Source organism: Delphinapterus leucas, chromosome 16, assembly GCF_059928025.1.
Source record: "Delphinapterus leucas isolate spDelLeu-1000000601 "Yukka" chromosome 16, BTC_Dleu_Yukka2, whole genome shotgun sequence".
NCBI lineage: Eukaryota > Metazoa > Chordata > Mammalia > Artiodactyla > Monodontidae > Delphinapterus > Delphinapterus leucas.
In genome coordinates this window covers 74,407,202-74,479,290 of record NC_143144.1, presented here as the reverse complement: position 1 = coordinate 74,479,290, position 72,089 = coordinate 74,407,202, and the positions used below count along the sequence as shown (strand labels likewise).

At 37.8% G+C, this 72,089-nt stretch overlaps 1 protein-coding gene across 1 annotated transcript; it reads left to right on the top strand.

Moving 5' to 3' along the window:
* Positions 1–20,198: 20,198 nt before the first annotated feature.
* Positions 20,199–62,383, top strand: RAB11FIP2 (RAB11 family interacting protein 2). Its single transcript, XM_089897368.1, has 7 exons — positions 20,199–20,234; positions 20,911–21,407; positions 27,363–27,805; positions 28,516–28,984; positions 52,229–52,274; positions 58,054–58,261; positions 61,697–62,383. Exons 1-7 carry the CDS (start codon positions 20,199–20,201, stop codon positions 61,726–61,728), a joined length of 1,731 nt encoding a protein of 576 aa, XP_089753494.1. The 3' UTR covers positions 61,729–62,383.
* Positions 62,384–72,089: the final 9,706 nt, after the last annotated feature.

Sequence of the window (72,089 nt, the reverse complement as noted above, 5' to 3'; positions counted from 1 at the left end):
TTAAATCATCTTTAACATTTAATAGGTACTCATATACTTAGTCATTTATTTTGCTTATTATTTGCAAAGCGTAGTTCCAGGAATTATGGGATTCAGCTCTCCAAAAACTAAAGATAAGACAGGTGCAGAAATAATAATAATAATGCAAGGCAGAAAGTGAAAAGTGCTGTGCAATTTTGGAAAATAAGCTGGAAATTTATTCTGACACTTATAAATACAGGCAAAGTTGGAAAAGGTAAGAACTGAGATGTCAAGTGGCATGAAATTCATTGTCTAGACCTTTTGGGCAGAAAGGGAGTCTCATATCAAGATTGACAAGAGTGAAGGCTGGAGAAAGGCAAAGACTGTTAAACTTGAAATAAACATGCACTACACTAGAGCAAGTTTAAAGGGGCTCAGACATGAACCAGAACACATGTCTCAGGGAAATCCTCATAGCACAAAGGGAATGAAGTCGTTTATCTCTGTACCTTAAGCAGTTTAACAATGAAACTTTTTTTTTTAAATGCTGAATCTGAAAAAATATTGTTTGACCACAGAATTATTTGATATTAGATTTTTTAAAGCTGAATCCTTAAAGCTAGTAAATTTTTTAAAAACCAGTATCTCAATATTTGGATTTATATACATGATGAGCAAAAGGGAGGGAAAAAGCAAGAAAGAAAAGGAAAATGTGAAATGAAAGACAAATCAGGAAAGTTATCACTGAGAGAAATAGGGGGTTGGGGAAGGGGGAGCAGAGGAAGGCTGGTGATGGAAGAGAGTTAGAAATTCCTCTGTTGAAAAGAAGATTTTGTTTTCTCACTTCTTATTGTCAGTTACAGCTTTGTTCATGAAACATATAAATAGCTGTTAGTCTGAAAGCTCCAGAGTGGTGGCTGTATTTGTTTTAATGTCTACATAGGTGAAATACCACTAGTTAGGGCCAACATTAATTATGCTAGGCATTTTATCCAACATACTTCCAGGAATTTTAAAACTTAGTCTATCAGTTTCCCTTAGTTTCTAGGCTTCCTCTAGTACATTAACAGTATAATACAATCTTGAAACTACATTATAAGGGCTAGAAAAACATAACAATTTCCTATTTCATAAAGCATTATACTTTATGGCACAGCTTTCTAATATGATTATGTATAGTGCCAAAGAACTGATAATTCAATTCTCTAGTCCTTACCACTTTTTTTTTCCCTAAAGATATCTGGGTGTATTTCAAATGTGGGTGCTATTTTAGCTACCTATTTCTGTGTAACAAACTAATATGAACATAGCAGCTTAAAGCAATACATGTTTATTATTTTAAAGTTTCTGTGGTTCAGGAGTCTGGCATAGCATAGCTGCTCTGCTAAGAGTCTAACAAGGCTACAGTCAAAGTACTAGCTAGGTTGTGATCTCATGTGAAGACTCGACTGGGGAAGAATCTGTTTCCATACTCATTCTGGTGGTTGATAGAATTCATTTCTTGGTGCTGTATGACTGACATCCTTAGTTCCTAGAGGCTGTCCACGCTACTTGCCACATGAACTTCTCCATAGGCAGTTCACAACATGGCAGCTTAATTTTTCAAGAGCAGCATGAGACTGAGATCTAGAAAGAAAGTCATATAATGTGATGTAATGGGAGTCACATCCCATCATCCTTGCCACATTCTAAGAGTTAAGAGCAAGTCACAGGTCCTGCCCACACTCAAAGGGAGGAGATTACATAAGGATGTGAACATCAGAAGGCAGGGTTCATTGGGGGTCACCTTAGGGTCTGTCTGCCACAGGTGTTAAAATAAACCTTTCATATTTTGATATCCTTTTACACAGACAAAATTTAAAAGGTGAAAGTGATAATATGGAACAGTGTTTTTAATAGGGAAAGAGTTAAGGTCTAGAGAATTTAAAAGGTACTTTTAACAAACTCAGAGTATAATAAATAAAATTCAAGTTTAGGTTTTAAAAATTATTTAACTAATGTGGAACTGAATATACATATATATATATATATATATATATATATGTTAGCTAACTGATTTCTTGAAATGTTTAAGCACTAGCAATAGTTTTACATGCTCCAACAGTATTCAAAAATAAACAAAGCAAAAAAAAAAGAAAAAAAAGGCTAGTAGAAAATACTTGCAATAAACTTAACAGAGAGAAGATTAAATCCAAACTACATAAAAGCTTCAACAAATTACTGAAGATAAATTAAAAAAAAGAAAAATGGACAAAATATGAATAGGCAATTCACAAAGAAACTGTATATTAAATAAAGAAATAAATGCTCAATTAAGTTTACTTATAATTAAGTAAATAAATTATCAAAACAATAATAAGGGGCTTCCCTGGTGGCGCAGTGGTTGAGAGTCCGCCTGCCAATGCAGGGGACACGGGTTCGTGCCCTGGTCCGGGAAGATCCCACATGCCGCAGAGCGGCTATGCCCGTGATCCATGGCCGCTGAGGCTGCGTGTCCGGAGCTTGTGCTCCGCAATGGGTGAGGCCACAACAGTGAGAGGCCCGCGTACCACAAAAAAAACACACACACAAAAAAATAATAAAATATAAATGTTCACTCACACAATTGAAAAGATAAAACAAACAAAAAAAGATGTGTAATCTCAAGGGCTTTTAAGGAGGTGAGAAAACAGGCACTCATATATTTAGTGAAAAGATAAGCTTTTTGGAAGGCAGTTTAGCAAAACCTATAAAATTTTAAAAAGGCTTACTATTTGACCCAGCAATTTCATTTCTGGGAAACTATCCTAAAGAAATACTCCCACTTTTTTTTTTTACAGCTTTACCGGTATTTTTTTTTCTGGCTGCGTTGGGTCTTCATTGCTGCACGCAGGCTTTCTCTAGTTGTGGCGAACGGGGGCTACTCTTCATTGCGGTGTGCGGGCTTCTCATTGCGGTTGCGGAGCACGGGCTCGCGGAGCACGGGCTCTAGGTGCACAGGCTTCAGTAGTTGCAGCATGCAGGCTCAGTACTTGTGGTTCTTGGGCTCTAGAGCGCAAGCTCAGTAGTTGTGGCGCACGGGCTTAGTTGCTCTGCGGCATGTGGGATCTTCCCAGACCAGGGCTTGAACCCGTGTCCCCTGAATTGTCAGGTGGATTCTTAACCACTGCGCCACCAGGGAAGTCCCAATATTCCCACTTTTTAAAAAGCAATTCACAGGGATATTCACCGTAGAATTTTATAACAGTAAAACACTGGAAATTACTACAATGTACTATAATAGAGAACTGAATAATGATAGATTCATGCTATGAAATTCTGTGAGGCCAATAAAAAGAAAGAAGTTGACTTATGTCTACTCACCTAAAAAGAGCTCCATGACATATGGAGCTTAAGAAACTGAAGAATTTATATACATATATATATATATGTGTTGATCTTATGTATATAAACAAGATACGTATAGATAGGTACATATATGTGTGAAACACATAGAAGAGGACTGAAAGAATGTACATCCAACTCTGACCACGCCCACCTTTGAGTGGGACACAAGAGTAGGAGGGTGATCAGAGACTCTCACGCTTTGTTTTGTGTCACTTGATTTGTTTGTCTCATGTGCACTAAGAATGCACAAGAGTAGAAATTAATGAAGTGCTATCACATTTTTGCCATTCTAAATGGAAAAAAACACTTCAATAATGAAAAATAATAAATATTTTTAAGCCAACTATCTAAATTTATTTATGTCCTTCCTTGAAAACTTCTTGCTAAGTCAACTAATTTTCCAGCATATGATAAATACAAACAAGATATTCGAAATTAAGGGTCACCATCTATTTATCATCTATCTATCTATCTGTCATCTAACATCTACCTATCTACCTACTTATTTAACAATTTTCTATCCCTGTTATTTATACTCTCTGCCTTCCCTAAATAGTTTGTACTGCCCTTCATGCTGGTCCTAAAATTTATAGCTGTTTCCCCACATAACATTCAGTTTTCAGGAGCCAAGAAATGACAAGAATAGAATGGAAAAATAACAAGAATGCATAACAAAAATAACAATATTAAAGTAGACCTGTGTCAACATACAGCTCTAGAATTTTGGCATCATCTGTAAAACCTTTCTTGCCTATGTTCAGGTTTTCCATCTAAAGGTTTCAGTAGCTCTGTTTTCTTAGCAAAATGATAGCAAGCTGTAAAGCGTTCTGATTTATTTTGCCACAGTGAGGAACTTTTTAATATGACCTCATGTCACTTTTTGCTGATATGAATGTTTGTTGCCGTAGTCAGTACATTCTATTATGCATTCTATACCAGCTTGCAAGCAACATTTTTAATAAAGGTTAATCCAACTTCTTTTACATCGAAAAAGCAACTAAAGAGCTTAAAAATTAAAGCAAAAATTAAAAACATCTGGTTTGGGGTCTTTGCATTTGATTGGGTAAATATGTATATAAATTATACTTAGACCTGAAGGTAGTCCCTGCCCGTTTTTACTATATGATTACCTCAAGTCAATGTCGTGCCTTGTAAAAACATACCTATGCTGCAGTTATTCCATAAACTCTATGAAATAAAACACATCTTTCTGGCTCAGTGAAGTTCAGAAAATCTGGGTCTTCGCTCCTATAAATGTATCATATTGCATTTACTGGCTAATAAAGTCTCAAAGAACAAGATTGCCCTTCTTCTCACAACTTGATCCTTTACAAATTTACAAATGTAATGCTTTAACCTACTTGAACTCAACTCTGGCTCCCTGAGGGAAGATCCTAACCAAGTGGAAGTGTCTGTTCTCGGTTAGCTGGGCCTGGGCTCGCAGCAGCGGGCGCATCGGGAGGGGGCAGCCGTGTGCCTGAGGGTACAGTTGGCCTCCGCTAGAGGTTTATGTAGCCTGAGTTAATGAGGTTAATAAACCAAGGTCAAAACAAGGAGACAAAAGGAGAGAGTGGGTACTGAGGAAGCAGAACACAGGGACCAGGTACCAGAAGGTTTGGTCACAAGACAAGGTCGAGACCTGTTATCAAACCGGAGGCCAACTCCCCGAAAACCAAACAGAGATAAAAGCTGAGGAATAGGTGACATTCTTCAGAATCAAAGTGTTCGTTCCCTCCTAGCCATCAAATGCTGGGAGAAATATTTCTCTGCAGAGCTTCTGTATCTAGACAATCACAGCCCCCTTACCTGAAAGGCCTTTGTGACATTCATGTGGCCTTATGGAGGGTCTCATGATAAAAGGCCCTTACTCAAAGGCCACCCAGAACAAGTCATTTTAGTTTGTTTTTTGGTTGAAAAGAGAAGCTCCAAAGGAGGTAAATATATAAGAAACTGTAATGACACTGTAGGCAGTAACTTGAACGTGACCTTGTATAAAAATGGCAATTTCTTTATCAAACAATGAAATGTTTTGTCTATACAACTCCAAGCATTCTGAACTAGGAACAATAAAACAATGAGTTTGCACTGGAAGTAGAGGGAAAGTGGAGAAAAGTAAAATCCAAAGAAGAGAGAAGAACTGAGAGGTAGGGAGAGGGAGGGTTAATGTGTTTTCTCTCCAAAGCAGGGGAGCATGTTTCACCTGTCAGATAAAAAGAGCCCATTTCTGCTGCAAATTATCCTCATGGAAGACTGGATTTTTTTCTGAATTCCCTGCATGTTTGTCGTTGAGTCTGATCACTTAATAAAATGGATAATTAAAGCTGTTTGCTAAATAACTCCAAAAATTGCTTCAGTTTCGACACCACCACAAAAATGCAACCCATACATTTTCTAGGTAATTTGAAATCAAAGCTTTGGGATCTAAAAGAATTACCTGGTTTTCCATTCTGCTCTGCTAGTTGATCTTCACTGGAAAAAGAACAAACGGTTTCTTAGAGTCTGCAATGCACACGCTCCATTTGTTTTGAAGTTTTTAACTGGGCAGATGCCCTATCCATTACCCGTGGTTAAGAGCCACCTCTAACTACCTCGCGCCCCCTCCAAGAAGAAGCAGTGAGTGATCATCATCAAAACGCTGACAGTAAAATGTCTGTTTCACTAAATTTCAAAATAAACTACTAAAAGCACTGTGACCACTGGCCACCTTGTGCTCGTTTCCTTCATCTTTTATCAGTTCAAAATTTTATGGAAAACAAGTACTTTTCATGAAAATGGTTGGAGCTCTGGCTGTCCCTAGATGAATGTGGGTCCCTCCAGAAATAACATCGCATAAGGTCCCCAATTGCCAGCATTTTAATCCAGGTAAAAAAAATCAAGTGATGTGAGTCTTTGTGGCAACCCTAAAGGGCAAAAGGTCAGCCAGAAGGTCTGCAGGTGGTCCGTGGAGGTGGGGAGGGGCAGCTAAGGAGTCTTGCAAGGCTACAGCTTCTGAAGAATGTTCTCAGGAAAACAAGTACCCCGTCCCCCCCAACACACACACACATTTTTCCATCCTCGCTCCACTCCCTGTAAGAGGTTTTGTTTGTTTGTTTGTTTTGTTTTATTTAGCATATTTGGGGACCAACCGCCACCATCTCATGAGTTGCTGTCATAGTCCCACCGGGCAGGGGCTGAAACGACCATCTTTGATTAACATATGGAGAAAATCCACCCTCTGGTTTGGAGCTGAAATGCCAGTTGGTCTTTGTTTTACAAATGTGTCTGTAGTTTTATCTTTACTTCTGATGCAGATGAGGCACCGTGACTTTTTTTTTTTTTTTTTTTAAGATGTAAGAGAAAAACTTCCCAGTGAAATATCTGTTTGCAGTGGTAATGTGCTTGCCTGAACATTTTGGGAAATATTTGCTTATTCTTTACAACAAATATTTGGCAGAGCAACTGTGTTTTAAATAGTAGCTAAAACTCTATAGTGGAGATATGATTACCCAAGGAGTGGTAAACATTTCAATTCAACTCTATGTAGTATTGCTTTCCTAGTCTATGCTTAGCACCCTCTAAGTGCTGGAAGATAGCAAAGAAGTTTAAGAAGCAGCTCCAGCTTTTTGCAATGTTATTGAAGAGAAAAGACAGAAATAACAGACGGCGCAAGAGAGCATGAAACGAAGTACCAACATGTGTCCTGCCAAGGACATATTCTTGTTTTAAGCACTAAAGGAAAACATAAATTGTACTGAAGCTCTGCTAAGAAAAATGGCTTAGCTCTACTTTCATTGGAGGTAGTATGGTACAGTGGGGGGAAAAAAAAACAAAAACAGATTTTTAAGGTCAGAGCATAGCAACCCAGGTCAGTGGGGTGACAAATATCTAAGCCAGAGGGTTCTTACGCAGACCTGGGTTTGAATCCGGACTCTTCCTCTGATTCGTTTTGTGATCTTGCACAAGGTTAGTTTCCAATTGCAATTGAGGATAATGATATAGTACAATTGATTTATTTCAAAGTCTCAGTGAAGTGGGGTATAAACATGAACTGGCTTTACGTTTATCCAATCACTGCTTTGAACATTGTTTTGGGAAACCCTATCTTTCTCATTGGAAGGCTTGTAATTTCTTATCCGTGGGATAAGCCGTACTGACGCCAGGAAAAATGTCCGGTCCCCGTGTTAAACGTTACTTAGATCAAGCAAAATCACTAGGCAGTTTGGTCCGGAAAACACTCGTTTTGGAAGAGAACATCATAAACCCATTCTGGAAGACGAGTCAACTAAATAGCTTACTGATCAAGACTAGCTACTTGCTCAACAAGGTTCATTCCAAGACTGGGGTCTTGATTTGCACTTAACCAAAGCTGTTACGTCACAGACTGCCCGGTCTCACCCAGTGACCCCTACTCCTGCCTCGCAAAACCTGCCCCAGCATCACCAGCCCAGACCCTTAGGCCCTTTCCCAACTCCCCACTTTGAGGCACCCCTGAGACTTTGTCAAGGTGGTGTTCTCTCTTATTGCAGTAGTTCTAATAAACTTCTCCTGGCTTGATCAATTGGTTTTCTGGTGGCTTTTTAAGAAGTTAATGATCAACACATTCCTCCAGAATATCTTCAGCAACTCTCATAATATTCTGGCCGCTCTGGAATTAAAACACAAACCTATCTGGTCTGGCTTATAAAGTTCAATTTACATCTTCTTCAAAGCACTCACCCAACCTTACTTTACCCCAGATGTGTGGCTCAAGGGACCTGGGAGGGCAAGGTGGGTTGGCCTTCCTTTAAAGTGGGGGTGAGGCAAGAGGGGGAGGGGACATGGTTTGAGATGACCCTTCCCCCTTTGAAGAACTCACACCCCTGGGAAGAGGAAGGTTACTGGTCACTAGCTGGTTGTGTGGAGAGGTTTTTCTCATATTGCTGCTCTAGCTGGTTCCCTGGGTCCCTATGTCCACCAATATGGTGGCCCCTGTGTAGATGGTGCCCATGGCTTTCTCTGGGCACAGTCAGCATCACGCTGCCCCCTCCATCACTAATGTCCTTTTCAAAGAAGAGAATCCTATCCATCACACCTGCCTCACAAAACCTTTCTTGGTACAGTGTTGCCCTGCTCTGCCCCCTCTTATAAACTTTCTGCTCCTTCATATGGAGCCACCAAGAAAATGAGAATAAAATAGAACATTGTAGTGAGAATTAAACACACTTCTAAAATATATGGCCTACAGACAATAACTAGAAATCTTCTTTCTTCCTTGTTATACAGGATACATTGTGATGGTGATACTACCTTTGTAATTAAGAATGAAATATGAGAATATTATCTAAATTTACCATTTTCAAGTATAAGAAAAGGTTCACAAACCAAACTGCAAACTAATGTAAATTTACCATCAAGTATTTAAAAATTCTTGTCCAGACCAATAAGGAAAAAAATTTTGGTGCCAGAGTGATGCTCTATTTTGACTTTTTGTTGTTGTTGCCTCTTAATAAATAAACTTTAATTCCATGTCTTAAAAATGGATACGTCGTTGTTGATGTGGTTAGACTCTATTCAAGGTGTGAAATTAGTATATGCCAACATGAAAGGGGCATAGTTTTCTTAATAACACTTTCCATGACATGTCTTAAAGAGTATTGCTATTTGGGGGAGAGCCAAAAGAGCACAGTGAGAAATACTTACAGCATATGACTGTAATAAAAAAATGTAATCATGAACAAACAATACGTTAAACTGGTAGGACATAGTTTACATTAGATCACAGGAATGAATATCAAAAATACAGGCAATATTTTTGAAAAAACAACCAGCAGTGAAAAATTTATTTATAATGCAAACCAGACACTCCAAAATAATTTGTGGTTTACTTAATTCTTACCGTTCATCCTATATTCTTTTGAATAAGCTGAAGGAAGGCACCCGAGTAACTACCTCAGCTGTTTTTGATTTTGATTCTGAATTTTCAGTGAGATGAAAACTCTAGTCTATACTACAAAAAGAGATGGCATGTCATTTTTAGAAATTTAGATTTTTCCCCCTCATTGTAGATACGTATTAAAAAGAAATGTATTACAATAAATTACTGTATTTCCAAATTGTCTCATTATTTCTGGGCAAACAATAATTACATATAAATTCTGAATAAAGGAATATCACATTGCATCTTATGCGTTCTGCAATAGGCACTCACAGAAAATCATTACAGTAATAAAACCAGCTGTATGTAATAGAAAGCAAATGATTTACAATGTTACTATGAGAAACTACTTTATTTCATATTATCATAAAAAGAGCAGAGCTGAATATTTGCATGACAAACAGAAGAATCCAGGAAATTCCAAATGCAGCTCAGTTTTTTTTTAAATAGGTATTAACGCTGGGAGGTGATTTGAAAGCTTTCTACTCTAGAGAATATTAGCAATTATAATTTGCAGTCATTATTAATCCAACAATTGAAAGAAAAAAATCTACAAACACTAATAGAATATAGAAATAAATACTTGGAGTAATATGGGCTTCATCATACCACATCGACATTGCAAGAGCTTACATTTAGTGATTGTGAACACTTTACTTCATTTAAGCTGAGAAGTAGAATGCATTTTTGTCCCTATATGAAGCTTGACCCTGAAACTTGACCCACACCAAAAGTCTTCAACGTCTGTGTTTTAACGTTTTATATGTCATTCATTGTAGTTGTCTACCACAGCCTAGTCCAAGAGAATTGGCTCTGTCCACATCCCTGATAAAGGTGAAATCCTCTGCAGACTGTGGGGTCCCAGCTTTCTCCCTCCATCCAGCCACAGCCATGGGGATAGAGTCAGAGCTACTCTGATATGCCCTGCCTCAAGAAAAGTTGAACTGGGTCTGTGAGACTCTTCACATCACCGAACCAGAGAAAGGTCCCAGGATGCCGTTATTTACACCTGAAGTCCAAGCTCCAAGTCCCTTGTTAGAGCTACCAAATAAAAGTTGTCTTTAGTGATCATGCTTTTTAGAGAAGCACCTAGTATAGGCTGTTTGATAACTTTTATGGTGGAAGCAGTGGGTGGATATAAAACATATTTTAAATATAATTGAAAAGAATACACTAAATGAGTACAGGAAACTAGCTCTTGGTTTATATTTTCGTTACTAATCATCGTATATCACAATGACATTAAACTATGATACACCCAATACTGCAGCAGAATAGGCCATCACTTTGAACCTTGGTGTGTTCTAAGACGTCTTTGCTCCCTAAATTCTAACATCAGTTTTACCTCATGAATGAAAGAATGATTAACTGTATAAATGTTGCTAATCTGCCCAATAAGACGAGGACTGACCATTGACCCCGGCGACATGTAGGTGTAGAGTAGGGAAGACAAAGTCTGATTGGAGCACTTTCAGTAGAAAATGGGAGAAAGAGAGAGCAAATCTTGACAAGACTTTCAGGAAGTTTTCCTCCAAAAAGAAATAGAAAAGTGGGGTGGTAGCTGGAGGGGATGTAAGGTCAAATGAGCGATTATTGTTTTAATATGAGAAGTATTGGAGAATATGTATATTGATGAGATTTGATCCAGTAGAGAAGAAAACAGCTGAGATGCAGGAGGGAGAAGGGAGGATGGAAGACGCAAAACCTTGAGATGACAAGGGATGAGACGCATTACCTGTGCAGAGGAAATATCCTCAGGTCGGGACACAGATCAGTGATCCGCTGCAAGAGGAGAGCAGAGTGAAGGAGAATACTGGAGCCCCTTCATGAACTATATTTCCATCAATGCATGCAAAATTTGCATTAACTTTGCAAGAAGCCACACCACGATATCAATTTCAACTGCCGTTGGAATCAACCAAGGCTCTACATCTTTTCCCTGTTTGCTGTTGAGAGGTCAGGTGTCCAATCCACCGCAGGTGATTTTTAGGACCAAGTTCACTAGAGACATCACTTCAGGTTAATACATTTGTAGTGTTTGTTATATATACTAATACATTTTAACATTTAGTCCTAATGTACCACCATAAGCTGATAGAAAAGGGGATCCAACACCATCTTATAACATCATGGAGGGACCCCTCAAATCCACGGGCTCTGGCAATCACTTCACTTTGCTTATAACGTATTACCCCTTGTAGTGAGTATAGTATTTTAGGCCACAGCCTGGGGTGATATGTAAGAAACGTAACTATTTTCCCTATTATTCAACTTAATCTCTGTTTTGATTCTCCCATTTCTATCCCTGTCAAAATTCATCCAGAAAACATAACTGGATAAATTTAATAATTTCAGGTTTTAAACTCAGGTAATAATTTCTGCCTCCCTACCCTTCTCCCTGGGACAGAACTGAAGTTCTAAGGGCTGAACTGAATTTGAGGCCCAGGGGACCAGCCAGGGTGCGTCCATGGCTGTTGGAATCTGTTCCCAATAGCATCTCCTTATGTATAGCAATATGTGTAGGTGCCATCATGGTCGGTTCCTGGTCTTGGATCCGTGTACTCCAAACCTTTCCAGTCCAGATTTGGACGATCACTTAAGTCTACCAGTGGTTTCTTAGTCATTTTCACACCTCTCTGGGGAAGATGAAATTCTCAGAAGTTTTCTGGTGCCTCTCTGATGACAGGAGGCTCAGGGGGTTACCTTGGATCTTCTCTACCTAGGGTTCCCCTGCCCTGATGTTCTACTGCTACAGTTGCTGCTCCAAGGCAGCGTGGTGCAAAGGAGTGGGGAGCTCTAGTACCTTGCTCACTTTCAAGGACCCTCCCAGGAGACAAGATACAAGCGATAACCGCTTTTGGTCTGGAGGCTCTATCAACAATATGCCCAATTCTTACGCTCAACAAAAGCAGGAAGAGAAATGTCATGCACACATTAAAAAATATCAAACAAGCTTGACCTTCTGTGCCAGTATCCTTATTTTTTCCCTTCTCCCTGACCAGTAAAATCTTTGTCCAGTGTAATTCTTCCATCAATTGCATTCTTCCAAAGTTCTTTGTTTACTGCATAAACTTTGGCTTTTGTTACCTCTTCCCTTACTGGTTACTTTGACATGGCAAAGCTGATACTGGACCCTGGTGCAGTAAGTCTGGTTTTCCTAGCTGCTGCCTGAAACTAGGACGAAAGTCACAAGGGGACCAGGTATAACTAAGAATTAGAAGCACGTAAGGTGTTATCAACGTATTATCAACCTTAACAACCACATGAGCTTGCTAAGGTGTGTTTTTCCAAGAGGGTACTGGGATTCTCATTCCATAATAAATTTAAATTTAGTCTGTCTAAGTACAGTGTATTTGACCCATCACATATATTTATCTATGTAGCTTTCAAGTTATTATTTATTCATTACCCTATAAATTTGATTGAGTTGAACTTAGCTTGAATGATGGTAAGCTAGAATTTTCTTTCTTTTAAATCTGTCCAACACTTACCATTCTAAGCAACTATTGATGCTAGAAGAAAAAGTGTGAATGCTAGTAGGTATGCATGTGAGAGATACAGGACTAAAACCTATGATAAAATTTCATATTTGTAAAATTCTTTATAGTTTACAGCATGTTTTTGCATACATTATTGTGTTTTACTCTCCAGCAAATGTCTAATAAATATAATTAGTAGGCTGAGGTGCTATGTGAGCCTTGGTCTCCTGAATGAAAACCCAACAATTTCCCAACATTGAGCTATGAAAGCAGAAGAATGAAGTGATATCAAAAGTGACTTGTTTTTCAATGGATAGGGTTCACTAATACATTACAATCCCTCTGTAGCTTGTGGATGCCAAACACCACAGAACAGGCTGCTGCTCCAGGGAGTATGCCATGAGCTGCAAAATAGATCAATTGTCTTTTGTTTGGCTCTACGCTTTCACTAAAGCAGTGTTAGGCTCTGGGATTGTGTCAAGGATGCTACGATAATGCTTAAAGCCAATTGAGGTACAAGAGCTGTTCAAAGGATATGAAGGATTTGGTTTCCAAGTTTCCTGCCTCATCCTGGTGTGAGCAATGCCTAAGAGGACAGTCTACTGTACAACCTTTCTCCTTCTTTGTGATGGGATAGGAAAAGGCAATGGTGACGTTTGTGTTGGCTATAGCTTTATCTCTTTCAAATTAAATGAGAATGCAATGTTAAAGAATTTAGCGTAAGGTGAGCAATCAGTAAATATTAGCTATTATTCTTAGTACAGAGATAACATGCTTGAAATGAGAGTGGTACATGGGAGTTCGAAAACACTGGTTAGTCGCTGAATGTTTATGTTACTAGGTGTACCGAAGGATGTCATACTTTTGTTTTCAAATTTGTCACAATTCTAAGTAGAAATCTAGTATATTAAAATATTATCTGGTATATGATCTATTGCTTAAGTTTCTAATTCAGCTACTTGTAGAGATAGAAGGTACATAATTTAGGGAGTCTTCGTTATTTTTCTGCAACTCAAAATCTGTCTAATAAAGTTGTTAAAATGATACTTTAAAAAGTCAGTATTAAATGTTAAATGAAGGTCTGAAATATTAAGGAGTTATTTTATTTTTATTTGGAAAAAAGTGTCTAACAACATTGGGTTTGGCTCGAAACTAAAGTAACGCAGGGCCTCCACTGGCTGGCTCTCACCTGCTGAGCTAGAGAAGCACCTGCTGCAGCTCCAGACCCTTAACCCCTTGGTGAAGAATAGCCCAGAACAACCGTGCTGCTAGCCATTGCCTTCAGATATGAGGAAAGCTGTTGCAAAGAGAATTGGAATTGTACCACCAACCCAATAGCAATGAACATCTTTTGAGAACTTCCTATGTGCCAGGACCTCTCTGAACTTTACATGACCCCTCATTTCATCCTCCCAACAACCCATTTGGCAGATGAGCAAACCTAAATTTAGAGAGTTTACATCATTTTCCAGAGGTCACACTGGTAGTTAGTGCCCAAGGGACAAAACCTTTCCTGGGATGGACACTCAATGAAAGTTGAGTGAATGTTTCTATCTGAGTGAGTGCCTGTATCCCAGGAGCTTTGGAGAAAGTCTTGTTTTAGAAAATGTTGCAAGCCCTTGATTCCTGAGGTGCCTAATGCACCGCACTTCATTTTTACAAAGCTAGTTTGCTCCATTCCTTTCCAATGTCCAAGTGTATGTAGAAAAGGCAAACAAAACCCCTTGAAATTACAAAGATGATTTAGTCAAAACTTGAGCTTAGAAATTCATACAATGCACTTTGTAGTTTGGACAGGAGTTTTTTTAAAAAAACTTCCTTAATTTTTCTTAAGACCTCAGGTTACAAGAGCACAGTTACAGGCACAAATTACACAATCTAAATACCTTATCCTCCCGGGTAAGCCTGATAAACAACCACGGTAAAACACAGTTGCTTGTTGATGTGAGTCCATTGGGAAGTAGTTCTGGATAACCTGAGATCCAAGTTTGGAAGTAGAAGAAATGTACAAGTTGCTATTTTACTAAAGAAGAATTTAAGTTGCTCAAGGTCATACATACTGTTGGTTGGTTGACCCAGATGGCCTCTCTCAGTCCAATGTTCCTCCCATTATTCCTTCACTTTTTGGAAGCAAGTATTGCTTTTAGGTCTACCTTGCCAAACTAAGTCCGATGCTTAATTTTGGCTATGTAGATCATCAATGATCATTTCAATAACTAGAAAATGATTATAATATGGTTTCGAAATCATCGTTCCCTGTATCATAACCTGTAAGTGCTCGGAAGGTGACCTAATCCAGACCATGTAAAAGATAAGCACCCGGTTCTAAGCCAAAACTATTTTTATTATCAGACATTCAGATGGACTAAAACATTGTTCAGGCTGATTGAAAACTGCTTAGCAGAAATCTGACCTTGGAGCAAGAAGAGTTGGGTCTAGCCCTCAAAATGAAATGCTTTTCCCCAGGCTTTATATCAAACACACAAAATATAACAAATACTTTTAAAGTCCTCTACTTTGTTTTGGATAGATTAAATAAGTAGAAAGGGAGAGAGAGCAGTAGATCTTATGTAGGGGGAGAAAAACATCCCATCAAATGGTTTTGCAAGCTGCTCACCAGTTTAATGCTCTCCAAAAGAACATATATATTAGTTCCAGAAATATTGTAATTCTAATCCCTTATTTGTTTCTAAAAATCCTCCATCTTGAATTTTAACTGGTCATGAAAAACTATTAACAGATGTTTACAGAGTACAAGGATGATAAGTTTATGTAGCTCTGATAAACATTTCTTTCAATAATAAAGTTATCCCGTCCTTGTTAACGTCCACATAAATCCATACAGGTAGCAATGTTCTGGAAGATTTCAGTAAGACTCATGATGGTGAGACAATCACAACTTGAAGACAGATACCTGTGTATTTGCAAAATCTTTTTCCAATAGCAATAATCTCTGCTTTTCAGTAATTGCATACATATATAAACTTAGTTTACTTTATCAATATATACAATATATGTATACATAGAAACAAATCATATATATTAACATATAACATTATTATACATTATAATATATCTATTTATTAAATTATAATATATTATAAATTATACATATTATATATGCATATATGATATGTTATTAGATATTATATACTATATACAACATGTAAAATTTATAATATATTATGTTGTATGTAATATATTATGTACAGTATTTTATCTATTTATTTTTATATATAACTTTGAGAATTCTGGAGGTGGAAGGGGCCTCAGAGGCACAGAAAGATTATGACTTGTCACGTCTACAACTCCTTAGTTGCAGAGGCAGAATTAGAACTCATGTCTTCTGATGCTCAGGCCCATGGGTTTCTCACACTATCATTCACAAACTCCTAATAATTTCATTGTCAGTTGTCAAAAAGAGGCACGATTACCAAAAAAAAAAATTCCCTGCACATGTGCATAGGAGACATATATGGATATCTCTGCAGCATTGTCTATGATACTGAAAAATTAGAATCAATTTAAATATCCTTTGGAAGGAGAAAAGATCAAATTGGGCTTATTCAGTTGACCCAATACTATAAAGTATTAAAGTAAATCAGTTCATGTTCTGTGCGTTAACATGTATTGACTTTGTTGAGGAAACAAAAATTGCACAACATAATAGTAAGATACCATGAAGGGGAAATTAAAAAGCGTCCATACTAAACATTTTTATGTACAAATATGAATTCTGGTCCACAAATTCTTACCCTTCTCAGCATGTCTTCATAGATTGAAAAAGCTACAAGTAATATGAATAGAAGTTAGGTTTATTACTACTAATGAAAAGTTTAATACTTTTCAAAACCCCTTTATGTAATTTCTTCCAAATCTTGAGTTGTCAGTGTCAATTTCCTCATGCAGGGTCTATAAATAAAAGTTATATTTACTTCCTTTCTGTGATGGTCATTTTCATCTGGGAGAGAGAGCTCTCATTTTGAAGATCTTTTTCTCCTGAATTAGAAAATCCTTCATTAATAAATTACAGAAAAAGGGATCTGCTTTAGTATATTGACCAAATTCAATTAGATAATGATAATGCGATTTGCTTCTTTGTGTTATGGACGTACTACTTCAAATTATTAAATGATAGAAAATGCTTTAAGTGGTTCCTATTATAGACTCTTACTTTACAAATGAATAAACAGAGGTCCAAAGAAGGAAAATTACTTCCCTAAAGATATGTAGCTAGGAATCTGTAGCCCTGGGATTAAGATACAGGCTGTTGACTAGAGCACTTTAAACTACACACCACACTGCTTCTCCTGCATCACAAACTGTGTCCATACACTGCCCAATCCCAGAGACAAATTAATCAATGATAGAAACAAAACAATCACCAAAAAACCCCAATACTAGTTAATAGCTATTATAATTTCTAATTGGCTTGCCAAGTTTACTTTTTTACTGATTATGTGGAGTTTATCTATGTATGTATCTCCAACATAACCCTGAGTTTTGCCATATTGTATATGTATATATATTTTATATACATTGAGTTGTATGTATATTTGCAGCATGTGTGTGTGTGTGTGTGTGTGTGTATCTGAAGTCTGAAGATTGTAATGGTACATTGGGAAAGCTTCTTGTTGCCCTATGTTTCTGAACCTCCATCTGGAAAACAATATCTGGTACATAATGTATATGTTATGCAATGTATATGTGGGCTATTTAAAAACTAAGAGCACTATAATTGTCCTACAATAGATTTGCAAGTCTTAATTTTGAAGATGCTGATGCCCAAAGGGGGAAAAAAGTTGAAAGATTCATGATGATGCTTAGAATAAGTCTCCTTATGGGATTTTATTAAAGGTGCAGCATTTAGTAAATATTTTCGTCTGTGGAATCCTCCACTATTGAAGAATAAATATTGATTAGTTTTACTTTCTGGCCAAATCATTTTTATTCATTGCAGCAGTATTGTTAACAGTTAGAAATTTCAGCATTTTCCTCCTTTAAGATATGTTATTTTTCCAAGCCCTTGATTTTTGGAATTACACCAAACATTTCTGGACATATCATTAGTCATAGGGTAATTTTTAAAAAGTGACTCCTTTAATTCTGGTATGTTGTCCTTATGAATGCAATCCTTTTTCCCTGTTTAAATTATGGTCCTTGTATATTTTTAAATTAGTAAAAAGAATCTTTAGACTGTAAGACAATAAACATTTTTGTAGAACCACTTTGATCTCAGATCTTACATAATTACCATTATACTTCACAGTGAGCCAACCATATATTTGACTCGACTGACATGTTTTTACTCTTCATACAAATAATCAAAAAAGAAAAAAAACACTTTCTTATAGAAAAACACTTTTATAATGCAATTCAAGTTCTATTTAGTTCATTTTGATTTGTTTGTTTATTTGCTTTCTCCGGGGCAAAAATATACTATTTTTTTATTTTGGCTTAGAACATTAAGTCATGACTTCTGATCTTGCCAGATAATAAAACTGAACAATTTTGGCTCTAGCCAAGTTTTGGGAAAACTCAAAAGAAATTTAGGTGCAACAGGGAGAGATGTTAGTAATTCCATTTGTTCAGCTCTTGCTTTTAGAGTATTCCCTGAATTTTGTTGAAGTCTGTTACTGCGTTGCTGTGAATCATTGCTGCCAACTTCCACCCTAGAGATGGCTATATTTCAGATGGGTGAAATGATACTTGTAAACAAGTTTATAATCATTAATAAAGCTTATCAAACAATTTTAAGCTCTTTAGAAACACACATTCACTATTATAGTTGCCTATTTCTTATTTAATTACAACTTTTAATAGAGATATGACGACTTTTAAAATGCAATTTATAACAATTCTACACTTAAGTTTTTTTCATGATGTTTATCTTGTTTTTGTAAGTTTCAGGTGTCAATTTATTTCTCCCTGGATATACTGGTTGAAATTTCACTGTTGACTATTCCAATGCACCCTTTAAAAATCCCTGAGAATATTTTTCTTTCAGGTTGACAACAGCCCACTCTGGGATCCAGGTGCAATATTAACAGTATGATGATTTTGCTCTGTTTTCTACACATGGCTTTTTCATACACTGTCTCTCAGAGATGGAAAATTCTGCCTCTTTTTTACATTTTATAGTAAACTTTCATCAGAATGACCTAAAACCAGATCTTTTCATTCTAGATGGCTCAAGATTATTCAAGATTCATCTGTAGTTTGGTTCCCTGAATATCTTGGTGATAAATTAATCTAATGTCTCTTTTTAAATTGCCTACTTCATGCAGAACATACACCAGCCACTGTGTGTAAGCAACACTAAAAAACTGTGGTTTCCAATAAATGAAATCTATAGATGCGAGCAAGTGTCAGTGGGTCCCTGAAAGAATGTGCTAGAATCTGAGTAGTTTTGAGGTTTGTGGTGCTGTCCTTTAGAGTCAGGAGAGTATCTTCTTCCCATAAGATTAAAATAATATATAACGTTATCCCCTCTCCCCCTAAGGTTTTCCAACTGTACGGTTGCTCTTCTGACACAAATGCATTGGGCCCTCCCATACCTCCATTCAAAAAGTAATGAAAAGACCCTTGTTTCTTAAGAGTTTTAAGTGCTGCAGCTAGTATCCATGAGGATAGCGAGAAAACATGGAGAACACAATGTTCTCCCCAAATTGAAAAGTTTTAAACATTGCCTGAAAATAATAAACACAATACCTTACACTTTTATAGTCATTTTAAGTTGGAAAAGTGTATGCACATCTATCATATTGTTTTACTCTCAAAATTAGTCTTGTAAAGGGAGAAGGGCATTCAATAATTGAGTGTCTACTGCCTGCTAAACACTGTGAAGTGATGATCCATGATACACAAGGCAATCCAAAGAGGTTAGACTTTCCTTGGGAAGATAAGACATGAACAGAAATAAATACAATAAAGATAGAATGTATCTTGTAATAAATAGAGGGAGGAAGGGAGACTTAGAATTATGTTCCATACTATGCCAGGAAATGAATATGTATAATCTCTTAATACCCCTCCCAACTCTATAGTAGCAATTTTATCAACAATTTATGGACTAGGAAATCCAGGCTCCCAGAATCTAAATTCCTTGTCTCAGGAAGCTAAGTGCCCATCACAAGCTTTGTACTGAATTTCTGGCAGTCAGGACATCAAGCAAGGCTCCTGACTCATCAGCCATTACCCAAACTTTTCCCATTAGATCAGGCTGGTTTCAGAAAAAATGCAGTATTAACACATCCACATTTTCTTCTCTTAACACCGTCCCTTCCATTCCAACAGCGCTGGTGTCCCTCAGGATTTGCCCTCAGGGCAGGTAAGGAACTTGTCGGTTGCCCTTGGTGAGGGAGGCTGTTTGCTTTTCTTAGTTGACTTAGCTGAATACGACCAGAATCACCTCTGCGTTTGGCGTCTGAAGTTAGGTAGACTAACAGACTGTGAGTGCCCAAGGGGGTCCTTTGGACGCGTAAGCCCGCAGAGTGGCGATGGCGTCTCAGACTTTACGGAGACCTGTTTTACCTGTGAAGAAAACGAGGCTCAGGGAGGGGAAATGACTTGACCAAGGTCATACATTCGATGGTGGCAGATGTGGGATCAGAACCAGGTCTTCTGACTCCAGCCCAGTGCCTCCCAGGATCTAATTTATTAACCCCTGTGTTAGCTTTGGAATCTTTTATCCGCTTCCCTTTTTCCTGTCGTCTGAGTGGGGGATGTCATTCCAGTCAATTAGCAGCCTTCTCTAGTTTCAAAAAGGGAAGAGTGGATAAGGGGTTGGGGAAAAGTATGTTTTCGGCCAGTTAAAGGGACTGATTTATTTCACCACCACTCATCCAACGCCCGCTCGGTGCCAGGCACTGGGCATCCACGGTACAGCAAAGACAGCTTCCAAAGGTTGAAACTGGGTCTCTCCCAAGACCGGGCGTGCCCTGGGCCTTGCCTGCCTCCTCTCGGAGCAGTCTCCCGCTGTCCCCAGAGCCCCGCTGCTCGAGGAACCTCCAGCACTGGGCGCCTAGCTCACGGCCTCAGCGCCCGCGCGACACGCCCCCGGTCACCACGGCAACCGGGGAGGTGCTGACCCTTGACCCCGGGCCCCGCCCGGCCCTGCCCCGCCCCGTCGCATTCCCGAGATCAAGATGGAGAAGGACAACCCGGAAGTGCCGCCGCCCGCCTGGTGCTAGGAGCCGCCGGCTCGGCTAGGCCGAGACCCGCGCCCGCCGTCCTTCCGCCAGCGGCCCACCCCGCGGTCCTTCCGCGCCGGAGCTGCAGCGTCCCCCGCCCCCGGTCCCACTCCACCCCACAGCGACCCGCCCCCGCCCCCAGGCCCGCCCGAGAGGAGGAGCCGAGGCGAGGGGGAGGAGGCGGGAGAGGTTTGCGAGAGGGAGCGAGGCCGCACGAGCCGCCGGCGGTTCGTATTACCGGGGTCGGGAGGAGGAGCCCAGCCTGGCTCGCGGAGCAGCGCCGGGCGGGCGGGAGGCGCGGAGGAGGCGGGCGGAAAGCCCGGGGCTGCGAATTGGGGCGGGGGCGCCCTCCCACCTCTGCCGCCCTCCGTTCGGGCGTTGGCGGCCTGGCCTCACCTGCTCGGAGGCCTGGGAGCCACCAGTCGCCGCCGAGGGCCAGTCCCCGGGGCCGGCGGAGCGTGGAGGTGCGGACGCGAGGCGCGGGCCTCCGCGCGGAGGCCTGGACTGCGCGGCCAGGTGATGGTGGGCCCCTGTGCTTCTCCAGAGGAAAGGGGACCCCCAGAGCAGCTGTGCCCCCAGGCTGCCCCAGCAAGCCGTTTGGACATCAGCCGTAGGGAAGTCGGGCAGCTGTGAGTTTGCCTGTCTCCGTTAAGTGTCCTTAGGATGCAGTGATTTAAGGAATCAGGCTCTCCCTGCGGGAGGGGCCCTGCCTGCGCTGGTGAACTCGGTGCAGAGAAAAAGGACAGAATGATGCTTTCCGAGCAAGCCCAAAAGTGGTTTCCGACCCACGTGCAGGTCACAGTGCTCCAAGCCAAAGATCTTAAGCCAAAAGGTAAAAGTGGCACCAATGACACATACACTATAATTCAGCTGGGCAAGGAAAAGTACTCCACCTCTGTAGCTGAGAAAACCCTTGAGCCAGTCTGGAAGGAAGAGGCCTCTTTTGAGCTGCCTGGTTTGCTAATGCAGGGGAATCCAGAGAAATACATCCTTTTCCTCATAGTTATGCACAGGTCCCTGGTGGGTCTGGATAAGTTTTTAGGGCAGGTGGCCATCAATCTCAATGACATCTTTGAGGACAAACAAAGAAGGAAAACAGAGTAAGTTATGTAATTTATTTTGAATTGGGGGGAGTTTAACTATTATCTCATTTATGGATTTCCTGTTCTTGGAAATTATTTGTCTATCTGGGGCATTGGTTTTTGGACTGAAATATGACCCAGTTTTAAACACCATATTTGCATGAATCTGAAGTAAAAATAGCCCTTGTGAAGAAACATTTTTTAAGTGGAGTCTTTAATGATCCATTACTCTCTCATTTGTTTGAGGTAAACATCTTCAATAATTGAATATTTTGCGCAGGATTTTAAGTAAACATTGTTTCACTACTTAATAAGAGGACTGGACCATAGTGTTGACCAATTAAAACAACATATATGTAAATTGTTACAATCTTTAAACATTAACAGTTTTTCAGAAAATGGAACATCAGAAAATTAAGTCTGCCAATATGACGTCTTATATATATATATATTTTAATTGAACTCTGAAGCTGTTAAGTGGTAAATTACCAAATTTAGAACTCAGTATTTTATTTCATCATTATAAACACAGTTGACTTTTATTTTAGCTCAGATTTAAGGGTCAGTACATCTTGATGGAGTCTAAAGCTATTAAAAGAAAAGTTTTAAAAGTATGTACAGATATCCTCAACCTTGAATGCAATTACTTCAAAGTTAGTTCTGTAAAGCCAGTGTGTTTAGACCATATTAAATGCTAGCCAGACTGGAGACAGTGATTAAATTCTTGTGATGAAATGATTTAATGACATCTTCAATAAAACCATGGGCTTTTTAATATGACTTACAAACTTAGGTTAGATGTATTCTAATTTAAAAAACCATAATACAAGTTAAAACTAGGATATATGTCTTAAATTGAAAATAGTATGTTTTCTGAGATAGAGATACTCACCCCTTGCTTAAACTTATAATTTCTCTAGTCTGAGAACACATTAAAGTTGATGTAATTAGTGAGAGAAAAATATAGGTTGAATTTATGAGGACTTCAGATTTCAAAAATAGCTTTGCTGTTTCAGAAATTTATTTATGCTTTTAAGAAGAACTTTTATAATAACTTTCTTGAAGTTCATGTTATTTTCTTATATTTTAAAACAGCCATCTCATGTTCTTTCTGTACATAGCTTCCTGCAGGATTCTCTTGATTGGAGTTTTTATTGAAAAAAATTTTTTAATCAGGTCTTTGGTTTAACATATGTAGGGTAAAAGGGTAGAGAGATAAGTAATACTAGGAATGCTGGAGGAAAATGGTAAATATTTAACTGAAGAGATGAAAATATTTTAAAAGAGAAAAGGGTTTAAAGAAAAGTGTAAAGTTGAATATATATCAATGATTTTAATAACACTGTTTGATACCTACAAAGTAGCATTCAGTTACTTCTGAGGAGTTCTTCATCAGATTTAAACTGAAAAATGGATAATCACCAAATAATTTATTTCAAATTGCCAATTTTAGATGACCTTACTAAATAATATTTAGAAGTGTTTTGAATGTAAACTTTTAAGTATATTGCATCTTCAAATTTCATACTGCATTTACCGTACTTTTAGTGTTAATGGATGATATACTACAGGCCTTCTCTGAAATATAAGTTTTCCGAGTGAAAGTAGGCCCAACTGTGTGAACCCAGAGATTCTGAGGATGAAATAAGCTTTTAAAGTTTCTTCTTGTTTTACTCCTCATCTTTGGCAGCATCACAATTACAATAAAGTTGGCTGTAAGCGATACTCCAATATCGTAGTCTCCTTACAGAAATTCTCTATTGGCTACTATATGAAATGGATTGGAACTTTTGGGAAGGAAAATGCTTTTAAATGTTATCAAGAGCGCTTGTGATGTTACTGCATTCAAAGTGATTTTCATATGTTATTAAATCCCTAACATTTTCTTTCTTTGTGGGTAAATGGGGACCACGTATTTGATGAGATCTCTTTATTGGTAATATTTCTAGTTTTTTAATATAGTTAATAGTTTCCTTTTCCAGCACAGCTGTACATATGGCCCAGTAAGAGACAGACTTGAGTCACCGGTGTGTTGCAAGAAAGATATTTAATATTCTGCACATTGTTGAGCCTTGTCAGCATATTCCCAAGTGCTTTTTAGAAAACCGGTATGAGTGATGAAGGCTACCAGCTGATTTAGAAGTCCCATGGAACTGCTGGGTGTGACAGTTTCTACTCTTGACACTGAAGACAAGTATTTACAGCTTGTCTTCCAGTTGTGTTATGACAAGCCAAGAAGTGTGGTGGCTAAAACTATCATTTTACTTATTTTTATACCTTGCCTTTTTTTTTCTTTCAAGGAGGGGGGAAGAGGGGCCTGAGCCAGAACACTTTGAGTGGGGCATGGAAAGAGAACTTCTGTATCTCCCACTTTAATGGGTGTCTGGGTCGGTTCTGGCACGAGATTTAAGGAAACAATACAGTATTTAATAATAGAATGGTAAAATAGTTCATGCTGTTATGTAATACCGATTGATTTTTCTTTTTAACAGCAGAAGTGGGTGATGTTGATTTTTTTTTTTTTTTTAAATGCTCATGAAAAGTAGTAACTATCAGAGCCCCTAGAGTTAGGTATGACTCAAGCACATGCAGATTTTAGGACTTTTGTGTGCAGCTCTGCAGTGCACCTGCGTCCTGGCCTCTGGCACCCTTACTGCCAATCTTGTCCCATTTCTGACCACACAGTACCAATTGCTTGGGAATAGTTCCCACATGTGTGGTGGTTTTTGAACATGGACCTGTGCCCACTAAAAATTGAACAGAGGCCATATACAGTTTAAATCCAGCACTCCAGAGGTGAAAAAAAAATCAGCATTAATCCACTAAGCCTCAAATGCTATGTCTTCATTTTATCTTTTTGAAGCCTGGGAAAACAAGTGCTATCTCTGGAATGATTCTTGAAGGTCTCATTAAGACTTCCCTATTATATCACTTTCAAAACAAAGCAGCTAGAGTTATTTGTCATGCCTATATTTTCAGTTGGTATATTAAAGTTCTTCGCAGTTGTGTTTTTGGAGGGTTTTTTTTTTGACGAGGAGGAAGGAAAATACTGTTTTTACAGTTTATATTCAAACACTGACTTGCTTTATCCATTAAAGCTTACCTAAGTCTTTATCTTTCCTTACCAAAGAACAAAACAGTGCAACACATACACACATACACACACACACACACAGGGTTGTAGCATGGCTGTTTTAAGAATATAGTTCTAGAAATGAAAATTCAGTAAACATTTATTTAGTGCAAGGCAAACTGCCTTCAAGGAGCTTACACTCTAGCAGGACAAAACCTACAGTGCCTTCTTTGTTGGCGCTCATGTCTCCTGATTAAATACAGTGTCCTGTAAGGTACAACCTGGTATGAGTTTAACCTTATTAACATATGTGATTCATTAGATACAAAAGAACTACTATTTTCATGCAGCTGTTATTCATCAATTTTGGCTATTTTCCTTGTTGACTCCGATCTGACATTGAGAAGTTACTTATTCTCTGTGCCTCAGTTTCCTCATATGTGAAATAAGGATGTTAGACTAGATGATTTATTTGGTCTCATTTCTAAAATTCTATGAATTTCGATGACCCTTACTCCCTTACATTTATTGGGTTATTGCTTCATTTTTTCCTCAGATTTGCTTTGATTTGTTATACACATGCAAACCCTATATGCTTGGAGTTTTTGTTTGGTTCGTTTTGTTTGGGGATTTGTGGGGTTGGGGGGTGCATTTCTTGCAAAGTGGATTCACCTATTTTCTATATAACCTGAGTTGTTAATAGAGCATTTCTCATGGGCCATCCATCGGAAGGATTTCTCCCCCATGGAAAATGCTCTGTTTCCCCAAACTGTGAGTTAATAATTGGATATATAACCTTGCTTCATTTCCAGGCTATTTGAGTGCTCAACTTTGTTTTGTTGAAGGTTCTCTATTCCACAGAATTTATTGCTGTAATTTTTTATTTCTAGTCTCTGAGTTTTCAGATTTCACCATTTGCCTCAGATAAGGGATTTTCTCTATTTAGGGTCTCATGTTAATGCTTTCTATTATAAGATATTCTCTTTTTAAAAAGTTGCTTGTTTTGATGCAACTAGATCTTAATTGATTGAATTGCTTCAAATTGAATAGAAAATATTTCTCTTGCATGTTACTTGCTAAGATGTAGCTGGTATATGTATTATGTGCCAGTTTTCTTCTGCCTGGAAAGGCCTTTGAACCGGTCTTCCAATTGATAGTAAATGTAGCTTCTTCTGGTATATCCTGTAAAATTAGATCAGAGTTCCTTTTGTAGCTAAGAAAATTTAACACTTGCAGAGCTGTATTTAAATGATGACCTGTCTCCGATAATATACGGGTATATACGGGATATATCGGATATATACGGGACGGATAATATACTTCATTGTTAAGTAATGTGAAAACATTGTGGAAGCTCTCTTCTAGGCTGGAGTTTGTAGTTTTTTTGGCTGTTTGCCCTGTAGACTGACCATTTGTGACACCAACAGCTGGAGAGGTTCTCATGGATAAAAATACTGTAAACAAAACCAAAATAAACTTTGCTTCTTACACATCATTTAAAAATGGGCAGTGTAATTCACTGAAGTGACTAAAAGCATAGGATATGGCTCCAGTTAAAATAAGTTTTATTTGGTATTGTCACAGTACCAATCGTTAATGAAACAAATAGATTCTAAGAGGAAGCACGTAAGCTTTCTTTTTTCATCAAAAATGCTTTACAAGATTTATTACTATTTGTCACTTCTTGCATTTTATTAATTTGCGTATTTTATTCAGGAAGAGGCTTTGACCCATTTTATATGAATGCAAATTATATGCGATTTTCATGATTAGCAAACTATATGGAGTAGTCTCCCATATTAACAAAATTCTTTTAATAGCTTTTGCAGAGGAACTATTTTGAGATAGAGGCTAAATATTTATTATTTTATTAAAAAATTAGTCATCATTTTATGGTGCTCAAAAATAGTTTGTATTGATGAATTATTTCAGGGTCTCTATCTTAGTGTCTTTTAATGCTAAAAAATGTTCTTCAGCCATTAGCAACACTTACCCCAGATGGAAACATAATAGGCTATGTATGGTTGGTAAGAATTTTTGATGATGAGTGATTTTCAAATCATGAAAGAAAAAGTTGTCTAAATAGCTTTTCAAAAAAGACTGATTCCTTCTGTATATGCCACATGACAGAGACTTATCTGTTTTTTAAATGAAGCATTGAATAAAACCAGAAGCACTCTGGCTGACAATTTCTCGTTTAGTGCTTAGATTGCCTTGATGTAGAGTAACTTTATCTAAAAAGCTGTTTGTATACAACAGAGCTCAGTAATCCTCTCTTCATTACATGTTACAACCCAGTTTTTCCTTCTCTTTAAGGTGGTTTAGTTTAGAATCCAAACAAGGAAAAAGAGCCAAAAACAGGGGTGAGATAAAGGTCAATATTCAATTTATGAGGAACAATATGACAGCAAGTATGTTTGACTTATCAATGAAGGACAAAACAAGATCTCCTTTTGCAAAATTAAAAGATAAGATGAAAGGTAGAAAAAATGATGGGACATTTTCTGATACATCTTCTGCAATCATTCCAAGTTCTCACATGCCTGATGCCAATACTGAATTTTCAAGTAGTGAAATACAGATGAAATCTAAACCAAAAAAGCCTTTCCTTTTGGGTCCTCAGCGACTCTCTTCAGCGCATTCAATGTCTGATTTAACTGGGGCCCATGTATCCTCGGAGAAGCTGAAGTCTGGCACCGTTGCTCAAACGCATCTTCTCGGACACCAGATAGGTTCCTTTGGAGCAGTTCCGGAAAGTGGTAAGTGACTCATGCATTCTTTCTTGTTGATCCTCCGTGGTTTGAACTACCCTCTTAATTTTTAAAGTTTGACTTCAAAGTTAGAGAATAAAAATTGGAGTTTCTTGCTAGTATTTTCTAAATTTAGTCATTGAATATTTATTGAGTACCTACTGTACTCAAAATTGTAAGTTTATTAAAGGCAGAGCTTGTCTGCATTTAGTACTGTATTTATATTATTAGAGAATAAAAATGAGTCTTGGTTTCTTTTCATGGCCTGGCTTCTTTTTCTTAACTGCCGTTTCTCCTGTCTCAAAAGCCTGAAGCATAAATGAATATTCCGTTTCATCAGAAAGTTCCTAGAAAAGAAACCTTTAATGTTCAGAAGTAAGAAAGTAAATTTAATGCTAATGATGAAAAAAAGTCTGAGAATTTATAGCACTGTGATGCCACGCAGAACCTTTAGTTTTGACATTATAATTTGTTTATGTGATTGTTTCTTTCTGAGCTGAGTAAATTACTAATTGTCTAGCAAGATACTAATTGTTATTAGCCTACATACCGCTGTACCTTAGCATTTTAAGGTTGTTTTCCTTGATTATTTTAAAAGGTTAATATCTTTAAATAGCTAATTGCTCTCATTCTAAAAACAGCAGTATGCACACAGAACATGTCAAATAGTGTGATGTAATGTGTCACTGATTATGTACTAACTACAAAATTGTTTGCAGGAAGTCTCAGATCTCCACACAGAAGAACATTAAGCTTTGATACTTCTAAAATGAACCAACCTGACAGCAGTGTGGGTGAAGGTGAATCGTCTTTCGGAAGACAAAATGACCCATTTACAAATGTGACTGCTTCATTACCCCAAAAATTTGCAACACTGCCAAGGAAGAAAAATCCATTTGAAGAAAGCAACGAATCATGGGACAGCAGCATGAATTTATTTTCAAAATCAACTGAAGTAAGAAAAGAAAATAAAAGAGAAAAAAGGGAGAAAGTTAGCCTGTTTGAAAGAGTGACTGGAAAAAAAGACAGCAGAAGATCTGATAGACTTAACAATGGGGGATCTGATAGCCCTTGTGACTTGAAATCACCTAATGCATTTAGTGAAAATCGTCAGGACTATTTTGATTATGAGTCAACTAATCCGTTTACAACAAAATTCAGGGCTTCAAATATCATGCCATCTTCAAGGTAAGCTTAACGGGGGGAAATTGTGCTATTTTGGAAAATATTGTACTTGAAAGTATCAAATATCCTTTTTAAATTCCTTTTATTTTACTTGAAAAATAATTCTTATTTTTATAATTAATTTTGGAGCCGGGCAGTGTTGCATACATCTTTGGAATTGAACTTTTTATCTTAGAAGGATAAAAGATTCTTAATCCCCACTGTAGTTTATTTCTACTTATGTTAGCCAGAAGCTCACCGAAACTTACAGAGAAAACAGCATAGCTTTTGATGAGACGTAGTGGGAGTGAATCACCAGTGGGAGTTAATTCAAGCCAGAAATTTAGGTGATAAGTTGTGTTTCTAGATGTTATTTTCCGGAGATTAGTTATGGACCAATAGCAGCCTATGGACTATTCTTTAAGAAATGCTGGCTTAAGTATTAATGGTTTTCATAATAGGTGTTAACTATCCTTATTAAATGACTATTTAGAGTAGTTTTTATTTGTGAATGTTTATTGGAATTCAGTGAACCTTGTGGGTACTATAAATACATCAAAGAGTATCTGTAATGATGACTTATAGAAATAATCTATCTTGATAAGGTTTAGATTTTCAAAATCTGTTCTCAGTTATGTAATAGTACTTTTCTAATTCCTTAGTACAGGTTGGAACTGTATGGTTTAAATAAAATGATAGATTTTGCAGAAGTGAATGGTGGAATAGCTCATTAAGGAAACCTCAAGCAAAGAGTAAGATGAATTTATTGGAATCTTAAGCAGTCATCATGGAAGAGCATGGTAGACTGTTTGCCATGTAACATAGACGTTCTTTCCCAAGGCAAGGACGTATGGTGTTCAGACCCCAGTGGGAAACCTGGCTCAGTAGCTCTGTGACCTCTCTCAACCTCAGCATCTCCATCTTTGAAATAAGGAAAATGATATCTACTTGATAGGATTGGGAGACGATAAATGATAAAGTACATGGTACAAAGCCAGACCCCAAATAGGGAACCCATAAACGGTGGTTGCTGTTTACATTGCCATGTCATACTTTGTTCAAGAACAGTGCTTTGTGTTGTCCTACTATAAACAGAAAATAGTACTAACAATTGCCCTTTTAGGCTTGTGATCTCCTGCCTGTCTTCTGATCTTCTAAAACATGCATTTAGAGTTTTCCAGGGAAAGTTTGTGTTTCTTTTATCAATAAATGGGTATTTGCTGTGGCTTTTGAAAGTATTGTTCAGTTTTCTTTATAGACTGTACTCCAAAGAAATACGTTTTTATCATATGGTATTAATATTTTATTGAAGAGTCCATGGTTTTTTTATGCTATTCTCAAGCATTTCATTTTGGTATTTTACATAGTGTACTTCACATATTGCGGTTAAGTCTTAAACTACAGAGGTAAATAGAAATGTATTTGCTTTTTTCCCCTCTTTAACTGAACTTTTTTTGAAGAGGATTACTGTAAAGAACTGAGATAACTTAGAGATTGGATAATTTACATAATGTTAGTCAAAGAAAAGCAAGAAAAATGGGAAACAATAGGAAAATAATTTTTAAATTATGGCAGCATATGGAAAAATAGGTATCCTCAAATTTTTAATTGCCTTATACTTGGGCTTATTTACGTGGACTTAAAAATTAATGTTTTAAAAGTGAGTGTGGCATTTTGTGAAATTCAGGCTTTGTTTTGGGTTACTTCGATATTAATATTGTATCAAAATTAGAGCTGTTTCATGATATTTGTATAAAATGATTGCAAATATGTGAAAAACAATAGGTTTTTTAACTTTAAGAATTTCTCTTCTTCATATTCATGAGATGCCAGCTATAAGAACAGAAACATTTGTAGATTCCTGAGAAGTTACTCTTCCTTTTTGTGTCACAAACCATGTTTGTGATAAATGTAAAACATTTGCAATAAACGGGTAGGTCTAATTAATAGTATAAAAAAAGAAGGATTGAATATAAATAGATCTAGGAAGAGAGTGCAGTTCAAATTCTTGGAAAGCAACTTTGTCTCGAGTGGAATTAGGAAGGATATAGTCTGAGGTAGTTTGGTCTATTCATATTTATCCTCCCAGTATCATTCCTCAGTTATATGGGACATTTTAGATTTCTCACCTTAACATCTAAACCAAATGCACTTTTGAAGCTATAGACTCACATCACTAGGACACATGCTGTGAATTATTTTTTTCTGTAGTGCTAAATAGATCCATTTACAGAGTCTCCTGGACTCTTTTTTTTTTTTTAATTTATTTTCATTAATTTATTTTTTTTGGCTGTGTTGGGTCTTCGTTGCTGCACGTGGGCTTTCTGTAGTTGCGGCGAGAGGGGGCTGTTCTTTGTTGCGGTGCGTGGGCTTCTCATTGCAGTAGCTTCTCTTGTCGTGGAGGCCCGCGGGCTTCAGTAGTTGTGGCACGTGGGCTCAGTAGTTGTGGCTCACGGGCTCTAGAGTGCAGGCTCCGTAGTTGTGGTGCACGGGCTTAGTTGCTCCACAGAATGTGGGATCTTCCCGGACCAGGGCTTGAACTCGTGTCCCCTGCATTGGCAGGCGGATTCTTAACCACTTGCGCCACCAGGGAAGTCCTCTCTTGGACACTTGTGACTGATGTTTTCTTTTTTCTTTTTTTTTTTTTTTTTGCGGTACGCGGGCCTCTCACTGATGTGTCCTCTCCCGTTGCGGAGCACAAGCTCCGGATGCACAGGCTCAGCACCATAGGCTCCATGGCATGTGGGATCTTCCTGGACCGGGGCACGAACCCATGTCCCCTGCATTGGCAGGTGGACTCTCAACCACTGTGCCACCAGGGAAGCCCGACTGATGTTTTTGAGAATGCTGAACAAAGTGAAGGGTAAAATATGTAGCTGTGGAACTGGATTTTGTTCTTTAGTGAGCTGTCTCCGCTATGATTGCAGGTACACAGGAACCATATTATTACCCTCTGGGTGAATAATGTGTATGATTACAACCGTAGAATTTTCTTTATGCCAAAAAAATTTTAAATACTAAGGAACGCTTTCTTGAAAGTTAGTTTTTATTTCTTTGTAAGTAAAGTCCACCTGAAGAAATCACCTCGTAATCACAAAAATTACTGCATTTTGGTTCTGTTCTTGGAATAGATCCCATAGTCTTACATAAAACTGAGAGAGGAAATGAGTTAGGCTTTTTGTTGGGTTACTTCTACAAAGAGCAGGGCTCTTTGAAACACCTTTCCCTGCAGTTACTAATTCTCAGTCTCTTTCCTCTTACTTACCCCCACTTCTTTGAAGCCTCTCTTACTCTTGTAGGAAGAGGTAGCTGTTCCTTGTGCTGCAGCATGTTCTTACCTAATCTTCCTTTCTGTGGGCATCTCATTGTTCACTAATATGACCAGCCACTTTTTTTCCCTCTCACCTCCATGAACAACATGAAGGCAGGGCCTGCATTTCATTCATCTTTCAACCCTTCATCTCCAGCATGATGGGAAGTAGCTGGTATTGGAAAGCATTTTTTGATTAAATGAACACGGTATAGCAGATGGATTTCCTAAAATGCTACTTTCATTCTCTCATTCCCTTAGTCTCCTGCTTCCAGCTCAGTGTGGGCTAATAACACTGAGACACCTGCTAACACCAACAACAGATCCATAAAGGCAGGTGTGTGCATTTTTATGTACAACTAAACATGATTAGAAATCTAAGTGAGTTTTAAGGGACTACCAAAATTTAATATTCATATCCTAATTAACATATTTCTGGAGTTTGTTAAGAACTCTGTATTAATTAGGTTAGGTTATCAGCTGCAATAAACAACCTCAGATCTCATTGGTTTGTTCTAGTAAAAGTTTATTTTTCCTTGTTGTCACAATTGAATTCTCTGAGACGGGGCTGGAAGAAGTGGCTGCTTTGTTCCATGCTATTGTTCAGCTCAACACAGTTGCTCAGGAACCAGGCTCCTTCCTTCTTGTGATGCCACCCTTTAACACCCATCCTCCAAGGCCGTGCAGCAGGGAGAGGGAGTGGAGGATCACATGTGGGATGTCTTTATGTGCCAGGCCTGGCAGTGGTACCCATTACTTCCACGTGTGTCCCATTGGGCAGCGCTCAGTCATGTCCCAACCTGAGTGCAGCCAGTTAAGAAACATGGTTTAGCTGTGGACCCAGAGAACACTGAATTGGGTGTGGTGGGTGTACCGTATTGTGTGTGTCCTGGTTGCCAGTTCTAAGAAGTGTGGACACTGTCTAACACTTGGCATGCTGTAAAAGTCCTACTACACATGTATGTGAAAGGGTAGCTGGGATTATAATTTTCAGGAAAATGTTTTCTTAATTTACTATTGGTATTGAGTTGTTTGTATTTTAAAATTGCTCTTCCTCTTGCTTTTTAATTACAAATCACAGGTAGTTTAGCAGAATCAGTATCAACTAATTTGTTATGTGGTTAACCCTACAATTTGTAAAATAATGATTTTTTGCATCAGCAGTAATTAACTTTCCAAAAACAAATATTCCTGAATGTTTGTTATACCATTTTCAATAATTTGTTCACAACCAGTTCTTCTTTAATACTGGGTTATTTTCCCTCTGGAAAGTGGAAATAAGTGGGTATGTTCACCAAGCCAGATTTCCCTTTTTTTACAGAGATGGAGCTAGACCGTTCACTTAGGTGGGGACATGTGACCAAGTTCTGGCTTACTGAAGACTTAGTGGAAGAGATGTACGGTGGGCCCTCCATATCCCCAGGCTCTGCATTCGTGGAATCAATCTCGGGTCGAAAATATTTGGGGGAAAAAATTCTAGAAAGTTCCAAAAAGTAAAACTTGAATTTGCTGCATGCTGGCAGCTACTTACATAGCATTTACATTGTATTTACAGTATTCACATAGCACTTACATTGTATTGGGTGTTGTTAGTAATCTAGAGGTGACTTAAAGTATATGGGAAGGATGTGTGTAGGTTACATGCAAATACTATGGCATTTTATATAAGAGACTTGAGCATCCAGAGAGTTGAGTAATCTCCTGGGGTCCTAGAACCAATACCCCACAGATACCAAGGGATGACTGTATACCAGTTTCAGGCCTAGTCCCATGAAAACCTCCTATACAGTCCTCCATATTGCCTGTCTTCCTCCATACCCTAGGCTGAAGGTTAGGGTATACCTAACCTAGCCAAATCTGGCTTGCTGCCTGTTTTTGCAAGTAAGGTTTTCTTGGAGTGCAGTTCGCCCATTTGTTTATGGCTGCTTCTGTGCTATAATGGTAGAGTTGAGTAGTTATGACAGAGACTGTATGACCTGCAAAGCCAAAAATATTTATTATTTGACCTTTTACAGAGATAGTTTGCTGAACCCTGTACTAGCTGGATGGGGGTCTTTAAGAAGGGCAGAGCCATAAGATAGGGACAACCTGGATCCCTGAATGCATTTGGAAGGCCACCTGATAAACAAGAATAACTGTTGAACCTTGTCTTGAATGATAAATTTTCAGAATGTTGTTACTGTGATTTTTGCATTTATTTATTATAGCACGTAGCATCATTATTATTTATCATTTACGGCACAGAGGCCATAGTGCCTCTTGTTCTTTTTAAGAAAGCTTAATTCAGAAACCTTTCAGAACCACTGGTGTGCAACACCAAATCCAAACTCTTGTTCCTAATTTTCAAGGATTATTGTATTTTAGGCTTTTCTTAACTACCCAACTTTTCTTTTACAATTCCTCACCTTTCTGTGCCAGGTGAGTTCATTTCCTTACTGCACCTCTCTACCCTGCGGTCCCTATAAGCCTGGCCAACTCTATTCCTTGGCTCAGCTGTGGAATGCACTCTTCACTCATCTCTGAGTATCCTAAGCCTAGCTATCCTTGATGTTGAAAACTCTTTAATCCTATTTTGATTGATAACATAGTGTTCCCTTCTGTGGAATTCTGCTGATATAGAACATAATTGCTGTACGATGTTCATTGTGTCCCAGTTTTAGTTGTCCCAACTAACCTGTATCAGCTGCTGAACGGTTGTGCTGAATCTTCTTTTGTGGGTGCCTGCAGCACCTAGATCACTGCATGTCATCAGTGCTAGAATCTTCAGTGAGTAGGCCCTGAAATAAAAGTCAGCATTTAAAGAAAAAAAACTTCCTGCTGATTCTCAGGCTTAAAAATTGTTGATCTAAGTTATATCATCTGTTTCATAAAAGTTCAGTAAGTACTTATTTATGAATAGGAATCAGGAGTCGTGCTGGTAAAGTCATAGTTGAATGGACAGTTTAGTCATATTAGCTTTGTCTACAGGGCCCTAACTAAGTAAAGGGATCAGTGAGGAGATCGGCTTGACTAAAACGGGGGTGTGGAGAAGAGTATGAATTTGGTTGAATGGCTAAGAAACATCTAAATTTACTTACGCGTTGAAGACCAGGCAGAAATGTCTGTTAAATATTTATGGCGTCTGTGGATGGGTTGTTTTTCAGGATTCAGGTAACACCAAGGCATCAGTAGTGATGAACAACATTTAAAAAATATGCTTGTGTTTGTATGCTACCTATAATAAATTGAAGAGACTACATTTGTGAGGTATATTCTTCTGAGGTTCCAGTTTAGGACTGAAGAATACCTCCTGGTTAATTAAGAGAGTTCATTAATATAAGGAGAAAATTTGTGGTGTATGTCTTATTCTGAAATTAAAAAAAATATAGTCAGTAATATAAGCATACTCTGTAGGATGAGTTAATGTTGTTTGATGTTAGAGGTAGCTCATCAGAGAGCAAGACCTTACGGGAGATATTTTTACCAGAGAATTTTGTTTTGGGAACATCCTTCTGTTTATGACCTGCACAAAGAACACACTTTCCCTTCATTATTTTCTGCCTTGTTGTAGTTGTGAATATACCATGTAGCAAACTCTTAGTTGCGCTACGAGAACTTAATGGTATGTTTTATAATAACATGCCTAGTATCATTGATTTTATTAGAGCATGTATGCATATATTTCCTTTTGCAGTATTTGCTGTGGAAGAACCTGTCTACTTCTTTGCTCTGAACTTAGGCCAAAGAGGTATTTTTTAGGGCAGTACATAAATAGTGTCTGAGATGACGATCTCATATTTATCACTAATATTTTATAATTTTGCATGATAGTATGCCTTTTCCTTTCCGGATCAGGTTAACCTACTTCTCTTTTCCCTTCCTCCGTCCCTGCTTTCTTTAATCAATTCCGGTGATGATTGTACCATACCTTTCTTAAAAGCTGCAAAAAAGTTAGTTATCTAGAATGTATATTTAAATGTGTCTCTAATTTTCTCAAATCAAAAATCACCATAGGCTTTTAAGCATGTAACCATTATTATGAAGTTGTATAATATGTCCATAAAAAAGACTTTACTGTAGACTTATATTTTTATTTTAAAAAGTTATAGTAAACAGATGATCCTAAAGAAGAGACCTATATTCATAGTTTTAAAACCTTCATTTTTATAATGCTCCTTATGGACATTTTTTTTTCCTGTATAAGTTTAAAGCTCAGTCTTTGGCTTAATAAACCTTATCCTGCATAAGGTTTACTTTAATAGCAATATTTATTTTTTATCCTTATTTGTCTAATATTAAAGATAATCTCCCTGTTATTCATAGCAGCCTATAAATCTTTTACACAGATGAAAATTTGTAGCTTCATTTATGAGACAGAAAACAAAAACTTGACATGAATTTTGGAGCCATTAATCCATTAGTGCCCAGGGATTTACAGAATGTGTCTAATGAAACAATGACTAGGAGCATGAAATATGCGATGTGATTCGTTCCCTTAACACTAACTAGAACTTTTATGCTTAACTCCCCAGATACTACTTGAAACTTTTTTACCCTTTGTCATCCTAATACTCATTATAATAGCTTTCATTAATTGGTACATCTCCCCATGGGTTAATTTGCAGACACCAACCATGCCATCCTTTTGCTAACTTACTAATGCAAATTGATATTTATAGACTTCAAAATTGAAAACAATAAAAGCTCTAACAAAAAGACAGACTTTGCTAAGTTATTATCATTATTATTATTTTGAGCTGAGAGATTGAGATACACAGAGAATCTGTGAGAGAAGAAAACAAGCCAAAAAAATCCACAAAAACTACTGTAGGCTAATAAACTGATGTGAAAATTTCTCAATTTACAGCACTTGACAGGTGCTAAAAGAAAAGCATCTTTAATTTTAATGTGTTGTTAGGACCTCTTTAGAGAGACTGTACAAGTTATTAACAAGGTCCTCTGAGACAGGAGACGGGTAATTAACAAGACCTATGGAGATATAGTTTAGGTAATTAACGAGCTCTTAGGCACTGGACACAGGATAACACATAGCGAGTCCAATAGTTAAAGAGAACAGGTTGTTATGATCAAATACAAGATGTAGTATGTAAGTCTTCTTGAAGTTTCTGATAGGAGAGTATTAAGATTATATTCCAATGACCTTAGTGCACTAATTTTTGTAAATCATATATAAATTTTTTGCTTTAAGATAGAATTTGAGAGGATTATTTGCAAAATCAACAAGCAGAGAAGCTTGTTACATGTAGATTAATAATCTTCGTTAATTGCCATTAATGAACATGTATATTTTAAGAGCAATACATTGGTGAGACATAAATTACGTGATTCTAAATTTAGACTTTTTTACTTTTTACCTGTGGCCTCTTGGCTAAAATTGTCTATTCCAAATTGGCAGTCTACTTTCCTTGTCCAGTTTAAGACTGTCAGGATCTAGGGCAGAGAGAAGACTGTCCTTCCTCAGTTTGTTTTTTACATAATATGCAAAGGTCCCTCAAGTCATGATCTTATGGTACCTTTAAGTCTGAGACTCGAGAGTCCCAATTTCAGATACTTGGTCTAATCATTTCCAGTGTAAATTTGAAATTGTTGGAGTATGAATCGAGTTCTGGTTCAGAAAACTCCCAGTCAGCAAACCTTTATTATAAACATGTTATACTCTGAAGATTAAGAATATGAAGAAAGCCCTGCAGGTCTGATTCATTCCATTGCTTCCGACGTGTGGCTGCTCCAGGCCATCAGTATGACTTTTCACGAATTTCAAATCTGATAATCAAATGATATTTTCATTTTTATTATTTTTGGATGAACAGCAGTACTTTAATAAGGTAGAGCAATACTTGCTATAGACAAGGACAGCAGAGGTTATTAAGATATAAATCCTGCTCTTAGAGCTCATAAAAGCAGTCATGTAAATATTAGGTCTGAATTCCATGCTCAGGACTGGACATTGTATAGGCGTTGGGGTACTTTGAAAGACTTTTCAGTTGGGTTGTGATATGATCAGAGTAATATCTTAGATAACTCTAGCATGGTGGGGGGGTCTGCTGGGGCCAGGAGTGGGAACAGGGAGGAGGCTTTGGGGCAAGAGAACAAGTTGGGAAGTTACCGTGATTGTTGAGGTGAGAGTTGATGGAGGTCATTTGACAGTAAGGATGGAGAAGAAGGGAACCTCTCTGAGATACATTTCTGGGCTAATATAGATGGGATTTAACCATTCTGCTTGTGTGTGTGTGTGTGTGTGTGTGTGTGTGTGTGTGTGTGTGTGTGTGAAGGGGAGGGATGGTGGGGGACTAGTAAAGGAGAAAAAACAAGGAGGATTATTCCAGTGATGTGTCTTCAGTCGGTGTCTTCAATTTGATGAATCACAGTACTGTAAAAACTGTATTACAGCAATGTCAGGTCTGTAGTCTTGAATCAAACTTGGCATTTCAGTCTTGATGGAGAGGGCTACGTTTTTTTGTGTTTTTAATGAGGTGCTGTCTTGTTTATTTTAGAATTTTGTTTTTAGAGAATAGGAATTATGTGTTTTGAGTTATTCAAGACAAGCAAGTTAGTATCAACATAATAACAGCTCTTGAGAATTTGTTTTTGGAAGCTGGAAAATATTTTGGCTTCTTTGAACACAAGAATGTGTTCTGTAACTGCTTGTGGACTTAATGCATTTAAAATGTGTTCACCTTAACACTCTAATTACTCCATGTATTTCTCTCCAGTGGCTTTTGGCTTTACCAAACCTTGCCCCCTTTTGTTAGCTTCTCACTAAGAGAATAACTTCTTTCTTTTATACTTTTCCCTTACTTCTGTATACCACTTTTCCAGGCCTCCTGCTTCTATATTTAGAACATTTCCTTTTGGACTACTGTGACCATATCACCTGTGGTTACCTTTTTTCATAGCAATAAAGCTTTAATTTTTAAAATACGGGTGCTGTTTCTATATATTTAATATATGGTGGTAGTGTTACCTGATTATTTGATGTGTTCAATATAATTCAGTATTATTATATGACAGATAATAATTATAATGTAAATGTGTAAGAATATAAATATTAAACTACAGTATTATGTAACTATTTTGAATATATTATACATCAAGTAAAAATGTTTTATGTATTTTATATATTTATTTTAAGCTTACATATCTTTTTGACAAAAGTGCTACTACCACTTAAATAGCAATTACATGGATCACCTTGTCCAGGATAAAACTTAATTCAAATTGCCAATTTTTAAAATTATTTTCACAAACATGTCTGTAAAACTCTACTAGGGCTAGGGTTTGGATGGGTTGAAGATAAGATTCATAGGTTACTAGTAGCCTCATAAACTAGGGAGAGGGATGTGTAAGCAGTGACCTGTAATCCAGGTAGAGTGAACTGTGTTGAACACAGCATTTGCTGCGGGAAGGGAGAGGAACAGCTTGCTAGAAATTAGGAAATGCTTCTTCAAGGAAGAGGCCTTTGAACTTTTGTTCCTGACCATTGAACATGATTTTTTACGTTGGGGAATGAGTAGATAGACAATTGTTTTAGTAAATAGCAAGAAAGCTTATTTTAAAAATTATGAGATGCGTTTGGAAGGAATGTTTTATAAATTGTGACTGTGTACTATTATATCATTAGTTGTCTGCTAACTACTTAGTAATTTTACCATTGCTTTTCTAGTTGGAACTATAGTCTTTGTCTGTTGTTCCCTGCCTGGTAGGTTCCTGAGGAAGTATGTTTGTTACTTTAGGCTACCAGGAGCCAATTAGTGAGTGCCCTGCAGCAGCTCTGCATTAAGTATAACAACCTCTTTGTTATGGAGCCTGGTGTGGAAATGGGGGTATTCAGGTTAATCACATATTTTGTTTACTTGAGGTGTACGATATATTGTTTCATGTAGATTTTTTCACTTTAAAAGAAATGAAATGCCCCAAATAAATTTAAAATGGAAATCATACCAAACATAATTTAATATTTGATTCAGAAGGTATATTTGATTAACTACTTCTACCGGAGGATTTTTCAGTGTTACATGAAAGTATAAATATAGTAATAGAATATCTAAATACAGTAATAGTAGAATATCCTAAAGCGAGTATAGGATAGGTTTAAGAATTCAGGTTTAGGACTCAGGTCTGGATTTGAGTCTTTGGAATAGCTATATGACCTTACTTAGCCTTTCTAAGCCTCATTGTAAAATGGAATAACAACCTTGGTGTGTTGTGGAAGAGATTAAATGATGTAAGGCACATAAAGTGCTGAAGGTAGGTTTGCCACATGGTAAACCTGGAAATGGTAGCTCTTGCTATGATCTTATTACAAAGCATCTACAGAATCTGTAACAATTGGTTTAAATAAGTTAAATGAAATTATTTACAAGTAACAATAGATTCTCAACTTTAAAAACCGTAAATAAAAGAAGTTAGGAGCTCATGTTTTTCACTGACTGATAAAGGACATACATTTGGTAGAAAACAATAAACTGGATAAAAGTTTTTTTCAAGATGTATGTTCAGTAATAATCTTTGATGAAATAAACTAAACCACATTGAAATTAAGTAAAAGTATTCCCTGTATTAAGTAGAAAATTTATTTTATGACTTTCAAGGCAAAGGTATTCTAATCAGTATTGCTATAAAATCCTGTGTCCAGAAATTATCGCATAGCACTAATAAGGACAGTGCAGGGTAAATATCTAAGCTGTGGCTTTACCTTAAAGGATGATGAGGTTTTCATAAACTCACAAGACTGAGTTCAAATTAAATTGTTCCAAGCTATCATAGTAAGAAAGATAAATGCCGCTTACCAAAAACTCCTCAGAGACCCCTTTGGGAAGAGGGTCCCTGCCTTAGGAAATTCACACAGGTAGTAGTATATCCCTTCTAACCAAGGTTTAGAAGTTGGCTCTTTCATTTCTTTGTCAGCGAAAGTACACTCTTTTGTCTTTGTTTTTTTTTGTATTTGTTTTTGCGGTACGCGGGCCTCTCACTGCTGTGGCCTCTCCCGTTGCGGAGCACAGGCTCCGGACGCGCAGGCTCAGCGGCCATGGCTCACGGGCCCAGCCGCTCGGCGGCATGTGGGATCTTCCCGGACCGGGGCATGAACCCGTGTCCCCTGCATCGGCAGGCGGACTCTCAACCACTGCGCCACCAGGGAAGCCCTTGTCTTTGTTTTTTAACCAAAAGTATAAGATTCTACTCGAGTAGTCTCCGAGCTCAGCGTTCTGAGAGATAGTATAATGTATAATTTCCAGTAAAATCATTATACTTATCTTTTTTGGGGAGGAGGCTGGAGAGTGTATCTTAACACAAAACAGTAAATTCTTTTCTAGCAAAATTTTATTAATTTCGTAGCCCTGTGAAACCAGCTCTTACTTGCTAAGAATGTTTTAAGGCTGGGCTTTTCAGCCTAGGGTGTAGCATGGCCAGAAATCCCCCAGTCACCCCAGCAGCTCTGCTTCCAAGGAGGATACACAGGAGTTTGGGGTTTGTGTCACCAAATGGAGGGTCCCCAGGAAGTCTGGCTGCCTTGAGTGCCTCTCCTTGAAGGGTCTGCAGAGATGACAGGTTAAGGAAGCAGTTGCTTTCTGGCCAGGGGCCTCATTGCAGGGTGTTCTTGAACATTGGAGGCCTTCCTGGTGACCAGAGGGCACCAAGGCTTCTTTTCCAGAACTTGGCTTTGTCCTGAGTACAGAGCCAGCTTGTGGTACTTTTGGCCAAGGGTGTTGTGAGCCAACTTGCTTCGCCCTCCACCTTCCTGGAAGAGTTACCTCTGCCCAGGTTGTCCTCAACCTCTCCTCATGGGAAAAGGCTGATCAGGGATGCTGGGTTGACCTTGATCGCAGACAGAACCTGTGCTCTGTCAGGCCCTGTCAAGGGCCCTGGTGCCTTGTTCTCATCGCTTCTGTCCAGTTTCACTGTTTGGCTTCCAAAGTAAACAGAACTTGCTTTCCACTCCCCTGTACCCTCAGATAGACTCTAGTGGATATATGGCAGACAGTGGACCAGGGTCTACTCAGAGCAACAGGATAATCACAACACAATTTCCCAGAGTGACAAGGTTCCTAAAGATTTAAGGAGAAAAGATTCTTTTTCTATTAAGAGAAGCACAATTATGATAGGGAGTAAAACGTAAAAATCTACCTGAATTTTTAAGTTCAATTTGAGATGTCGAGGCAATTTTATGCTTGTTGTCAGATTTATTCTCATGGATCAGGGGTACTAAAGAGAACAAAGTTTGAGAAGCTTAGTTGTAAAGAAATGGAGAATTTTTGGAATTCATACAGATTATGTTTAGAAATTTGTGAATTGTTTGATTGGCTGTATTTTAAATAATCATTTCTTTTCTTCACCAGGAGAAAATAGTAAGTTAAACTTGATTGAACGTGATATTCTTGATGGAACATGCCTTAATTTCATGGATATCTTTCAGTCTTCAAGTTTTAGGACTTCTTCAACAGTATCGTCATTACCATTTCATGATGGAAAACCAGTTAGGTCTGAATTTGCTGTCCATGATCTTTGGTGTCACTGACCACAATTTCCTAATTGTCTTGCCTACCAGATCTCATAAAAGATATCCTGTGAGAGTAATAATAAGTACATTACTGTTAATCCCCATAGACATTTATAAATTAGGTTCTGTTTTGCCATCGCAGTATTAGTGTGCATGCCCAGTCCCAAGAGAGATAATGGAGTATTTTAATCTCTAATAGCATTAATTTGATTTGGTACTCACTCCCCCCCCCCCAAAAAAAAAACAGAAAGGAAAAAAAGCAGTATTGAGTTGCACTGTGGCTCTTAAGCCCTATTTGCATGTGTAATAGACATAATTGAAATGTGCTAAAGGTTGAGTTTACTAGTGGAAACTCTTTGGACACTTCATTTTTTAGGGCTTTTATAAAAGGAATCATTAAGAACATTTCTTTAAACTCCTTTAACATTGAACCTCTATGGAATAAATGTTTTCAGGATTTACCAGAAAATTGTCAGTTGAATCTGTATTGTGGTCAAATACCTAAACTGGTAGACTTGGTTGGTAAACTGGATAAACTGGCTAGTTGAATGGATTATATTAGAAGTCACCAATTTGAAACTTATTTCAATTCATATTGGCAGTTTTAAGTATCAGAGTAATTCTTTCTGTCTTAAAAAGAATGGAAAAATATTCCATTAATATGCTGTCAGGTCTAGATAAAAGTGATCTTTGTTATTCAGAAAAACGATATCCTCTGCTCTTTGGGGACTTGATACCTTGTTGTCGAAACCTGTATTGACCTACTATTGATTTACTCAGTCAACTATTAGCCCAATTTTTATTAAGCACTGGCTGTTAATTTATTCAGCATACATTTGTTAAGCACCTGCCATACCCTAGGTACTATGCCAGATGCTAGGACTGAAAAGATTGAGATATCATTCCTTCCTTTAAGCAGTTTGTAGTAGAAAGAGGTGGGGAGGCCAGGGATTAGGATAGATACCCAAAATGCAAACTTAAAAAAAAATTCATTTTTAGAGCAGTTTGAAATCACAGCAGAATTGAGCGGAAGGTATGAGATTTCCCATATACATCTTACCTGCACACACATAGCCTCTCCCATTAGCAACCTTCCCCACGAGAGTGGTACATTTGCTAAAATTGATGGACCTACGTTGACACGTCATAATTATACGTAGTCCATAGTTTACATTAGGGTTCACTCTTGGTGTGGTATATTCTGTGGCTTTTGACAAATGTATTAATATAATGGTGTGCGTTCATCTTTATAGTATCATACAGAGTATTTCTACTGCCCTAAAAATCTTTTGTGCTCTGCCTATTGACTGGTCCCTCCCCCCAAACCCTTGGAAACTGCTGATGTTTTTACTGTCTCCATAGTTTTTGCCTTTTCCAGAATGTCATATAGTTGGAATCATACAGTCTGTAGCCTTTTCAGGTTGGCTTCTTTCACTAAGTAATATGCATTTAAGGTTCCTCCATGTCTTTTCATGGTTTGAGAGTTCATTCTTTTTTTAAGCACTGGATAATATTCCATTGTCTGGATGTACGAGTTTATCCATTTACCTGCTGAAGGACATCTTGGGTGCTTGCAAGTTTGGGCAGTTATGAATAAAGCTTCTATAAACATTTGTGTGTAGGTTTTTCTGTGGACACACATTTCAACTCCTTTGGGTAAATACCATGGAGTGCAATGGCTGGGTAAATACCATGGAGTGCAATGGCTGGATCTTATGGTACAAGTTCCTGTTGCTCCATATCTTTGTCAGCATTAGGTGGTGTCAGTGTTGCGGATTTTGGCCATGGCAGTAGGTGTGTGGTGGTATCTCATTTTAATTTGCTTTTCCTGGATATCATATGATGTGGAACACCTTTTTATGCCTATTGCCATCTGTGTATCTTTGTATCTGTTGGGATCTTTGGCCCATTTTTAAATTGGATTTTTTTTTTCTTACTGTTTACTTTTAAGAGTTCTTTGTATATTTTGGGTAACAGTCCTTTATCAGATATGTCTTTTTCATATATCTTCTCCCAGTCTTTTCATTCTATTTAACAGTGTTTTTCGCACAGCAGAAATTTTTAATTTTAATGAAGTCCAGCTTATAAATTCTTTGTTTCATGGATCCTGCCTTTGGTGTTGTATCTAAAAAATTATTACCATACCCAAGATCATCTACATTTTCTCTGTGTTATCTTCTAGGAGTTTTATAGTTTTGTGCTTTACATTTGGGTCTGTGATCTGAGTTGATTTTTATGTAAGGTCTGTATTTAGGTTCATATATCTGAAATTGGAATAGCACTTCGTCATACAAAACATTCCATTTTAACTCTCTTTTAATCCTAATTCTTTGAAATAGGTGGTGAAATGTCTATTTCTTGATTAAAAATAAAATATGAAATTTAGAGCACTTTAATAGGTTGTATCTGGGTACTGGGTGGTGGGCAGTAGGTTTGGAAAGATAAGTATAGTCAAGCCCAATAGGCTTTGAAAGCCAGGCCAAGAAATTTTGTTATTGTTCCAGAGGAAGGTGGAGGCCAGAAGTTTTTTATTTTTGCAGTACACGGGCCTCTCACTGTTGTGGCCTCTCCTGTTGCGGAGCACAGGCTCCGGACGCGAAGGCTCAGCGGCCATGGCTCACGGGCCCAGCCGCTCCGTGGCATGTGGGATCCTCCCGGACCGGGGCACGAACCCGTGTCCCCTGCATCAGCAGGCGGACTCTCAACCACTGCGCCACCAGGGAAGCCCCAGAAGTTTTTTGACAGAAGAATAATGAGGTTAGACTTTAGCTTTAGAATGTCCTACCCAGCCATGTTGCATAGGCTGGATGGGACAAAGGAGGAGTGACAGAGACTGAGAGGAGGCTATCACAGCAGTCCGGGCTGTTATAGTCTAGGTGGTCATGTGGTCTTGTGAGCAGAAAGGTAGCTGTGAAAGTGAGTAGTGAGGAAACAATGAGAGATCCATGTCCAGAAGCTGAATGGGGAGAATTTGGCAGCTTATTGTTGAGGCATACAAGCTGGAGGCTGGAGTCAGGGGTGCCTCTGAGGCTTCACCTTTGGTGATCAGGAGACTGGTTGTACCAGAAGGAAGAAACAGACAGAACTGATAGAAAAGTCAAGATGATGATTGGTTTGGGAGAACTTTGAGACAAGTTAAGTGCAGGTAAGATATCCAGTCTGAGACTTTAAACAGACATTTGTAAAGGCGGTATTGCAAAGGATAAAGTGATTGTGGTTGAAGATCAAAGATTTAGCAATCATCCGTCCATATAATGGTGGCAGTTGAAGTAGTGATTTCCAAGGTAGAGTGGAAAAAGAGGTTTGAAAACAGAACGTTAAGAAATAGCTAGTGTTGGGGCTTCCCGGGTGGCGCAGTGGTTGAGAGTCCGCCTGCCGATGCAGGGGACATGGGTTCATGCCCCAGTCCGGGAAGATCCCACATGCCGCGGAGTGGCTGGGCCCGTGAGCCGTGGCCGCTGAGCCTGCGCGTCCGGAGCCTGTGCTCCTCAACGGGAGAGGCCACAACAGTGAGAGGCCCGCATACCGCAAAAAAAAAAAAAAAAAAAAAGGTTAAAAAAAAAAAGAAATCGCTAGTGTTTCCCACCTAGGGTGAAACGGGGAAGAAGATAGGTAATCAGAAACATAGGAGAAAATTTAGGCCACCACTTATCACAGAGGGGGAGAGCCTCAGAAAGAACAGTCATCAGAGGGAGCTGAGAGGTTAAAGAGAATGAGGCTGTTACCTTAAGTAAAAATCGTTTGTTGGCCGTGAGTATCGGTTGTGGGGGGATGTGTTTCAGGTTATAAAAGGTGAGGCAGTGAAGTAACGAAGACAGCAGGAGTTACTTGTGAGGGACCTGGGAGGGATTAGAGATTGGCAAAATAAAAGTGGTGGAACACCTGAGGGGTAATGGACTATAAGTATGCTCTGGTGAGACGGGTGAGGAAATACAAACAGGTTAGGAAACAATTGGGATGACAGTGGGGGTCCACAGAGCAGGTCTGATGGGGTGACGGAGTGGGAGAATCGGAAGGTGAGATGGATCAGATGGAATTTCAGTTGGATGAGATCCTTCTGTGAGTGATCGCATCCCACCTTATTGATTACTGTTCCTCAGTTGAGAGAAACTCCGTTTGTGAAAATGTGTTATAAATTGTAAGGCAGTGTATAAATGTGCAGTGGTACTATTCAAATCCCAGTCACTTCAGTTATACCATTTCAAAAGTGCAGTTTTTCTTTGGCTTCCTTTCTTTCTCTCCTATTTTAAATTATTAAGTGAATAGTTTTTGGCATTTATTATATATTCTTGTATCAGTTAAAGTCCTAGCAGGAAACAAATGACACACTCGAAACGAGTAATTGAAGAAAGTTTAGTGAAGATATCATTTATAGAGGGGTGGCTAGGGTTAGGACACCAAGGAAGGGATAGTAGAGCACTAGGGACCAGCAGTATCTGGAAGGGACTGCCATGCTTAGGTGTGAAGGAACAGCTGTGGCTGTCTGTACAGAAGCTACTGGTAAAGCTGCAGTGCAGCAGGGGGACTGAAGAGGTTGGTAGGATGGGGCTGGAATAAATACCCTGTCTCCCCTTCTTTCTGTCCTCCAGTCTCTTGTAGGTGCCTCCCAGTGGCAGAGCACAACTGGAAGCCAATGGGCAAGGGGACCCAGGCGATACCCTTTCCAGAGATCAGCCTTCTGGGGTGCAGGGAGGGGCAGAATGGAGCAGGAGAGGCAAACAGGAAAAAATTCAATACCTGTTGCTTTTCAGCCTTCGTTCTGTCTCTTTAAGATTGTCTAAGTCTTGCACTTTTCTTAGTCATTCCGACTGGAAGAATCCTCAGGAAATTGTGTTGGCCTGCTTGAAACCAGGTGTCTCTGAGCTCATGGTTAAAGTCCAGTAATACCAGTCGTTGCTAGGCCGGTGTCATTGCTCTCTGCCCTTGCTTCGCTGTAAATGGTGTATTTTTCTTTTCTTCTTTTCAGACTCATTAAAGGTTTTGTATTATGTTATAGTTCTCAGTTTACGCCCCTCCCCCTCAACTACATTTGTCACCAAAGTGAAACTCCAGGTCTCCAGAGCCCACTCTGCCAGCTAAACAAGATCAGTAGGATACTCTCCTTTGAAAAGAATTCATGTCCGAAGTTCTTCTGTGATAAAGTTATACTTATTTCCTATACACCATAGGAAATTGAATGGTGTTTAAGAACGTTACTCCTCCACTCTGCTTTCCTCTCTTTGCCCCACCTCCCAGACAAGCAGGACACCTCCTGAGTTTTGCAAATAACTTGAATTGACTTATTAAATACAAAATGAGTCAAGTTGTAGGCCAAAGTGGACTTAGCTTTATAATTCCAGCAGTAACAGGGCTTGGAAAGAGGTATCATGGAAGATGTAATAATAGTTGTTTTTAAATGCCTTGGAAAGAACTTCAGGTGTTGTTACGTGACTTCTCCTTGAAAGATTTAAAACCCTAGAGCCAGGAATTTACACAGTTTGCCTTGTCTTATACTGACAAGGCAGCTAGTTAGTCAGTTTTAATAGATCTTTGTTCTTCTGTGGGCTTTTTTTTTTTGTTATGACAGACTTTTTCACTGTTAATAGTCTCTTCCCTTTCTTAGATATTCTTGCTCCAAAAGAGAGCAAAAAGAGTTTTAAAAAGAGAAAAGGAAGGACATAGAAGAAAACTCTGATCACTGACAAATGCTTTAGTGGTTTCTGTAGTGGTCAGTTTTATCACTTTATAAATGTTGCTTTGCTTTTCTGGCTTATCTGTGGAAGACTAGTCCATAGCAGAAATTGAAGGACAGTTTCAAGTTTCACCAATTTACTTACTCAGTATTTATCCTAACTTCAAAGTAAATTAATGTGACGTTATTGAAGAGATACTAATGATGCCTTGAAATACATTTGAGTACTGTTAATTTTAAAATTTCGAGTTTACCAGGAAAAATTCTTTAAAATTTGGAAATATCACAAGGTAAAAAATAAGCTTTTATTAAACCTAAAGACTTCAGAATGTTAAGGTAAAGCATTTTATTAAATTATTTTTTAAAATATGAATTTAAAAATATTTTTATCAGTCTCAAAGTTACTTCAGAACCCCCTGCTGCCACCAAACGCTTTCAGTTCTGATTTTTCAAAGATTAATTTTTTTGAATTCTGAAGTTTAAATTTGTGTAGACTTTTTCAGTGTGAGCATGTCTAAGTTTATTTTTATACATGATTAAAAACACCATTTTCCTTACCCTGTCAACAACTCAGTTGAGCAGACTACGTTATTCAGGATCTTGTCTGACATGAGGAAGCAGTCCAAAAAGAAGGATAGCACAGATTGGTGCCACACTTCGATAGAGACATTTTTCCCCAAGCTAATTCATCCAGTTCAGTTAACTTTTTTTTTCCCACTTAAGGACAGATCAAAAAAAGCAGCTGTGAATGACTGAGTTGGTCATGTATTTGACACGTCAGTTTGTGAATATAAAGCTGAACACAGGGGCGGGGTCCTGCCTTTAGATTCCAGACAATGGCCAGTACCAGAGCCCTGGCCTCAGATCGCTGCACTGGGCTGCTGGAGAGTGTGGGCGAGCTTAGGTTACACTCAGGTACAATGGCAAAGAGCTGGGGCTCGCTGTGCTCCATACCTCTTTCCCTTACAGTTGTGACCATTCTTGAGAATTCTCAGACACTTTGCAGGTTGTCACTGAGTTTCACTTTAGCCCCATAGGCTGAAGACGTTGGATAGTACATATGGTTAGGTTAGTGATTTTGATAAAATTTTTGTCCTAAATGTCTGTTCCTTCAAAACTCTTATTACGATTAATATAATACCAGCATTTCTATTTCTCAGTTCAATAATTTCTTCCTGAGACATATAATGAAATTTGTACAGTCATAATACTGTTTATTCTTCAAGGATGTGATAGGATAGATATGAAACATCTAAATAACATTTATGAAAGATTAAATTTGTCAAAAATGGCCTGTTGCTCTATGGATCAGCTCTAAGAGCCTCATCGTCTGCATGACAACCCTTCAGGGGCTCCTTCCCATCCCGCTGCCTGTGTGCCAGTCTGCTCCGTGTCCTGCAGTGGCACCGCTGTCTGGCAGCCCCAGACAGCATGTGTCTTCAGAGTCCTCTTTCTCTGGCCTGCCGAACCTAACCGTCATGTAATTTTAAGTTCTACTTTTTCCTTGACTTAGTAGACCTTCCTTGACTAATGCTGCGATAGAACGTTTCCTTCCTCTGGGTGGTCTAAGAATTTAACTCTCAGGGGTGCTCTCCCGCTACAAGGGCATCTCTCCTGTGTGCTTACTCAAAACACCTGATTAATCCACGCGTCCTGTGTGTTCAGGGCTTCAGCAGTGCGGACTGTGCTCACTAGGTAGATCTATGAGCAGAAAACAGGGCTAGGACTGTGTCACCTCCAACACTCATCCACTGGACAACCTCACACAAGCTACCTAACCTCTCTGTGATTCATTTCCTTCTTTTGAAAATGAAGATCATACCTACCTTACGGGTTATGAAGATTAAATGAGTTAATTTTGGTAAAGTGCTTAGCACAGTATCTGGCACTTTCTAAGTGCTATGCAAGTGTTTATTAAAATAATTTACTGAACATGTTCTGTCTGTTAACCACTGTGCTAAGTGTTTTACATGTGGTCAACTCATTTAATCTTCCCAGTAGTCTTACATGATAGATCCTGTTACCATCCCCATTTTACAGAGGAAGGAACCCACACACACTAAAAGGCAAGTAAGTAGAGGGCAGAACCAGGATTTGAGTTCACACCACGTGGTTCCAGGGCCCTCAAGCACTTCTCTGCCTGTAACCAGTACGGTGTGCCGTTACACTGAACGTAAATCAGTTTGTCTTCGAGAATGTCACAGTCGGATGGAGAGAGATGCAGCAGAATGCGTTTCTTGACCTGTTAGAGAGCAACATGCTGTGAGATCACGGGGCAAGGAGAGATTAGTCCCACTGGTCCCTGATGTTGACCTCCTTGGACTGAAAATCAGGGAGGCTGAGAACTGTGCATGTTATCAGCCGTTCCCTCGGCACTCTAGGCCTAGGGGTACCACATGATAATGTATTTTGGGTTTGTATTTGTTTTCTTTTAAGCCACTTTTCTGTCAGGCTTTTGAGACTTTGCCGGTACAGTGACTCTAGTCTGGGACCATACAGAACACCATAAAGACGGTGAGGTACAGGGAATGAGAAAATGTGTCAGCCGAGTCGGCCTGTAAATGGTGCATCGTAGGTATTTAAAACATGTTTCAGTCTTCCCTACCATGTCACCCAGCTCTACTGAAATACCAGATTTATCCACAGGAGCTCTAGGTAGAAAAGGTCAGCAACCGGTTCTGGAAGCTAGTACTACAAATCTTAGTCATAACAAATGAAACGTTGGATATGTGAGAAATTCTCTTGAGGTGGTTGTACATGCCTCCATGCCCTGTAGATTTACAGCTGGGGATATGTACTTGTAATAATAGATACTTTTCAGTGTCCAGACTTTTTGTGCATACAGTCAAAAGTTTTAAAAGTGAATTTCTTCAAAGGATTCCAGTTATTTGGCTGATAAAGCACAGATAACGAAAAAATATATTTTACAGTTAAGTCTTTTTTTTTTTTGGAATAAAAAGGTTCCTAGGACAGTAATGCTTTGTAGAGGTTCTAATGGCTAATACTCTTAAGTGCCGGGTAAAAATTAAACTTGAATAGCAACGATGAAATATTTACTCACCAGATGGCTTTGAAGTTTAGCTTCTTTTTGGTTCCAGTCCCCTTCCTAATGGACATGTTTCAAAGAAGAAAACGGTTATAGCATTCAGCTGTGATGTTTTCGTCCTCTGTGCATGCAAGAAATCCATTTTGTTTTGGTCCATTTGGGTATTTAAATTTTGAAGACCAGCTACTTAGAAATTCATTAATGACAGAAATGGTTCACACAGCTCCGAATTCATTCTCCTTGATAGGATAACATTTAAAGGTTAATTTTTCTAATACCTATAGAAATAATTGTTTTAAAAGATTGCTTCAACTCTTTTAGTCTACAGTCTTCCCAACCTAAATTTATTTAAGTCTCTATAGTTTTATATCAGAAGGCCTAAGGTAAGTGAGTGTGTGTATATAAAATGAGTAATAACATTATAGAATTTAATTTTATAAAACATCTCACTAGGTAAAATCGCTTATATTTAAAGATGTTTAGAAAGTACACGTTAGAGGTACACTTCTTCAGTTCTAATAATACTGAAGGGTTTTCCTTCAAAGTTTAAAATTTTAGCTGCTTTAGAATGTTTAGTAAATATTGTTTTTCTTTTACATCCTGGATTAAATTTCACTCACTCAGGTAATATAGGAGTTTAGAAATTGTTATTGCAATGTTGGTTAAAATGTCCTGTTTTTATGTTTCCTCCCACGTGTACTATGATACGCTTTTAACATTTATGTTTGTCTTTTATTGCTCAGTTTTCATATGAATCCGACAAGTAATGAAGACCTCAGGAAAATCCCGGTAAGTTGCAGAGGGGGTTAGAGAATTACCAAAAACCAAGCCACAAGCTGTCTTTCTGTCTGGGGCACATTTCTAAAAAGGCCTCCGTCTCCTTGAATCCCTCAGTTATCCACAGATTATAGCTTAGTATGATGATTTAGGGAGAAAGAAAAACAGCAAAATTCACACTTTATCTTTAATATACCATAGGGTGTGACTTCTGTATGATCTATGGAAGTGTACGCAAACATAGTTATAATTGAAGCCAATTTAGAATATACAGGTTTTGTTTGCAGACTGTTTAAAAATCCATATGAAAGCTGTATGTCAGGTCAGCATTATAGCTGTGAAATAAGAACATGTGGAGAAAGCTGCCATTTTGTTACTGTTGTTGTAAATCAGGTTGAGGGGAGAATAAACCTGCTTGTGAACACTTAACAGTAGGAAGAGCTTCCTGGCCAGAGACCCATTTAACCAGGAGTGTGTGTGAAAGATCCTTTAGGACACTTACCTTCCAAGTCAGAACAAAACCAAATATATTAACAGGCTTCGTAGCGACCAGCCAAGTTAGCTCACATATTTTGCAAGGATTATTCAGATATCTTAACTTCATTTCATTGTTATTTGAAGTCCAGTTTTCGACCTCTGTTCCGAGGTCCAGTACATCTTCAGTCTATTCTAAATACTATACTAAGCCTAGAGAGAATAAGTTGCTTTACAAAAATATGGGCACATGTCTTGGTAGGAAACTAAATTCTCACTGAATAACAGAAATAAAGCCTTTATTCCAAGAGGCTGGTGGTTGCTGTTTGAACCGTCTGTCCTTAATGTGTGTGATCCAGATGTGTAATAAGAATTTTTCGAAGCAATAGCATATCACAATCTTCTATGGTGTGATAGGCTGAGAAGAAACCATGGTGTTGTGTAAACCATTCTAAATGCAGTCATTTGTCTTTAAAATGGTAGAAAACACTATAGAGGCAGAGGACTTTGTACTGTGTTTTTGCAGTTTTAATGTACATGATGTGTACGTTTTGATGTTTCATAAATACTCAAGTCTTTATATTATGGCAGACTGGCGAGAAACGTCAGAATATATGAAGTCAGCCTTTGATCAGATAGTAAAATGAATTCTATCAGGCGGTTACTTAATCTCAAACAAAATGCGACATCAAAAAATCGATTTAATGTGCAGCTATTGTTTATTAAGCAACCTTAATTACAATTTCTATGTGCTTGTAAATGTACTTTTCCAAATCTTGTAATTTATTGCTGTAAAAGCATCCTTAGAATTCTTTAAAGAAATAAAATGTGAAAATTGTTTTAGTTCAGGGATTTAAAGGTGATAAAAGAATCCTTGATGTGTGATTATTTTTCTCTGGAATACTAACTATTCTAAATGACAGTTAAAGGATTACTAGGTGTTGTTAATTTACTGCAAGATACAATTAAGAGGAGAAAGCTCATCCTCATACTGATCGTTATTGAAAAAAAGTATTTGAACAAGTTTTATGTTGAAGATTATAAGATGTTTGAAGTAATTTACCTTAAGTTCTTTAATAATAGCTGTCCACCAAGTTATATTTTTTTCCCCTTCTGGACATAGTATTTTGTAATTAAGTTTGTATGTCTTATATGCTAGTGCCAACACCTGTCTGTGAAAGCAGTGTTTAAACAGGAGCAGTAGCCAGTTGAAAGGGCAGTGTGAGCTCTTTAAGGCCTAATTAAGAACTGAAAGGGAGATGAAGGGAGTAGCACAAAAGATGTGAAAGTAGCTGAGATGATATTCCCAGAGCAAAGTTCCTCATTAGAACAATAATGAGATGATCAGAGAATGCCAAGGCTTCATCTTATCTCTCTCTCTCTCTCTCCTCTAGTTGCCTTGGATGTCAGTTAGTACCCCACCAATATTTGGTTACCAGGACAACCTTTCTTTAAATCTTCAGTTATTTTGAGTCTTGATAACTTGCTTTTGTTGAAATTTAAATATTGTAAAAAATATACATTTCCTAGTTTAAAAGGCTAGACTGTGAGTAAAGTAAAAATAGATCACTAGTAATTCTCAAAGTATTTTGCACAACTGTTATTTAAAATTCCAGTTAGACAACTTAATGTAATAATTCTGTTCACTCACCCAACTCTTATTTTCTTATATCTGCATATGGAAATTTTTAACAGAGTTTGGGTAGGAATGAAAAAGGATTGGTTATGAAACGGGAAGAGAGAAGAAAAATTTACATTAAATTTCAATATAGGAAGACATCTTAAAAACATATGTGCCATCTATATGGAGTGCTAGAGGAAAAACTGTTGAGTACTTAGGAGTCCCATGTTAGGTTATTTGAGTCTTTACCAGTTTGGAGATTTCTCAATTTTAGTTTTTCTAAGAATAGTATTAAAAGTATCTTTTGAAAAAATAATTCATTTTTACATTTGCCTGAGAGTCTTCCTCTTTAAGCAAAATAATTTTTGTAACCAGAAAATATTTTAATTTTCTACTGTATTTAGTTAATATTAATCTTTATTTTATTTGGAATTATATCAACAAACAGAAGGATAGATGTATTTATTGAGTATATTAGTCAATTTAAGAATCTTATGCCTAAAATTAGAAGGTTTACATGAGTTTCAAATATGGGATAAAATGTGGAACTAAGCATAAAACTGTTTTTAATTATTTTATATTCTTTTCCAGAATATAGTTTATAGTACATGTGTTTCTAAGATGTTTTTTTGCATAAAAACTTGATGCAGAAATTTGGGGTAAATTTTTCACATAAAAGGATAAATGGAAAATTTATTGAAAAGGTCAGAACTGTATTTCCAAGAAATCTGTTTATCCATAAGTATTAGATGGTTGTGAGGGGGAAAAATAAGCCAAATAATGGATTTGTATATTCTAGATTATGGCTTATATCTGAACAATATTGTGGGATAATATTTGATTATTTTGAGAGATTAAATTTTAGATTGATTTGTATCATGGCATTAATTTAAACTCCTTATGTCAAAATAAGAATTTTTTGACATGCCTTTCATCCTCATTGTCTGTAGAGAAATGTTAAAAAATTATTTTAACTACATTCTCTGGTAGCACTGGTATAGTGTTAAATGTAACAATATAAATGATTTTCTAACTGCATATTATCACTTAATTAGTTTGGAGAAATCAGTTCATATATGTATAATTTGATTAAGAGAGGCCCAGTCTGATGCTATTATTATGTTAAATTAAGAAAAAAGGTAAAACAATCAATTGGTAATGAATCCCATTTAGTTTAATTTCATTAATCCCTGCAGTTCTCACGAGAACTGCTATTTTTCAGTAAATATTGTATTAGAAAAATTAAATCAGATTAGTTGGACATAATCACTTTTTTAGAATGCAGTTCTGAAAGACCTCTTTGCAGACCAGGAAATGTTAGAGTTGAAAGGGACCTTAGAGAACATCTCATTTATCAGAGAAGGAAAGTGAGACTTAGGTGGGTTTCAGTCTCAAATTTGTGCAGAATTACTTAGGTTAAAGTAAGAAACTTTAGCTTATTTTTAATTAATGTTTAAAATATACTTAGCTCTATGGTATGTCTTATCTTTTCTACAGAAACCTGCTGCGTATAATAAATGTCAATAGGAATGTGTTTAGGAAAATCTAAGTTTTGTATCTCTAGATGACTTATGACCAATTAAACTAGTAAATATGTGTGTATACTTATTCTAACAAAAAGTTAATTGATCTGAAAGAGAAGAGAATAAAAAGTAAACCAACACGTATCTCCAGAATTGTCCTTTAGTTGTCGTAAAACAATATTCTGGAATGTTTTGGGGGACAAAGGTAATCTAATTCATAAAGTTGTATCTATACCCAGTTTCTAATGGTAAAATGAGTCATTTTTAAACTTCCTTTTGGCATCCTCTCTATTCTGTTAATCTAGTAGAGGCTCCTCCTAACTTTTGTCTTTACTATTTAAATAGCTTTGTAACTAATTGCGGTCCCTCTAAATGATCTTACCCACTGCTGCCATTTTCCTAAAACTTAGCTTTAATCATCTTTCCTCTGTTTAGAAACCTTCAATGGGCTTTCTATTTCCCATAACACTAAGTGTGATAGCATCAGACATCCTTGATGGTCTGTTTGGAACCCACTGTTTCAGCCTCTTCTCTCTGTGCCCTGTCCTGAACCTTATTTCCCAGCCGTGCTCCACTGATCACCTTTATTAGCCACTGTGCCTTGAACCTTGCTTCCTCCTTTGAACAAGCAGAGCCACTGCTTGAGATGCCCATTATGCATTTCTGCCTGGCAAAATCTTTGAAGGCCTAGTGCAAGCTATATTTTCTCTGCAAAACCTGAGAGATTCTATGGATTGGAGAAGTTTTCAGCCAGGAATATTATTTTGCCTTTATCCTAGAGAAGGGAGTGTGCTTGGGTAACACAAGCATCAAATTGCTATCTGTGCTCTAGCTTGTTTCTCTGGTGCAGCAAAGTCATGGGGCCTGGTGAGGAGGGGATAAAAAGTTACACTTCGGCTTTACTGATGAAAACTCCTGGATGCATAGCAAATTAAAATAGATCCTGAAATTGAATACAGACAAATTTAATTCTTATGACAAAAAAGGAAAAAAAAAGACCTTTCTACGTTCACCAGTCCTCGTTCTCCGTCCTCCACTGAATAGATTAGATACTATTAGTCCTTAAGAGCAAGGCCAATTTCCTCGGTATTTTAGTTTATTTTCTTTAAAGCCAAAGGGAAATGTTTGGAAAGAAAGTGATGAAAACCATTTTAAGTTGTTGAATGTAGTGATAGAACTATGTATAAGAAGGCATAAAGATTGCTACTTTATATTTTGGCATTATATTTTACATAATGAAACATCTAAATATTATGCACTTTAAATAGATGATGTTACAGTGCCTTTTTGATTAAATTTCTGAGAAATATTTTTCTTTTAATATTAGGATGCTTTGTAATAAAAATGAATTGAATCAATGCCTTTTTTTTGGTTTATGTTTGTACCTTTGTGTTAAGAGAATTTTCACCAATAGAATGAGGTTAAACAAAATAAAGTAAGTGAAATGGGAGAGAATGCAGATATACTAATCTTAAGTGTTAGCATGACTGTAGTTGAACTCTTGAGTTTCCTGACAACCAAGGCAAAAAGGGAAATAAAATAAATTGTATAGGTATTAGTACTAGGAGGAGAAAATAGACTAGTTACTCAGAGGAGAAAAGGTTCTATTTGCCTGTAAGTTAAAACAGTAGTTACTCCCATGGAGCTTCTTATAAAGGATGCTCATGGATTTAGTTCTGAATGCCATCAACATTTCATAGCAAACTGGAGAAGCAGAGTTGATATTGCTGTTTCTTGTAACCATCTTCAATAAAAAGGCAAAGGCATAACATTAAACTACAGTTCAGTGGAAGCAATTCCACGAGGACTAAACTAATATCCAAATGTATAGTTTTCAATAGCTTCTTATATTTCCTAAAGTTAATTCTTACAGATCTTTTGATTTTGTCTATTTTAATTATGTTTATTATTGAGCATTTAATCTCTTAACTTAATCTTAAATTACGTGGTCAGTTTCTTATATTTAAGAATTTAGGGTTGTAATCAAGGCTTTGGTGTATCTGCTTTAGTCCCTTCCTCAGAACTGGCTAGCCATTCTGTGAACTGTCACACTGGTTCTAGCCAAGGATAGAGAAGAGTTTGACGAGGGTTTGAAACAGTTGAACTTCAGAATAACTCATAATTTGCCCCTGATGTGCTGTCTATTAAAGTGACCGTCTTTATCCTACTCTAGGACAGCAACCCTTTTGATGCCACTGCAGGCTATCGTAGTCTCACCTACGAGGAGGTACTGCAGGAGCTGGTAAAACACAAAGAGCTCCTTAGGAGGAAAGACTCCCACATCCGGGAGCTGGAGGACTACATCGACAACCTCCTTGTAAGGGTGATGGAGGAGACGCCCAGTATTCTCAGAGTGCCGTACGAACCATCCAGGAAAGCTGGCAAGTTCTCCACTAGTTCATAAGCCAATGGTACTGCATTTATAATTGGGGAGAAAAGAAAGGAAGAAAGAGAGAGAAAAAATAGCAGAAAAGCTCGTTACTGAGAGAGACCACACTATCAGGTTTCATTCCATACTCTCCTTCATTGTGAAGAACTGTTTCACCTGTAAATATTAGCAGGGACTATCAAGAGTGACCTTTGAAGTGAGCTAAATAATTTAAACCTTTAAAGTGAAGATGGGCCAGATTCTCCTGAACAAGCAGTTCCTTAGGATTCACTTAGGTGCTGGTGCCGGCCCACTAATCTGCCATAGGCCTAGGAGTATCTTTGGAAGTACATGACTTATTCCTCAGGAACAGATTTCTCATCAAGCAGAATTGATACTGTGGTTGGTTTCTCAGAAGTCAATTTGTACAGATTTAGCTGCAGGAATACTGCTCATTATAAACACTACTAAAAAAAAAGTTCATATTTTATATACATATATATACATGAATAGTATGTTCATGTATCTTTGTATATAAAATACATGCATATACCTCATATATACATGTGTTTTTAGAACATTTAAAGACAACTGGTTGCCTCTAAAATTAGGATACCAATTAGGATTTCTTAATTTGAAAATATATGTGTGCTCTGTCAATGCAAAACAAATCGTCATTGCTACTATAATGGTTTGTTACACAGAAGCTGCTTCAAATCACTCTTGACTATGTGAACCTTGGTTTCAAAATAAGCTGCTACTATATATTATTCCAGCATCAAATCTTTTCTCTTTTTCCAAAAGTAATGATCTAAAGCCCCTTTTTAAAGAACGATGTATTTTAGGAAACTTCATTAACCTTGCAACAGTATGAATTTCTTGAATTAATTTTTATCTTAATATTTGAGTTTTGTTTGAGCTATAAGCAGAAGATAAGCAAGTGTGACTTGTTGAGATTCTGAATGTCTTTAAAATATTCAGTACTAGCAAAGAAAATATTAGGAAGTTATATCTGAAGATAATTTGGAGGGTGGGGGGGAAGTAGGTGATCATTCTGATGCCTGATAACCGAAAGCAATGAACAAATTCTAGGAATGAAGAATTAGGCTCGGTTTCAAGTTACATAAATAATGGAACAGATGGTTGCATTTGGTTTCTGAACCAAAATAAGAGTTACTAAAGGAGGGCTGAGTTTTTAGAATAGATCTTTACTAGCACGACATGTTACACTATTCTACAGCCACCCTGTAAGAATAAATCAGTATTACAGAATTGTGTCAGCTTTGTTTTTAAGTCTGCTCCCCAAAAATGTTGACTGCTATCGTGAATTGTCTTTATATATTTGTACAGAATTAGTCTTTAAAGTGAAAATGATATAAAAATATTACTAGTCATCTGCGGACTTTTAACTTTAAAGGTCTGAAATACACACTGTGGGACTGAATCTGCGTCTTCTAAAGGCAGTTCACCTGTGTATGGAGACATACATTCCCCAATCTTTTACCAAATGCATTTCTGTCTAATATTTATCTCTACTAAGACTTCATTGAGAGTTAAATACAAAGCGCATATAATAGTTTTGCTCAGTTTAATATTTTGAATCAGATAATACTTGGCCAAGCTTATATTCACAAGCTAAAATCCCTTATTATTTGTATTTTTCTGAGTTTCTTGTTTTTCTATGAGAGCATAAATTTTGAAATTCTGAAAATTTTTCTGAAATACAAATAATTTTTAATAGGAGACAAGGAGAAATAGCTTTCACTGACTTTTTCCTCCACTTCTAAATTTCTGTAATAAACCTCACAATCTGGTATAGAATTTTATTTTCCCATTTGAGGTCTTGGTAGTTCTTTTTAACATGGTGCCATTTTTAGTTAACATTTATTAAATGTTGCACAATTCTTAGTATTTTTTCTGTTGTTAGTATAACTGAGGCTCTTCTTACACTTTTAAAAGTACTAAAATCCACGTGTTTGCAGTATTATGACATTATCTGCAGATATTTCAATATGCTTTGGCCAAATTTACTCTTCATAGAATGAACCACGATGCTAGTGTTGTACTGGGGATATGTTTTATGTAAATAGAGCTCATGAAAAAGTATGGTTAAGGGACTGCCATTCTTTTTATGAGGAAATTCATTTTTAAGGAGGATTCTTTGCCTGTATAAAAACTGTTAAGGATTAGACTTGTCCATACGTTAATGATTTGGTTATAACTGCGTCAATATTTTTATCTTTAATTCTGAGACAAGAATTGTATTGAAAACTGAATCTGCATTTATCACTGCCCGAAATGTTCTGTTCCGACGTTTATGAACTTTCTTTCACTCGTGACCTGGAATCAAACTGACTATATATATATATATTCATAATCAATCGGTCAATATAAGGAACTAAAAGCAAAAAGTAAAAATGAGTTCCTAAGTAAACATAACAGTGTTTCCTGTGTTTGTGGGCAGAAGTGCAAATAGAGTAGTTTTAATTTTTAGCGTTGTAGAAAAAAAGGCCAAAAGATCACATTAGTTTATTTTTGCAAACTATAAGTTTTAAGTATTCTAATGGTATATTTTGTTAGTAACTTAGACAAGGAAATAAAACATATACTCATTCAACAACGCGCAGCACAATAGACTTATAGACAGAGTTTACTTTTGCTTTTATGCTTAAAAAAGGCATGTTCAAAAATATTTCCACCAATAAGAGGATTTTTTTAAATTGCAGAGTTTATAATAGTCTCAAACCTGTTTTAAGCTTAACATACTTCTGTTACATAATTAAAAATATTTCTGCTAATATTTTTTAAACAGTATAGTTTTACAACCAGCTCCCCTCCCAGTTCTAAAATTCAGCTTCAAAGTATTGAACATAACTGTCCTACCACTTAGGCTTCAAGTTCATTTATTAAATACCAGGGAATAAATCTTAGAATTGTATATAAAATGATGTGTCACCCGTTCATGAAAAATATTTAAGTATTGCTTTTTGCTGCTGTATTCTGCATTGAGCCTAGTTTTGCCATCCTCCCATGAATGTAGTATTATCCATAGATTATACATAACTACATCTGTTGCTTTTAGCAGTAAGTGAAGATTTCGTTGTAATTTTCCAGCTGTGAAAATGTTGCCTGTATTTAAAACGGTTTCGTGAATGGAAACCTAAGTAAAACTCAGCTCGCTAGTGACAGACTTGCTTTCCTCACATCCTTCACCAACTCCTCCGCCCTCACCCCCCCACTGCCTACCACCCCCATAAGGGTGCTTATTCTTTAGCACGGAGAATCTCAAAAAAAAAAAAAAAAAAAAAAGAATTGCTGTCTTTAATATATCTAGAAATTGTTACGCTAGAACTTTTTTTCCTCTTAGGTTTTTAGAAAAAGCAGCCTACCTTGGATTTGTAAAACAAGGTGAAACTTTCTGATGTCTGTGTGCTCATATGTCTTATAGATATGGTTGGTGTCACGTGTGTGTGTAAATGAAATATGAAGCATGCTCATTCCCTCGATCTCTTTGAAGTAAAAGGGAAAGGATCGCAGTGCTGCTGATTCATGATTGTACATGGAAGGGTCTGTCAGCACACACTGAAAGCCCCCGTTTTCACAGATTTGTAAGTTTAATAATCCAGATGCAATCATTGGAGGTATTTAATATGCAATAGGTAGCATCTTAACTAATTAATCTGCATAAGAAGTGTTTTCTGGTGTACTTAATAAGAAGTGTAGAAGCTCTTCAAGCATTAAATTGGAGTTGACATTTTATTTCATTTATTTTCCATGTCAAAAAGTACACTCTTACAGTGGAATTGAAGTCTGTAACAAATGATACATTTGGACCTGTCAATCTTCGATCTTAGGGGTGGTTTGATTTTGAGGTACAAAAAAAAAATGCCGCAGATCTAGAAATGTATATATTTAGCAGGTATTTGAAAGATACAAGCATTATTTATAACTGAAGAGTATTAACACTTAGTAAAATGCTCTAGTAACTTGTATACATTTTTGCAGGTACAAACTCCAATGTATGTAAGCATTATGTAACATGACAGTTGTATAATTTATGTAATCTGATGCATGAATCAGAATTTTTACATATGATTATTGGTTTATTATAGTTGATTAAAATGTTTAATCTTAATTTGGTTGTCATAATTTCTTACCGCAGATAAAACAGCATGAGTATTCATTTGTACATGAGCCCTCCTTGTCTTTTAAAAGTACAGTAGGATGCCTCTTATTATTTGATGTCTGGCAGCAGGTATTCTGTAAGACCTGCAGACTCACTTCACTATGAAAAGAGTTTTGAAAAGTAAGGTTTAGCGTGGACACTGTTTAGCAGCCCTTTGTGTGTAAGATATCCCCTCACAGGGACAGAACTTACTGTTTGGTAGCAAATTACATCTGCGTATTTATACAGAGGCTAAGACCTATGCTGAGTGCTTTCTCTTTATGCGTTATTTCATTTATTCTTCACAACAGCCCTCTACGGTAAGGACTGTACAAGCTTTCAGAGGAAATTGAAGACAGCTAACAAAACAGCTATTTGTGGAACTCGAGTAGAGTAGAGTTGGCAAAGCCACGGCATTTCTCACTAGTTTTTAGCGTCCAGCTCATGGCAGAGACCGCTAATTCATGCCCACTTCCAGCCTTCTCAGCCTGCAGTCCAGGTATATGCCTGTCCATCCCAGATGCTGTCTGAGGGAAGCAGGAACCTAAGGGCCTGGGACGATGGTGTGGGTGTGGGTGTGGCAGAGTGTTAAGCAGTTGTATTGTTCTATAGATTATGAGACGTGATCCACACGTAGTGGTCCTGAAGGTAAGTCATCCACTCTTGGAACAAGGGAGTTCTCTGCAGGCCAGAACACCTTCCTGGTCCTTAATTGCCCTCAATTTTAGAGGCCCATTTATTGTATCTTTTTACTTCCCCTGGTATTTCTCTGGATTGGTCCCCTTTCTGCCTATCTGCAGCACACACGTTTATTTTTTCTTAGTCTACTGAGACAAAGATATTTGAGGTAATTTGAGGGTAGAGAGTTATTATTCTGTTAAAGTGGCTGTTTTCCACATAGGTTTGTTCTAGTGCTGTGCCTCTCTCAGAAAGGCCAGATGGAAATGAAAGCGAGGCCAGGGTTGCTAAACCTGATGATCTCAGAGACTGAAAATATAGATTTTATGTGAAATATGATTTCCACGTGTTAGCAACTGATTCTTTAAAAAAACAAGCAAACAAACAAAAAACCCACAAAACCGCAGGCCACTAGTGCACAGTCTTTTCCTTAGTCAGGGTTTCTGATGTACCGTCTTCGTTGTCACCATCATCATCAGGACAGTGCAGAGTGTGGTTGTTTACTTCCCCCCCAGATGATCTTGTGTTTAATCAAAACCTGACTTGGCCAAGGGGCGTGCGGGGCATGTGTGATGTGTAAGACGGAATTACAGCTCAGGACTCCTGGGAGGGAGCGGGGAGAGGATAGGGAGTAACTCTTCAGTGACTCTAGAGTTTCAGTTTGTAAGGTGAATAAGTTCTGGAGGTCTGCTGTGCGACGTGGTGCCTACAGTTAATGACACCGTATTGTGCATGTAAAAATCTGTTACGGGGGTAGAGCTCACTTGAAATGTTCTTGCAGCAGTAAAGAAAAAGCCTTTCTCAGGTGCGCCTGCCCCTGAGCCTGGCAGCGCAGATGCTTTGCAGAGGGAGAACAGCACAGTGAATCTGAGTTACAGTACAGGGGCCACCGCTCTGGTGTTTAGAGCCTTTTAGAATGTTATCTAGTATCTGATACATACCTTTTTGTGCTAATTATGATTTTTCAGTATCTTATTTATGACGGTCTTGCCTTTTGGTAAAAAACTGTATAAAAACTATTAGTGTCCCAAAGATCAGTTTAGCACTGTCCTGTGTTAAGGTCACATCACGTATGGTATGTGACAACTTCCAGTCATCTAAAGTCAGTGTGGTGTTTTGTGTGTGTGTGTGTGTGTGTGTGTGTTTTTTAGGGTACAAAATACATATTTCAATTGAAATATAATGGTCATTGATTCCGTAGTTTCTTTGATTTTGTACATCCACTATTTAAAATTCCACTGTACTTTTGGACGCCAGCCAGATCAGGAAAGCTGGATGGTTAGATCACTGGTTGTCAAAGTGTTGTCCCCAGAGCAGCATTGGCAGTATCACCTGGGAACTTGGGAGAATGAATGCAAACTCTCAGGCCCGACTCCAGACCTACTTGCATTAGAAACTCTGGGGGTTGGATCCAGAAAGCTCTATTAACCAACCCTGCAGGTGTTTCAAATGCACATTCAAATCTGACTACCATTGAGATAGAGACCCACCCCCACCCCCCCCTTTTTTCTTAGTTTAATGTACTTCAGAGAATTTTTTTTTAACTTAATGTAATTTTCCTTGCCAGTCCTGAATTTATTTATGAACCTGTTTTTTTAGTTTTTTGATAAAATGAATATTTTGTGTTTTAAAGAAACTTAAGTCTGATGAAACTTAATACAGATAGAATGCTTGTAAGATAATGCATAATGCGTTATGCAGAGTAGATACTTAGTTAATACTGTTGATTCTTTGATGTTTTGTTTGTGCAGTAAGATTTGCTGTTGTGATGGGGAAGGCAAAAATGCACATGGTCCTGAATGCGGAACTGCCATAATGTCTTCCTTTGTTCTGACGTGGCGGCCAAGCTTGATTAAGGAGGGCATCTTTCTCAGCCTCACAGAGGCCTTGAAAACTGAGGTGATAGTAGTGTAGAAAGGAAACAGAAAATGGAGCCACGTATGGAATGCGGTAGAATAAAATTTTTGAATGTATGTGTGAAATTGGGCAATGAACCTTAATATAACAAGTGAAGCCAACTTGTGACTTGAAGTGAGAGGTTCTGTTTAACCGGCACTTTGTAACTTTGCTAGTTACAATCATTTTGTCAAATAGTTCATAAAAAGCTTACATTATTTTCACAATCAAAACTGAGTCGAGTTCTCGTGTCTAGGGAAATCTAGAATGAAATGTAAGAGTCTTGTTAGATCTTGCATCAGATACTAGAAACACTGGATGATTAGGAAAAGACCATTATGCATTAGGTTAAAAATAACGTAATTTAAAATAAGAGTGGTATGAGAGAGGAACATCCAATAGCAGAGTATTTTATTGGTTTTTATTCCTCGGTGGAAAAATGGCTAGAACATTAACAGTGTAACATGGATTCAGAGACGTCTGAACACTGGCAAAAGTTGTTGGGTTTTTTTGTCTTGTTTGTTTCAATCATCACTCTCAAAGCCTCAGTGGAAACTTCAGTGCCAAACATTAGATTAGCCTCTGGCAGAAAGGGATCTAGAGAGCACAGGTCATTAAAATCACGGCTGATTCTGAATCCTCAACTTGAACTTGTGCTTTCAGCCTCTTTCAGCAAAATTTTGCTAAAGTTAGACAAAGAGTAACAACATTGGCTTATGAATTTCATTTCCTTTCCTAGTTATGAAGGAGGCATTAATGAGGCGGAAATGGCAGGAGAAGCCTGGGGAATTGGGTAGGGAAGGCGGCAGTGGGCCAGGCTCACAGGAAAACTAGTTGCCAACCTCAGATTAATTTAGGTTATAATCTGAAACCATATAGGACAAGCACTTTTAAGAAATAAGTCATTTGTCATAAACAGTTGACTGATCCAATAGCAGTATTTAGTGTTTTTATGTTTACATTTAAAGATATTTTATTAATATACTGTTACTGAACATCTTTCATGATTTATAAGCTATAAAATATTTTAATCCTTGACTTATTTTTTTTACCAAGCTATTCACTTAATGCTATATGATATGTAGCACTTGAGACCATCTGTTAGGAATACTTGAATAATATGCACACTGTGAAGATATGTACAGCAAATAAAGCAGAAAACACATGAAATAATAATAGGAAGAGTTTGTGAAGACAATCCTTGCATTTTAATTAAAAAAAAAAATGTGGTCTGAAATCTAGCAGGAAGCCTTTCCAAAACTGAAGCTCTTTTCTTATTCTGGGAAAATTGCTCTGCTGAGTGGCCTTAAGATGTCACCTTGCCTTTAAGTGAATAGGTCTTAAATAAAAATATTGGCATCAGTACTACTTAGAATTGTCCTCTGAGCATCCCTCATTAAGTGTGAGAAGTTACTGCAGAGTAATGGCGGCAGCTGTATGGGAACCAGGATAAGCAGGCTGTTTTATGAAGCGGGCCCAAGAGGGAGGCTGGGATTAGGACAACCTGGGTGTGTTGGGGTCACCCCTGGAGGACGGATTTGGGGGGAGCATCGGGTTGAATTTGGTAGTCTTGGAAACACTGAGCTGGGTGCAGCGAAATCCTAGGCCTTGGATGGTACTTTAATGCTGTTGGAGGTTGAAGCTATTTATTTCTTTCCTTTGAACTGGTGGAGGATGGGGGCAGGTTGGCGCCCTGGGGGTCTGTCTCCCCAGAGCAAGGGACCTTGTGAAAGATGGAAAGGTTTCCTAAGTCACTCAGCTGCATGTAGACATCTGGATTCTTAGTCCACCCACCTGCTAGTTGGGAGTGATTCCAAGGAGCCTCGCTCACTCCCAGGAGGCTTGTTGTCACTTAAGGGTCACACCACCCGATGAGCTTGTAGCCTAGACACCTGTCATGATGCTGCCTGCCTCTAAGAATGGGCCGGAATGGTATATATGTGGGACAAAATTTAGTTCCCGCCAGGCCACGGGAATGTCTGGCCAACGGTAAGTCTTAAGCCTGGTACTCACCCTTTAGCAGTGCCTTCTCTAACTGCTTTCAACTCTTGTGTTCTGATGCCTAAACCAGATGTCCTCGGAATCAAACCTTCTCTTTGTTTAGTGATTGTTACCTTTGGATCTCACAATAGCAGGAGTAACCTCACTCATTGGGTGGACCTCAAACCCCAAAGGCACATCTGTCAAAAGCCTTAATAAGACCACAGCTATGTACCACATCTTAATTTCTGATTGACTGTTGTATAGAACTCACTATTTGGGGATATTAGCATATTATTTCGACCTTTTGTCTGATCCTTACTCTTTTTATCACAGACACCCTAGGTATTTATTATTATCCACCTAAAATAATTTGGGACTGTTCCTTCTGTTGATTTCCGCAGACTGGCCAATCATTTTATAAATGCCTTTCAGTTGTCTTTGTGCTGAGTTCTTCCTGTTTGTGGAGGGAATCAACCAGTTGAACAAGCTTCATCTAAGTTTCTCTTCCATTTGGCAATCAGTAGTATTCGGCACTCTCTAGTAGCTGAATGAATTGCAGTATGCATGGTAAACTTACCCATATTTCTCTTTGTCCTGACTCATTTATTTCATGGTTTTGAATTGTATGTATGTTTGTAAATCACCTCAGCTCTTCTGTGGGACGGGGCATCATATGAATAAATTTTTTATTTGGCATTTCTTCCAATCCTGCTCATTCCAGTGCACGCAAAGTGCCCCATCTGATCTTTGCTGACCTCCAGCAAACCACCGTCTTGTACATTTATTTGTCCTTGTTTTTGAGTCTACTAGTTATTTAAAAACTATATACAAAGAATTCCTGGCAAAGACTTTGAGCCTCTGGTCCTTGTATCCCCAACATTGATGCGTAGCACAATGCCTGGTATTTAGTTGGTACTCAGTCACATTTGTTGAATGAGTGATCAGATTATTTTTTATTAAAATCCATATTACTGTTACGAACATCTGTTATCAACAGTGATGTTTTCTTCTAAGGGAGCCAGCCCCTTTGAAATGAATAAAAATAAAGGTTTTTAACAGGCAGTGGAAGTTGGATCTAGAGAAGACATGATTGCTACCAAAACCTTGCCAGTATAAACTGGGAACAGGCAGAAATAAATGTTCGTCTTAAATTTTAGGCCGTCTACCAGAGTTTAAGAAGCATGCTTAGTCAACTTCACTCCTTCCTTTACTTTAGTGGGGGCTGGTCACCTGCAACTCTTCATGTTTGTTCACTTGTCTACACGCCCTGCTCATTTGTATGCAAGCCCAACAGAACCAGATAGCTGGTTACCTTTGCTGCCCTCCCATTTAGAGTTCACGTGTCACATTCCAGGTCCTCAGTAAATGCCTGTTAGAGGAGGGAGGGGAAGGAGGACTTCAGTGGCTGGTGCTTTGAAATACGGTGTAAGAAGTTTGTACTTTTTCGTTGTATGTGATTCGGTTGGCAGCATGCTGAGATTTTAATTATCTGTACTTTAAAATATTGCAACCATGGCTAGTATAAAAACACTTTCCATTGTCCTTGATGAAGGGAGGAGTTCTCATTCTAATTTGGCTTATACTTGTAATTAATGAGAAAGAAACCTTGAGTGGTCCCTAATTGAAAACAGGGAGTACATTGATCCACTTTTGTTTAGGAGTCTTATGGAAACTTTAGATATAAAAACAGTTTTCTTAATTATATCATGATACAAAAATAAATAAATCATTTCAATAAGAACATCAGGCAAGATAGGCTTTTCTAACTGAAGTGCTTCCTTTAATATACATGTCTTTCGTTGAACAGTTAGGAAAAATGAGTCCAGAATAAAACCTCAGTGCAGTGCGGTAAATAGATTTCATCTTGAGTGTTTAATTGCTCAATCAACAGCTGCTGTGTCAAGGAAGTTGGTGAAGCCTCATCTGGGCTCTCCCAGCCACGTTGATCCATCCTTCATTCCACCCTTCAACTCAACAAACTGAATACCTGCTATGTGCAAAGCACTGTTCTAAATGCTAATGGTAGAGTTGAGCAAGATGGACAAACGGAAATAGGGCCCAGATCCATCAGTGAGGTCTACCAAGGGCTCATGAAGTCCATGTCCCGCCCCCATTTTTTAAGGAGCATTTTTGAATTTTTTAAGGCCTATTCAAGTTGAAGTAACCAGTTAAGTACTCAAGTTAATCATAGCAGCACCAACTGACTGCACTTGAGTGTTACTTTCTTGTGAGGATAGAACTTCATGTCATCTGACAAATACTGATCCTAGACAATGAGGCAATGGTAGATGTATCTGGTAGCATGAAGAACTAATGATGAGCTCATATGCAGTTTTTCCATGACTCTCTTTGTTAACCCATGAGTTTAATTTTTTTTTTAATGTAGTTGAAACCTGAGAGGTGTTCCAGGCAAGATTGGAACAAACAAAAAAACCACGGAATTATCTCCAGTATAGGGACACTTCTTGGATAATTAAAGGTAATGATGCAGATGGTCTATGTTATCCTTTTCTGAATTGCAGAGAACTCATTTTCATTCACCACTTGGGTTGCAGCCGTATCATTGAGAAATGAAAGATGAATGAAAGTAAATTGTATTTAAGAAACCTTCATCAGCATTTATGACACGGGAGTTTTTGGTTTGGAGAAAAATAAGTACCAACTGCTGAATGGATTTAGAATTGTATTTAAAAGGATGTTTTTTGCCAGTAGCTTCTAAATCAAATAAACTAACTGAAAATTTTTCATACCCAGGATCTAATGAATCTGATTTAGCTTTTTAGTTGAGAGTAATTACCTTCAAAAGACGAAAAACAAACATCAAAGCAATGGGAAAGAGGTGGGTCAGTCAATAAATAGACTTCAGGCAACTGAATTCCATTTGGAAAAATATACAAGTTCAAATCCACACCTCACTCTTTATACCGAAATTAATTCTATATGGATTAAAATTTTAAACGTAAAATATGAGATGTATCAAAACAATGTGGGAGTTTTGTTCTGTTTTGTTTGGTTTACAGCAGAGAAGACCTCTCTATTCAAGTCACAAAACCTAAAGCTATAAAGGAAAAGATAGATATATTTGACCACAGACAACTTTTAAAACATTTGAACACCACCAAAAAATCCAGTAAACAAAATCAAAAGGCAAATGGCAAAAAGGGGAATAGATAGCAGCACAAATGACAGACAAAGTCTGATTTCTCTATAATATAAAAAGCCCTCATATACCCGTAAGAAAAAGACCACGAGGAAAATACTCAGAAGGCAGACAGAAGAAAAATCCAAATAGCCTTGTGAACATCTGCAAGTTAGAATAGACGAAGAAGGTGCCATGTTTTACCTATCAGGTTGCTCAGCTGTGTTAAAGCACAGGCTTGCCAGGAAAAGGGGACACGGATACTAGGTCATTTGGGGTGTAACTTGAAGCAAGCTCTTTGGAGGGCAATTTTATAATCTCTATGAATATCTTAAATGTGCATCCGTTTTGATCCAGCAATTTTATTCCAGGAATTTATCTTACAAATATTCTGGAAAATGTATACAAACATGTATTTGTCAGGATGTTGACTGCAACACTGTTGTTAGTAACAAAATACTAGAAATTGGCCGCTAATCAAACACTTTATGTTGTCTAATGGAATAGTATGCAGCAAGTAAAAATCACAAGATCCACGCATAAGCTGGTATGCCAAAATACCCAATTACTTTGTTAAGGGGGTAGAAAAAGGCAACAGAAAAATACAGATAGAGTGCTCTAGTAATTTGCATTTTAAAATACGTATGGGTATGTATGCATTTGTAGGAACATTGCTGGAAGAATATTGAGATGGTGGTTATTTCTGAAGAATACACTGGGTTTGCACAGGAGACAAATTAGTTTCTCATAAATCCCTTTTGGTTTGTTTTAGTCTTTCATCACATTCTTGTGCCATTTTCAGAATTAAATAAGATACATCTTTTGATTAATTTAGGAATATTTGACTTTTAGCCTGATTTTAGACTTCAGCCACCCTTATATGATTTGGGGGTCTGCATCAGAGCCTCAAGTAAACCACTGCCCTGCCGAGGTGAGTGGTTCCCCATCTGGTCAAGAAGACGAGCCAGGCTCCTCCATTTGCAAAACCGCCAGCTTTCCCGCTCGCACATCTGGCATCCAGAACACGTGGGGCCCTTCCCGTTAGAGAACAGAATCCCCCTGACCCAGGCTCTCCATGAAGATTGATGCTGCTTCTGCTGGAGAACCACAGTGGAAGGTGCTGCCCATCATGTTTCTTATGATACATTTCTGGTAGAATTCAGCCCAGGAATTTCTTTTTTAATTTTCTATAGGAGTTGGACAGTGAAGTTCTAGAATTGACTTTCTTTACCACATTGCTTTCTTTGCCTAGAATCTTAGCATCAAAATCAGTGTTCAGGGGGCTTCCCTGGTGGTGCAGTGGTTGAGAGTCCGCCTGCTGATGCAGGGGACACGGGTTCGTGCCCCGGTCTGGGAAGATCCCACATGCCGCGGAGCGGCTGGGCCCGTGAGCCATGGCCGCTGAGCCTGCGCGTCCGGAGCCTGTGCTCCGCAACGGGAGAGGCCACAACAGTGAGAGGCCCGCGTACCACAAAAAAAAAAAAAAAAAAAAAAAAATCAGTGTTCAATTCATAACTGGCTTTTTGATGACTGTTTTAATGATCTGCTTATGACCAAGGTATTTATTGAAAATCTTTTTTTGGAGAAACCATGACATCAGTGTAAATTGTAAAGAAAAGAACAGGTTTAATGCTACTCTGACTAGAACCTCTCCTGTCCTGTAGGTGAGATGAAACCTTTAAGGTATGTTTTCCTTCTAGGAAAGACAGTATCTCCTGCATAGTATTCTTGCCAAAGATAAATTAGTTTGAATCTAATCATGAGAAAGCAATCAGACAAATCCAGAACCTAGTTTATTCTAGTCAGTTATCTTATAAAACCTCAATGTCATGAAACAATAGACAGCAAAAAAGAAAGGTTGCTACAAATTAAAATAGTCTCCTGAGATATAACCGAATGTATTGGACAATATTATTGCCCGAATATTAGATTCTGGATTAGGAACAAGAGGCCAAAAAAAGATATTTGGGGGACAATTGA

Excerpts from the sequence above, each read along its gene's own strand:
- RAB11FIP2 (XM_089897368.1), top strand. The coding sequence starts at position 20,199 with ATGGCGTCTCAGACTTTACGGAGACCTGTTTTACCT. Across the intron at positions 20,235-20,910 it reads TACGGAGACCTGTTTTACCT|GCCGAGACCCGCGCCCGCCG; the intron begins GTGAAGAAAACG and ends CGGCTCGGCTAG. Across the intron at positions 28,985-52,228 it reads AATATCATGCCATCTTCAAG|TTTTCATATGAATCCGACAA; the intron begins GTAAGCTTAACG and ends TTTATTGCTCAG.